Raw genomic sequence first — 72089 nt, 5'->3', positions numbered from 1 at the left:
TTGTTCATACATCCAGTCAATATTTTCCAGTTTACTTAGACACTACTTATTGTCTTACTGAACTTGTCCTACATATTTGTTAAACTAAGAAAAAAAAAAAGTGATTGTATAAACATACAAGTTTGAAAAATAGCTAAAAATACCCTATTAACATTGCCCTTGGTAGACTCACTTTGTAAGTCAAAAATATGGAACTTCAGAAATTCAGAAATGCATTTAGCATGCTAATACACCAGAATTTTCAAACTTTCTCCCTGAATTAATAAAGCTGATACTGAGAATCTTTACACAGCGCACGTTATTCTAACTTGTACTGCATACAATGTATGTCACCAAAATAATGCCATTAATTCTTACTTCTTTGTAGTGGCACTTAGGGACTATTTGGATTAAATATAAATTTCCTAATCACCACTTCAGTGAAAAGATTTAGCCGCTGTTTTGACATGGTAGAGCATATCACAAAGTATCTTGATCCCCACTTACTAGGTTTACACAGCAATGTCTTGGGTAAGCAATCATGATACACAGACATCTGTTATCTTTCTCATTCAGACAACTCCAGAGGGAAATATTATTATACAGTGAGATTTTCAAAGGTACAAAGGGAGTGAAGTATTCAGTTAGCACTGATTTTCAGTCAGATGTCTAGCTGCCCTTTGTAGCTGCAGAAATCCTCTCTTAAATATGGTATTTTGCAAAACAATGAAACATCCTCATCAGAGGCTGTCCCTTTCTGACCAGTGTCAAAAAGAGATAACATATACGAGAGGTTCAAAGGTCTAACACTAGGGTCAAGGACAGAGATAAAAAAAAAAGGGGGGGGGAAGGGATGACTGGCAACTTAACTTCAAAAGAAAATAAGGACAGGCTAATACGACAAAGATTTTAAAGCACTGTAGAATATAACTCAGACACTGTTTTATTACCCCTTTCTTTAAACAAAACCATTGGCTCACCCAGTGAAATGGAAAGGCAACACACCTAAACCTCCATATTTTTTCCAGGTATTTTTTCCACAAGAGAGGTTTGATCAACCTCTGGCAGTGAAAAATTGAAACCTGACACCAAAGACAGTAACATTATTTCATGGAATCAGAGCATCACTGTAGGAACCATACATTAGGATTTCAACTTTCAGGAGCTTCAATTCTCTGTACTTTTCCATAGCCTTTCCTCAAAACCTTACACCCTACAGACACATCTTTAATATGATCTCTGGAAACATATTCAACATAGCTGTAAAATTGCTAGTTTGAAAATGGAGAATCTACCAGCACAAAGATGAGTATAAATTAACCACAAAAATATTTACCCTGAATGCCAGCAGATGCTACAGCTTCCCCTAAGTTCTGTGATATCGTTAAGGCCCCAGGCCAGCCTATTTGGACATAACCATACCATGCTACACCAAAGTCTGTGTGCACTAGTTATTATAAAAATAAATGACAACTGCACAACACTATGTTATTACCATAACATATGTTATGTATGGTATGTAACCTAATGTATAAATATTACCACATTTATATAGTTATTACACGAGAGTCTTCAGCAGAATTCTAGGAACATAAAAAGGCAAATTTCTAAATGTTTACAGGGAATACATATCTCCTAATTGTATTGCAGCTTGGAAAAAAGCATAAAGATTACAACAGATTTATTTCATCTTCTTATTTTATGAAATGACAAGTTTTGTTGATGAAGGCGGGAGGTACAAATATAATAAATTGCATTGAAAGATCTTTGATGAACACCTGTTCTTGATTTTAATTAATATTTAGTAAAAAAAAAAAAAAAAAAAAAAAAAAGCAAACAATGAATTAAAAATGAATGATTATTAAGAAAAGAGGAATCTGTGGTCAATAGTATTTCATGTTTTCAACAGTGACAAAGAAGAAAAGTATATAAATATTGATAAAGTTTGCTGATAACAAGTGGAGGAGAATTTAACCATACCATGAACAATTCATGTATAGCCAATTAAAAAATAGATGCAAAGAAAGCGAAATGTGAGTTCTTATATCTATGAACAAATATGGGTGGACATACTTACAGGATGGAGTACCCTGGATAGCAGTAACTCAGACAACCTTAGGGTTCTAACAGGTAGCAGGTAACCTAATAAGCATGGGCTCCCTGCCTCATTCTGTGGCTACAAGAACTGCTGAGATGATAGCTCTTCTGTTGCATGGGCAAGGAATAGTAGTATCCTTTTTTTTTGTTTTTAGATCACCACTAGCATACAGATCTTGAGGACCTACTTTTCCAAAAGAGTAAATACTGACAAACTTGTTAGTCTCTTTTCTTTCCTCCAGAGGACAGCTAAGTGTCCCTCAGCTGAAGCAAATGAAAAGAAAACTGTATAAATAGAACAATGGTTACATGCTTAAAAACATTGTGGAATGCTGTCTTTTTGGCTATTTCTTTAAAACAAAGAGATAAACATGTTTTTACAAGCAAAGTTAGTAAAGCTTAATTTAAGAATCATACCACTGTTTTTAAGTAAGAGTAAAACAAAAGAATTGCCTTATTTTTCACATTTACAGTGCAGAACGAAGAAGCGTAACAGTTTGCTGGGAGGTCACAAAACACCTGATACACACATCTATCTGGAGTACTGTTGGGGCAGAGTGATTACTACTAAATACAGATTTAGAGGGTTCTCGGTTGTCAGGCAGATTGTTGTTGAGAATTTTAGGATGCTTAGAGTAGTTAATTAAAGAGAAGCACTGGGAGCATTGCAAGGCTATAAATTCCTCCCTCATACCTTTTGGAGCTCAGCGCTGGAACTTTCCATATGTCTGTTTTTAACTGGCATAAACTTGTTTTGACCTTAATAAGCATTTTAGACTAACATTACACGTGGATGAGGAAAAAAAAAAAAAAAAAAAAAGGGTGTGGGGAGAAGTGATTAGTCAGAGAGGCTTGCTTTAAAGCCTATGTATTGCGAAGGTCAGCACTCTTAATTTATCCACTCATATCTTAAAAAAAGCCAAAGCAATGACAACACAAAATTTTATAATCTAACTGTTCTAAAAGAATATAAATTAATACACATTTTGCAATCAAACTAGCAAGCATTTGAAGACCAGGTTTACTGTATCTGCAGGTATCAAATGTCATAAAACACATAAATTAACAAGCCTGTAGATTATTAAATGACAGTTGAGATACCAGCTTTCCTTTTTTTATCATGGAAGATATTCCCAGGATCTGTGACATCTGTGGTGGCTAATCCCCCATAGAGAAACTGACATTAAAAGGAATTCACACTGTGGTAAAGCCATACACCATTACAATGTCAGCTATGGGTTTCCAAAGCTCTCCTGGATTCCAGGCTGTGGAGTGGAACATGAGTGAAAAATGACAAGGCTGGTTTCCAATTTGCATTGCAAACAATTGAATATATAAACCGTGACTTTGAACTACTTTGCTGCAGTAGAGAATTCCAACATACTGTTCAGAGGAAATAATATATTCCTATACACCACTATTCTCATCTACTTTCCTGAATGCCTTGGCTTTTTTCAAGAAACATCTTTCCAATTGATACCTGCTTCATTTTCAGCATATGAATTAAATAAGGTTTTTTAAATTGATTAAAAATGTAGAGATATCACTGTGAAATATCACCGCAAGCTCTCCAAACAGCCCACATAGATGACAAATTTACAGATAATTCACAACAGCATTTCAGAGAAGAACTGACTAAGAACAAGGAGTAAACAAGCTATTTGCCTGCACCACCTCATCCCAAGCAGTTAACAAGCTTGGTCTTGCTGCCATTCCAAACTCCTTCGCTGTTGATCTTCTATTCCTGACCTCAGAAAGCTTTCTGATTTCATCATTGAAACTTGATCATCTTGAACATGAATCCAGGTACTTCTGTTCTTGCTTTCCCTGATAAAACCCCCAAGTTAACCACTTCTTTCATCCCATTTCTGATCGTGACAGTATCATGATTTTTCTTTTTCTACCTTCTGCTTTTGGGTTGCAAATCTTACATCTCAGCATCACTTCATTCTGACTTTATCAGCTCCTTGCTTACTGTCAGCCTTCCAGGACAAACCCATGCAAAGAGTGAGTCTTCCTTTTGGATAGAAGGCTCAATGTCATTCAAGGATTCCATCATCATTTTCCCAGAAACACAACTTATACAATCAATGTAGTTCAAATGATATTCCACTATCACATGACCAAAGAGAACAAATGCAACAACTAGCTCACTTTATACAAAGCCATCATTTCAAACTGCAACTTATTCTCTGGAAGCAGCTGCCTGCTTGCAAGTAGCTGTGCTAGCAGTGGTAAACAAGGAACTGGAAGGAGCAGTGTGAAGCAAACAGGCAAGGACCCAGCACAAACTGTGTCAGACAAAAACAGAACTGCTACAAAGCCCAACTGAGTTTGCATTCAGCATTTGACAGTTAAAAAGATTTCAAAGAGGAACTATTTCTGCTCCATTACTTTTAGAAATAAAACTCCTAAAAGGGACATGACCTTTAAACATCTCTGACAAGGAAACATGAGGCTCAAGCTCATCTACAACACAGGACTAACTCTTGATAGTGGCATGGCAGTAACTCCACACACAGAAACATCCAAAATACTTCATTTCTAAAGCATTAATCATACTTTCCACTAGCCTTGAAACACAACATTCTTTCATCCAAAATAGCATCCCCATAGTAATACTACATATTTTTGCTTTGCTGCTATGATGAGAATAGCAATTACTGACTACACGCAGTTTCCACTTATTTAGTCAAAATTACTCTTTTTATACTGAGCATTTAATACTAGCTTATATGATAGTAAAGGTATAAATGAGAACTTTCTACAGCATATTTACCTTTCATATAAATTAAATCACCCACTATGTTGTACATCTCAACTGCAATGCAGTCCTATCACAGAATCACAGAATCACAGAATTTTCTAGGTTGGAAGAGACCTCAAGGTCATCGAGTCCAACCTCCAACCTAACGCTAACAGCCCTCCACTAAACCATATCCCTAAGCTCTACATCTAAACGTTTTTTGAAGACTTCCAAGGATGGTGACTCCACCACTTCCCTGGGCAGCCTGTTCCAATGCCTCACAACCCTTTCAGTGAAGAAGTTCTTCCTAACATCTAGCCTAAAACTCCCCTGGCTCAACTTAAACCCATTCCCCCTCGTCCTGTCACCAGGCACGTGGGAGAACAGGCCAACCCCCACCTCGCTACAGCCTCCCTTGAGGTACCTAAAAAGAGCGATAAGGTCGCCCCTGAGCCTCCTCTTCTCCAGGCTGAACAAGCCCAGCTCCCTCAGCCGCTCCTCGTAGGACTTGTTCTCCAGGCCCCTCACCAGCTTCGTCGCCCTTCTCTGCACCCGCTCAAGCACCTCCATGTCCTTCTTGTAGCGAGGGGCCCAAAACTGAACACAGTACTCGAGGTGCGGCCTCACCAGAGCTGAGTACAGGGGGACGATCACCTCCCTAGCCCTGCTGGTCACGCTGTTCCTAATACAAGCCAGGATGCCGTTGGCCTTCTTGGCCACCTGAGCACACTGCTGGCTCATATTCAGCCGACTGTCCACCATCACTCCCAGGTCCTTCTCTGCCTGGCAGCTTTCCAACCATTCCTCTCCCAGCCTGTAGCTCTGCTTGGGGTTATTGCGCCCCAGGTGCAGGACCCGGCACTTGGCCTTGTTAAACTTCATGCAGTTGACCTCAGCCCATCGGTCCAGCCTATCCAGATCCTCCTGCAGAGCTTTCCTACCCTCAGGCAGATCGACACACGCACCTAACTTGGTGTCATCTGCGAACTTACTGAGGGTGCACTCGATGCCCTCGTCCAGATCATCGATGAAGATATTAAAGAGGACCGGCCCCAGCACCGAGCCCTGGGGAAGGGAACTTCCCTGACCGGGAAATCATTACATATCTGTCCTATCATTTTATTTATATATATATATACATATATATATATATATATATATCTTCGTATCTCACTAGACTTTCATTCTTTCAGTATGTCAAATAACTTTTCAATGAGTACTTCACCTTGAACTGTATAACACTGAGGATAAAAGCAGAACTTATTAGCAATGGAGAGAGAGAAGAAACTTCAACAAAAAGCCTAAAATAATTAAACAATTAAAATAAACATTCAAGTTACATCAGAAGAATCACACTTAAAGAAACATTGACATTCATCATTCTAAAATAAAATAACCAGTGTTAATAAAATGCTAGTACATTTCCTTCCCCCACCCCATAAATCATCTCTAGACACTTTCACTGGGTGGAAAAGGCTCTAACATCATCAGATCTATGGCCCAGTCCTAGCAATTTTGTTGTTGTTTTATGTAAAGCTACAGGAAAAGGCTGTTATGGCAGCAGTCTATTCTCTGATACCATCTATTTCAACAGTATTCTGTCCCATCACCCTCCTCTCTTTAAGCTGTACAAACACAAAATGAACGTATTGCAGGCTTCTCAGGATTACCAGACCTGTTGAGCACAGCAACAGTCACAGTGAAGCAGTGGTCACTGAAAGCTTCTCCTTACTGCACATAAACACAGCAGCAACCCCGGGCAGCATTATGGCTTCTGTCACACCACTGAAGGACCTCACGTCCCCCAAGATCAAAACAAGGTAAAGGAATTTTCTTATACACCATATGTTTATTCTTTGGGTTTCGTTTATTTTCAACCCAGGTACTTCATAAATCACATAAGTACAAATCTATGAACAAATAAAATTATGAGATGGAAAGTTTCCCAAGATCTTAAAAGCCTTAACGGAAGTTGATGTAACATGAGTTTTGAGTCAGTGAAAATATGATTAGGTAAAAATATAGGAAAATATTCTGAGCCATAACCTCACCAAAATATAAAAAGCTGTAGCTCCATTCTGGTTTGTATTTAGCTGGCAAGCTATTTTGGGTAAAGACCATCTTTCTGTAGGCAGCTATAGTATCTAGCACAATGAGACCCTGAGCTCTGTAGCAACACAACCAGAGTACACATCAGACAGGCAGCCTTTTAGTGTGTTAGATTCTAATGTCAGTCAAAATCAAAAATGAGAATCCAAAATCCATAAAAAAGCAGCATCAGTTGTCATATAAATGTGAAACCCACCGAGCTGCTAAATCAGTCTGAAAATCACAAGTGCAAGAGACTGTTCCTTCTAGATGGTGGTGGTTTTCTCCATGAATGAATACAGACATAGATCCTCCCTACTGTTAAGCAAATGCGTATCTGATTCTGGAACAAAGACAATGAAATACAGAACTTCAGCTCCACATAAAAGCAACAGTTCCTATAATATCAGATCTGAAGTCATATCAGATATCGTTACATTTATATCCAAGTCCTAATTCTATGCAATATTACTGGAAAATCAGTGCTGACCTAAATGCTTAATAACATGTTCCAACAAAACGAGTGAAGAGGTAGCACAGCAGTAACATTCCAAGTGGTACATGCTGCACAGGAAAGTATTCCTGTTGTCCTCACAACCTCATTAGATGCGTGAAAGGGGCATCCATTCAAGCTTAACAGCTAAAATGATATACTGAAGATCAGGCATCCTCCCAGGAATGGGGTTTTGACCTACAGGTAGACTTATAAATTCCCCTCAGGGTAGCAGGTACAGCAGCCACATGCCATTAAGAGAACAGCTTGAAGTCCATTTTTTCACGGTAACAGCTGAACAAGGATGCCACCATTCCCAACACAGTTCCGCAACCCTGGCTGAAGTTCTAGAGGTTGGGCCAGGTAGACTGAGGTTTTCCTAAAATCTACCTGGGGATTTTTGGTGGAGTCACATGCAACTGAATACTGAACACTAAAAACAACCTGAGGCAGACAGAGGAACAGAGGAAAAAAAAAATAAAATAAAATGTAGGCAGCGGGGAAGTCAATAGCACAGAAAGAAAAGCATGGTAAGAGATAAGAGAAAGCTGAAAGAGAAAGCAAGGGAGCAAGAATACTTTCTAAACCAAAGGACTCAGAACCATAATTCAAGAAACTATTTGCTGCTATTTAATCCCAACCATGTTTAGATAAACAGGACTATCCACTCTGTGTGAATATGGTACACTTTTACGTATCTTTTCACATTAAAAGAAACAAAATATATATCTTCTCTTAACAGAAGCAACCTGTAAATCTCTAAATAACAAGTAATAAAGCTCTTATGCTATTAATATGCTGCATTTACGCAGTACCAGTTGTCACCAGGAATACCCAGTGTACTGGTCACTTCCAGAGAAAGAGACCCATCGTAAAACATTCTGCAAGTGTTTGGGTGATTAGCAAAGGACAGCGAAACATAAATCTACATTGGGCTAAAAATAAATAGGGAAGAAAGAATGTGACCAAATTAGCTATGGACATCAGAACTTCCAACACCTCTGTTTTGGAGGGTGTTCTTCCAAAACACCCATGGAAATGGCCAGCAATGTGTGTGATCTAATACACTGAGATCATTTATTAGAAAAGAGTAGTGGGATTTGTCGTTGCACCTGTAGTAGGTGTGACACAGAATTCACACTGAGAGGTCACTTCAGCATTTCTTTTCAGGAAAATTCTTTTATCCAAAAGGTATAATGTGCTCACTCAAACAATTCAGATATTTTGGGGACTGTGCAACAGTAGTGGAACTACCCAGAGATCCCCCTACCATGCAAACACTACCCAAGTTTCCCTCCTGTGGCCATACTCTACATGGAGCTCTACAAAATGGCTGCATAAGAAGAATCCCTGGTGGGCATCTTTACAGCCTCTGTATTGTGCAGTTGGAGTGTACGGAACTGTTTTTGTAAACTGTGGTGTTATCTTGTATTTAGTTACATTGTACAAGTCTTCTGTGCTCTTAAGGAACCAGACTCCCCTGATCAAAGAAGGAAGATCCACCACTTCTGCTCACACTGATGAGTTCTACGTAAGCAGTTCCCATCTAATAAATACACTTCCCCCCAAAAGATGATCAGTGGGACTAACCTGAGAAGTAAGGCTGACACTATTCAAAAGTATTAACTAGAATACATGCTAAAATTAAAAAGAAACCCAACAACCCAGAAGTCCAATAGAGTTGCCAACATGTTTCCCTTTCGTGTGTTCTCTAGAGGGGGAATCAAAACTGAACTGTAACCAGGAAACCAACATAATAGCATGAACCAAAGTTGCTTTCATCTAAAATGACCCAAAACGCCCTCCTGAAAAAAAAAAAAAAAAAAAAAAAAAAAGCAAAAAAAAAAAGCTTGTCTTGTCTTCCCACACTACTGCTAAATCTCTGGGTTAAAAATCCTTGCAAATCTAATGCACTGAAGAAATGTGATGAAAATGAAATTAATGTACTTTTGTACATTTGAGGATTCGGAAGAATCCCCCTTTCTTTTGAACATATAAAATGAAAAGATCCACAACACCCAGAAGGCTGTGAATAATTATTTTTACTAACAGGACTGCCAGAAATTTTTAAACACTTACTAAGCACAAGATTTCAAGATAAAAAAAAAAATTAACTTTTAAGTTTTTTTTTCCCCAGAATCCTTTCCTCAACAGGCTTCACATAAAGAACTTATTTCAATTTTCCCCTCTATTAAAAATAAATGGCATTAATAAAGCCAAAAAGAAGGCATTTCTATTCATCTAAATTCTGTAAGGAAGCATATTTATGCAGATGGATGTAGTAGTGAACAGTACAAATCATTCAGAAGTGGGGCTGCGGCTCTTCAGTTTTGGCCTTCCTTGTGAAGGAAACAATAAGCTTGATTCTGCTCTGTTGACCTACTGATTGCAGAGGTGTCACTCAACAGCAGATTTTCACAGCTGATACAAAATACATGTTCTTTTTTACTTGTGAACTTTCAGTAGCTGAAGTTTTGCATCAGTCAGTGTAAAATGAAGGCTATGGAAAAGAACTCAGAATTATTTATAAAGAAAGCCAACAGAGAAGCCAAATTCTTCTGTTGTTTGCACAGAAGTAATCCTAGAGTAACTTGATTTCTAGAATAAAACCAAGTTTTGAATAAATCTGGGCTAAAATACTCCAGTTGTGCTAACAAATAACTTGAAAATGTCTTTTCTGCATTGTAGGCTAAGCTAAACTCTTACAGGGAGGCAGCATTTAACTGTTTCTAACTATAGCATTCCTGGTAAGAAACAGCAGTCCTGTCTATTTTGCTCTTCTCTCTGGCTATTTGGCAATTATCATAAACACCTCATCCATAGAACATGCCAGTGTGGACTGTGAAATCCTCAATTGCCAAGACTGATGTGAGAATTCAAGTACTTTTAACCTTTGGAAATCTTGATCTTAGTTCTCTTCAGTGGCAGCCAGAGCAGTCATATTACAAAAGCAGAAGTCCTGGCTGCAAAATGCCTTGAAGAAGTTTACATTTACAGAATAATGTCCTTTAGGACAAGGAAAATAATGTAATGCTTATGTCCAGTGCTTATTACAGTCTGTGCCTAATATAAAGAGGCTTGAAATCTATCAACAGAGCCTGTCAGAAGTCTGACTTATTTCAAGGTGGGAAGACTTGTGCATTTGACTGAAAAGATTATTATTTGAATAACTGTGTGTTGGCTAAGAGGAGTCATCACACCTCCACCCTTACTCCCCAGTTCAGCTGACACCAGCACACACCAGCCCAGCTAAGCCATACACTTCTTCCTTTGGTTGTAAGTAGAACGGCACCAGACACTGGTTTATAGAGCAAAACGTGCAGACCTCTGATGGTGAATTGCTGCCAAAGAATTAAGCACAAGGTGTTGTCTCTAGCCAAGTATAGCCCATGCAAATCCTCCACTACAAAATGAAATGCACTTGAAGGACAATCAAGTCAACTATTCAGCTGTGTAAAACAATAATTTCCCCAGAATACTATCATTTCCCCAGCACTATCATTTGGTTTACCTTAGAAAAACAAATGCTCTGTTTTGTTTTTCTTTTAATCAGGCTGTGAAAGGGTATAAATAAGCATCCGTGATAGAATGATACAATTCTAATGAAAGTCTGGAATAGCCTGGGGAGGCTTCTAAATAAACCATTGTGCTAAAGAAATGCTATGTTTTTGTGAAATGCCTTAACACCAGACTGACATTGACAGGACCATGAGAGCCTAGGGTAAATAAAGTTTCCCTTTTGAGAAAGCTGTTCTCTTCATGGTATCTTCATCCTTAATACTTATTCAGATTCCCTCTATGCCTTCTAACTTTTTTTTTTTTTTGTAATATGCACAAAATAACACTTCTTTTAATCACATCAGTAGAATACACCATGACACCTGCAGGCAGGTAGGAGTGTGAGGCACTGCTGAGTCAGCCATCAGCAAGCAGCTGTAGAATATCTCCATGTTACTTTTAAAGACCTTTAGATATCTAAAGAACAGAATAAAAATGGTGATTTATATACCTGGCACCTCTTTCTGTAGCTCTCCTGAACACACTATTTTCCTAAGTGGGAAATGATAACAAAAGCAGAAAATAATTTAAAAACAACCATTTTAGAATAAAGCTATTCTACTGCACCTCCTTCAGTTTTTAGCCGGTATTATCATTTCACAAAGCAGGATATTACAGTCTGTTCATAGTTATTGTTACAAGAGTGCATAAGTCTTTCGTGATCACGTGTTGAGCAACAATAAAAAATAAATTAATATTTTCAGCAAAAGAAGACAAAAAATAACATCTGATTTCTGATTCTTTTTGGTCATGAGGTCAGCTTAGCAATACATCTGGAAAATTTAGTTTCATTTTTTACCGTATTACTTATTGCTATATTAGCATTAGTCTCTTCCCATGTTTTACAACATGAATTATGTCAGAATAATAATGAATACAATCAGAACACAGAATGACAGTGTTTACCTGATGTAAACATGCTCTGAAAGTGAAATTAGACTTGCTAAAATGTACATGCATAAAACTCTCTTCATTTATAGACAAGAGAGCCTACCATTCAGTATTCCTAAAAATATATGACTATATATCATGAATGAAACGTAGTTCAGCACAAAAGGAAATGATGGTGGACAAGTTCAGTGTCCAATAACAACAAAATTTTACATGCTATGGGAATATCTTACATCGTTATTTAAGCCTTCATATATTTTTTTCCCACTTAGTTTTATTTTTTCTCATCAAACTTGGCTTTCTGGTTTTCTCATGGGTATAACAGAACTTGACAATTCCCAATTATGTGGGAGTTTTCCCCATTTGCTCTACAGCTATGAACCTTTTTCCTAAGCAATTTTACTTAAATACTTCCTATTTTTCTCCATTTCTTCCTTCAATAAAGTAAGTTTGTGAAGCAAAATCATTTTAAAGCATATTACCTGTTAAATTTCAGTAGCTGGTATGAAAAATGTATTCATATTCTTATGGTTGCTCAGATGAGCATTAGATTTAGTCAGGCAGAACTGACTAAACACTTCGTAACAACAACAATTGGACTGGTTTGAATTTTACAATCTTGCAAGCTACCAGTGAAACCATTCATTGAAGTCATAGTCCCATTGATTTTTGTTCCTCCTATTAAAAGCCAAGCATATGAATGGGGAGAAGTAACTGAAGTAACAGAAATTATATAGAAAAATCATAAAACAGTATTCATCAGTACTTCAGTTAAAAATCCCCCAAACAATCTTCCCATTCAGTGTTTTTGATGTTAACATCTTTAATCATTACGCACATCCAGAATAGCCTCTATGACATTTTGACTTGTGTTGTTAAAAGCAGATACAAGACTCCCTAAAAAGTATTTTAATAAGTATTATCATAAAACATTTAATTTAATCATAAAAATAAGCAATCTGATTGGTAATCAAAACATTAAGACTAATAAAAACTTCATCTTATTTTATTTCATAATACTTCCAAATGTTTGTTTATATCAATAATAATCACAATGCGTTTGATAAGAACTTCTTAGGCTGATAAAATAAATCCAGTGCTATTTTATCTTTAAAAAGGCATCAGACTTGTAGAGAAAATACTCATTAGTATTTTGAAAACCATGTTATGTGACACTTGCATTTAATAAGGTAACAATTTACATTTATGCAGTACCTTTTATCCCAAAGCAATTTACAACTTATAGCCAGAGATTATCACTTCATCTCCAGTGAAATTTGGCAACTGTGAAGTGTTGCTCTATACTATAAAGCAAGAATTCTGGCAGGTAACAATAAATATAAGGTTTCACTTGAAGAAGTATGACCTACATCTATACCTCAAATGAAATCAAGGAAGAATGTTAAATTATTTTTCTGAAGTTGTATTGTCTTTTTATGTAGCGTCTACCAGCAAAATCAGAAATAGATTCTATAAAAAGCAGAAAAACTTTTGCAGCACCCTCTGATAGATTATCTCAAATAAACATTTCCAGCAATATAACCAGCCCTACAAGGACTCTGAAAATGCCATCTACTGTATGGTTAAAACTTCTTCCTCTACTGCTTCCTATGCGTGTCTTTGGCTAAACAGCACTTAGGAGTAGCTTGAGATAGGGAATTACATTAAGAAACATGTCTAACTTTCAGATATTTTAATAAAGATATTTCAATAAGGACAAATTTTAAGAGAAAAAAAAATAGCAACTCAAAGCATCGAAAATGCCACAATTTCCACTAGAATAATCATAGTACTTTAAAAAATAAATCTAAATTAATTTTGTCTCTGAAATACACATTTCCAATTTTTACCCTGCATCAACAAGATAAGAAGGTGTTTCTTTCAAACAAACAAACTATAAAAAATACTATGGGTTTGGGGCAAAGTTATTGGCTAACTTGTTGTAAGGTTAAACACAGACAATTTCAGTGACAATTTTGTTTTTCCAAGATACAGTTATTTGGCATGAGGGTAGTTGTGACTGAAATTCATGCTTTGGTGTATGGAAAAACAAGGGCATGTGAGTGAAATGAAGAATAGAAAATGTAAACCATTGATTAAAAAACTACCTTCTAGTCCAATAATCCCTGGAACCACCTGTCATAAGACAATGAAAAACAAAACAAAACAAAAACATAAACATGAGCTTAAAACTTCAAATAATATTGGATTATTCCTTTCTCGGTATGTAAGACAATGTCCTTCAGAGAAATAGATGTTCAACATCAGGATGTAACATCAGGGAATAACCATGCCACTGCGCATTTAAGTTGCCTAATGCAACTCTATGCAAAATTTCATAAACCTGTTAAGCAATTTTTAGAATTAGTAGTTTTCTTTGGAGGCATGAAGACCAGAGAAGGGAAAGAAGGGCTTACAGAAACCTGCATAAAAAGTGTAGCCCCAAGGTCAGAATCTATCTCTCCCCCAAGCCTATAGCACGCTGTAATTCAGTTCACTTTCTGTTAAAAGGAAATAGAAGGAAATCGCTGCAACCAGGGGCAGATCTCCTAAGTATCTGTTGGTGACAGATCCAGGTAGATCACTGGTATGATCAATTTCATTCAATAGGATATATAAAAGTTCAGCAAGAAGTGTTGTTGTTTTCATGTTTTAAATTAATAGAATAAAGCACTGTGATCAAATCATATGGAAAGACTGGGAGAAATACTTAAAGCAGCAATGTGAATACCCTGTCAGAATAAATCATAAAGTATGTACATCCACATATATCTCAGGGTGAATTCTTCATGCACTCTGACAAGGCCATTTTGAATTGATCACATCCAGTTCTTCTTGGATAATCATGCATAAACACTTGGCACAACAACATTAATAAGCAATGACATAAAAAATTTATGTCTATCCAAACAGACTCCATCTGAGCAGTTACATGCTAAAATACTTGAATTCCTTTCTCCGCTCCCTGGACCAAATTCGTTACTTTTTCATTTAAAGGTGATTAAAAAAAAAAAAAAAAAAAAAAAAAAAAAAAAAGGAGAGAAATAATTTATTTGTCATTTTGTACGGTTCTGTTGGCAAACCCTTTCATTAGAAAAGCAGTATAATAAAGAGAAGCACAATAAAAGTATAGTGGAGACATGTTCCTCCCCATCAACTGCATCCATATTCCCTTTGAATCCACATCATGCTGGTTATTCTTAAAGAATTTGGAAGAACTAAAATCTGTATAGAGTTTGAGTAAATCAGCCTAGTCAGAAAAATCTCTCATAGTGTTCATTTCAATTCATTTCTGCTAATCTGTATTCCACTGCATGGAATGGGTTCATCATTAAAAAAAAAAAAAAAAAAAGGAATTTAATCACAGCAAAAGTCAGGGAGTATTCATAGCAATTACTACTTCACATTCCCACAGCACAATCTATAAAAAAATATTTTTAAAAAATTACAGAAATAACGAAGACTTTACTATATTCTTTACATTGTAACACTAAGGAAAACTGAAGCACAACAACAAAAAAAAAATATCCCTGTATCTTGTTACAGAGCACCATAACTCTCTAGTGAAACTGCAAAGAGTCATCAACTGCTCCAAGAGCCATACTCAGACAACAGAGAAATCTCTTGAAGCAAGAGAAACGGTTACCAGCTGGCATAGAAGCAACGTCTCCAAGTGTCTTTACACTACAATTCAATATGGGTCTATCCTATTGCTGATCCTGTCACCCAGCTTCTTACTGCATCTCTCAAACCTGTAAAGCTGAATGGACCTTATTCAAGAGAACTAGAAGCTTCAATGAGAGGAGAACAAATACTTTCAAACAATTCACAGTTCAGACCAGACACTGCCTAGAAATACACACATCCTGCTTTATTTTTTTAAGATAGCCTGCACTGGGTCCTTAATACTTGGGTATTGAAATAACATTGTTTTGGTTACATATAATCAGTAAACTAAAGGTTCAAGTGACCCTACTGGATGCTCTGTTTATGTTTCCATCCTCCAAGCTTTCAGAGAAAAAAATTGTGGGGGATATCACAGGAACTATAGAATTATGTTATAAATTGTGCCTCTCCCATTCCCATCGCACCTTTGGTTGTAAGTACCACTCAAAAGTTTTAGGAGATAATATCCACAGCATAAATTAATCAATAGTCTGTCACCTTGCTTGCTATGGGAGAGTGGAATAAATTTCAGGTCTGATTTATGTAAAGAGCTGTAGACTGCTGAAGACATTCCTGGAGAACACAATCCAGGATGTCATCACCCATACCAGCAAGCCTAATAGCAGCAGAGCAACCATTACGGATGACATCCTCTGAAGCACAGGAGCATGCCACATACAGTCTTACAGACTAAGCCCTCCTTACCGTTCTTACCGCCCACAGGTGAAGTTCTCGCTTCAACCATACATTCTGTGTCAGCAGAGGAACAGGGTGTAATGATACAGATAATCTCACCTAAGGCATGTCCCAGGAGGTTAGCACCTACTTGCTCAGCACCCTGGTCACTTGTTCTTAAAATTCTAGCAAGTACCTGCTACTTATTTCAGTCCTAAAGTTTCAAAGACTTGCTTTGGTACATCCATCAAGGACAAAGTCATGTCTTCAGAGCAATTTGAACAGCCCAGGCTTAAGATGTTCTTAAATTCTACTTCATATGATGGCTGTAAGCTAAAAAGCCAAATCAAACTCAAGCCAAATGCTAGTCAAAGTATCTTTATTTTTTCCCTTTCTCAATCTGAAAATGAAACCAAGCTGTTATTTTGATGTTTCTGTCAAAAGGGAACTGAAACTTCCTCTTTTTTCCTTCACTTTTTCTTTCCCCCAGTAAAGAAAATTCTGATTACCACTTCAGAATAGTAGTTTGACTAAAACTGACATCCCTTAGCAGGCCCCACTCTGCAAGGAAACTGTTTACTTCTGCTAGAATTTGCAGAGTAGCATTATTCTGATGCTTTTATCCTCAATTTTCTCCCTTGACCTGAACACCAGTGCATACAGTATAAATTTTTGTCTGTGTGCACACTGCTCTGCAGACCCTGTGGCATCCTGCTGAGCTCAAACATTTTGCACCTGCCTACAAGAAGTTTGAACTGAAAGGCAAAGGAAAGCTGGGCGTTTCATTCTCCTTATTGTATGGAGAAAAACAAACGGGCCCCAGCAAACTGATCCTCCCACGTTACCCTCCCTTTTGGTGTTCCCTGCACCAGGGCGTTCGTGTTTCAGTCTTGCCACACGTAGCCTTTGCAGCTGTATGCATTTGCAGGACACGCTGGGCTGAGGACATTACTGGTACTGATTACCACTGCTCCCTTGCCACAGCCTGTGCAGTTTGAGGTATCTCCCAAAGCACTGCAGCCCACACCTTCTCCAAGCTTCTCAGTCACATATAAACACCGAGCTGAAAAGAAGCTGCTGCACCTGTTGTGAATATGAGGGAAACCCAGGCTGTAGCAGATGAAAAGCAAGGTTCTTACTGAAGTCACATGCTGGGGGCTGCAGGCCATTGTCCTCTCCATTTCTAAATGCTACATTTCCCACTGTGAACCAGTTCGGGATTTCTAAACCAACAAACAGAACACAAATAACTTGAACACAAGCACCTTTGGAACGAGCTGTGCTAAAACCAGAATTTAGCCTACCAAACACACTTGTTTGACTCACTGCTTGAAATTAAAGGTTTTTAAAAAGTAACTGCTAGTGGTAATCAGAAAACCACCACTACTTTAATAAGCAAATAAAAATGGTCTATCACGTACATTTCCTTAACTTTAATAAGACAAGTTCATTTTCCTTTGCATATTACACCACCAAGTGGCCTAAAGCTCTTCATATTTTTTTTCTATTTATCATGTTTCCTCTAGAGACACCGGTACTGAAAACAAAATAAAATTAAAAAGCTGAATTGCTACATAAGATAAATAAATTAAGTAGACCATAACTTGAGAGATTCAGCTAGACACTTGTATCAAATTTTCTCCTATTATAGCTTATAAATGCAAATTTAATACAAGTGTAAATTTGATTATCCTTTTTTCCTCTTAGCAGCAACTTAAAACTTATCAGGAAGAGGATCATCTTCACCTTTATTTGGGTGATACATGTGTCTAATGGAGTAGTCTGATACATCTCTATGAACACCAGCATTTTCAGATACTTCATTAAACATAAAATCTGACATAAGCAATTAAAATTTGTACTATGGAAAAAAATGTTTGGGAATTTTAAATAAGGTCTGGAAAAGCAAGTGAATCAAGGAAATCTGAAATGTGCTTGTTCCTCTGTCTCTACTGAACAAGTAAAGCTTGCAGGTATTTGAAATGAGCCGGACTGCTCTCACGAGTGAGGACAACAGGATCAGACCAAATATAATCGGTTACATCTACACAAAAATTATGCTGTACCTATCCCAGTTAAAACTAGAGTTCAAACTTTCCATCCTCATTTGTAATGCCCAGACTTACACTGCTACAAGCTTTATTTGGAAATTTGCTCCATAGTTAGACAATGGTGAGCTAGAAAGTTTATGTTAAAATAATGTATTCTTTAAGCTATTTTATTGAGAGAATCCTATTGAGAGTTAAATATTCCCCCAAGCCTGAGTGATATACTTCTTCCAACACAATTACAGAAAATGCCAAGAAAAATTTGGCACCTGGTTGTATTAAGCACTGTAGAAAACCAGTGGCAGGGTGCAGGCAGGAGTCACATAGATGGGAACTAGATGTGCAGATGCAGGGATACCTCTCTGCTCTGTGGTTTGGAGCATAAAGCAGACAGCCAGAGGTAAGCTCCGGTTCCTTTACCTGGAACTTCTAGTTCCAGGAGGTGCACCCAATGATAACTGCTGCCCTAGGAACCTTACAGCAAAGTAAGCTTGGAGCAGAGGAATGTAACTACAGGGCATGGCAAACAACCTAACAGCATGCAGATTTCTTGCACACCCACTCATGCATACAAACACGATCTGCACTGAAAGAGGACTAGCTAAATCAACAGAAGAGAGAGAGGAAATGAGGATAAAGCAGGCAGGGCTGGAGCAAGCTATCATGGAGGACAAGAAAATGGCCCTGAGAAACAGCCTCTGCCAGTGACATCTCTGCTCCCTAATATTTTTAAATTATAAATTATTTTAAATTATAATATTTAATTACCTGCTGCAACTGCCAAGGCATGCTCCAGTTCCAACTTGTTTGCTGCTCAGGCTTCTCTCTCCTGCTCCAAATCCTCCAAAGTCCACATGACCCAGGAGAAGCAGGGACGATGGATAAATTTTCCATTCATCTCCACTCATGAGGGAAGCCACGTGGATCCAGCTGAATCCTGTTTAATTTTTCCAACCTGTGGAGCAATACAAGACAAGAATGAAGGTTGTGAACGTTTGAATTTCATGCAATTTCATGCATATCTGGCAAAAATTTTTCTATCTTAGTTCTAAGGTGTGCAATGAGGTCTTTCTTCAGATACATAAAATTACTTAAAAAGAAAGCTATTAAAAGAGTTGCCCAAAGGATGGACAAGGTCACAGGAAGGATATTTACAAAACACAGATTTTTACAAATACACACACATACCTCTAACAGCATGATCAACATGACTGCTCTTATGGAAAATAATCTTCCTTAATTACAGTTGAATTACAATCTAATTATAATGTTTATTACAGTCTTAAGGATCCTCGGTTACCATGAGGAAATGAATTAGGATTACTTTTCTTAGACAAAGTGCCATTACTTTGCCACTAATAATTTACCATGTGTTTACAGATGTGATTATTCACCCCCTGCATGCATACTGAATGTATGTATTCATACATTCAGTATGCAGCACTTTGATGTTAAAATGAAAAATAGAAAATGCAACCTAAAGACATGATAGTCTATGTAAATCAATACAAAAATGTCTACATGTGTCATAGACTACAAAATCACAAAAGCTCCCAGTAACTTTAGCATTTCAAGCTTCCCGTGCGTGTACACACACAGAACCTTCTTCCAAAGGCCTCCCTCACATTGCAGTGCCCTACGCATCTTCCTGCTGTTACCAGAAACATCTACCTCACCACAGCTAACAGTAACAGCGACACACGTTACCTCCTCACACTCTTAAATGCTAGTTGCTATAGAAACTTGACACTGATTAAGATGAGGAACATGATCCTCTGAAAATATGCAACGAACCGAAATTATTAATCCTGCACATTCAACCAACAAGGATGTGACTTTGCATTTTGAATGCCAGACAGCAATAAAGCTTTTTGTAAGCTTACAGCTGGCATTTCGAGGTGATGCCCAAACCAGACTTTTTCTAGGTAATATAGTCCATGGAAACACAGTGACTTGAAGCAGATTTCCACATGCTGACAGTTGCTGCCAGTGGACTGCTAACGAAAAGTATTTCAAAGCGCATGGGTAAGAGCTTTCAAGGAGATAACGTCCCTTAATCAAAGGCAACTGTTGACACAGAGGTTCTTGTCCCAGCCCCGCTCAGGTTCTTCGTGTCCCAGCCCAGCTCAGGTTCTTTGTGAGCTGCAGCAGATTTCTTTCTAACTCTGTGGGGCAATTCTGGAACCCATTTGGATGGCATCTAAAAGATTTCTGTTCATATTAGCAAAACATACTCATGCTTCTTGCACTGCAACTTGCAGTCACAAGAAGCACTCCACCACTTTATTACATTTCCAGAAATCATATAGAAAAGGAAACTGCTTTAGCTGACAGAGGTCTTGTTACAGATCTGTGTACACCGAATAATGAAAAGAACCGCCAGCTTTCCTATGTGACAATATAGTATATTGTGAGTCTGAAGTAATAGTCTTTCTCTTTGTAATTAATAGGAACTTCTCTGTTTTCATTCCCTCAACCAGAAAGCATATTTTGCTCACAAAGCAAAACATATAGGAAGGAAAGATTTACTTCAAAAAGTCATGCAAAAGAAGTAATAATCTTTAATATCAACTGCCAATGCAAAGCTCTTCAAGCAGAACAAAAGGTTCTGTAACCTTTAGAAGAAACAGAACATCATCATATCGTCCTTGCTATAAGGCTACATTGCACACTAACCTGAGAACATTAAAAAATACTTGTTGGGATGGAGCAATGATTTCTAATAGCTTCCTTTTTCTTTATCTGATTTTGTTAGCTGGGAAGATGTACTTTAGAAAAAGTATTATATAGTTTCTGTGATACTTCTTTCATGTTCTCTTATACAGAAACTTTCTAAATTATACTTTTTATGCAGAAAATTTCTATATAATACTTACGTAGTTTCCAGACACTTCTACATGTCACTGAAGAAGGTTATAATTAAATGATGACTCAGTAACTCGGTATTAGTATATAGCATACATCATGTAAATATTCTTAAAATAACTAGCAACTAATTTACTCCAGGCTAAAGCCTATTTATGGAGGACTGCATAACTTCTATAAAAACAAAAAATAGTGAGATGACACGTTGAAAAATGTTACACTTTTTAATAGCATTAAAGAAATTTCAGGTTTAATTTAATTTTCTAACTTCAGTTCAGGACCGCTGAAAGAAAAGAGATTTGAGTGCTATCCATTAATCTGACATATTGCAGAGGGTCCTGCTGTATTTGTAATCAAAACACATTTTTCATGAAACAGACTTGAAAATCCTTCTGCAATAACTGTACCTAATAACTGACCTCAACCTCATTCAAATTTGTCTATTTCAGTGCAGACAATACACCAAGAAAAATGTGCTGAAGAAGGGGAAAAGAAAAAAAAAAAAAAAAAAAAAAAAGCATTTGACATCAAATACTTTATCTGTTAAGGACAGTTTGTTATGAATAAAGTTAAAGCCCTTCAGCAAATTAAAGTCCAATAGAAATCAAATCCCAGCATGTGATTTTAATTACAAAGATAGGAGAACAAAGGCTTGTGTTATGGTCATCTGCAGACCGCACAGCATGGACAGGTTACAGTTTCTTCTCTCTGTTGTGATTTAAAGAAAAAAGGAAGAGAAGAGGAAAAAAAGACAAAGAGAAAACAGAGGAAATAGAAGGGGACAGTACAGTACAACAAAATACTCCACCACTCAAGTACTGATGCAAAATTTACACCTCAGAGTTAGGCTTATACAACAATTAGTAGAAAGCTAAGTGACAAGAATATTATAGAAGATATACACAGTGTAGTCTTGCTGTGTATCTGTGTAATCTTAGGATTTTGATACAGAGAAGAAAAAAAAAAGACCCTTTTTACCTCTGGTAAGGCTTTGAAATTGTTTTTGTAATCATAGCAATTTAAAACAGCTGGACAACACATTCAGGAAGCATTACAAAACCAGAATTTTAGAATGTGTGTTTCATGCCAAGTTAGGTTCCAATCATGAAGTCTAGAATGTTGCTAATAAAAGTCACAGAAGTATGAAACAGAATTCAATAGAAGAATCCATAAATTCGAGTCATATTTCTGAAGAAATCACCAGTCTTAAAATTTAGATTATTTTATTCAACTTCTAGATTTCTAGGGTTAGCTTAAACCAGATTTCCGTGTCTTTGTCTAGAATAACAGTATGTAATAACTTCTATTTTAATTACAGATTATAATTACAGGTGAGTACATGGTTCCAGTAGATGTGAATTTGGCAAAATATTGAAGTGTGAGACTTGCAATAAATCTGAAAGAATATTAAGCTTTCTGAAGCTTGTAGCTCTGTCTATGCTGACAGCTTTTTTGCTATGTCACCAGGCAAACTTTATACCAGCCAAGCTTTAGCTACTTGAGTCAGATCTGTAAACTACCAGCTTTCAGTTTTACTGGGTGAAATGAAAATTTATAAACAATGTGATTTCCTGTTGAAAAATAAACATCTCATTTGAAAATATGAAAATACATCACTGGGAAACAGGAAGTCATAAGTCTTTTTCTTTATGGCAATAGAACAAATCACTTCTCAAACATTTAAATGACAGCTGCTCCAAGTTGTACGCAGCCTTTGTGTTGATTTATAGGATATTCAGGACTTCTGTGCTTCCTCTTTACACAACTGAATTCCCCTGAAATTGCAAGAACTGCCCACAATCAGAGCTGAGAAGACAAAAAGCATTGGAAGAGGATGCAGGGATAAGATTCCTTTAGCTTTCCTCTAGTGCTACAGGTAACAGCAGAGCCAGCTCTGTAGGAAGGAATGAAATGTGCTCAGTTCTCAATGAAGAGACAAGACCCAACAGCAACTCTCAAACACTGCTCAGAAACGCCGTATCTTCTCTTTTCAGGCTTCTCACAGTGTGTTTTGAAAGGCTGTATTAATACTTATGTGGGGGAAGAAATACATATCCTTCCATTGGAAAGAAGACATCAAGACAAGGACAGCAAAATGGCATATATTCTAGGAATGAGGGCCTCTGCTACCAGTTGGAAATGTATCTTCCTCTGATCCAGATGTTACTGAATGAGACACCTAGAAAGGGCAGCCCTCACCATTGGCAAAATCCACATGACTTGTTTGTGTATAATTCTCTCAAATTTCATTAGATTCAGGACGAGATTAGTCAGGAAATTTCAGAAAAACAATTGAACAAATGGTCTTGCCATATAACGTTTAGAAGAAAAAACTTAGAAAGTCTGCCAGTTCTCTTGTGGGAATAGAGGATATAGCAACTTTTTTTTCCATTCTATAAAACATGTCCTTTAAATATTTACTAGACTTGTATTTTCTGAATGTGGCCAGGTCCCAAGCAAAAGCCCTCTACATCTCACTAAAGTATGCTTAAGAACGTTCACTGCATATGTAATAAGAGTATTAAAGGATCCAGATGTGAAGTAGAAAAACAACTGTGTCTATTATAGCTGAATTTCAAACTACTGGAGTAAGATCAAGCAGGAAAGCTGTGGTTTATTCCAGAGCACCACCCACACAATTCTCTGAGTAGGTCACCAAATGACAGTAAATCTCCCCAGTACAATGCAAAACAAAGCTGTCACATCTGATTAAATTCTCTGTGACTGAGTGGCCAATGGACATTTCTCTGGAACTTCTCAAGCTTAAAAATTAACCTTGTGAAGATGTATATAATAAATCTCTAATTAACATCTAATTATTATTTTCTTTGGTTATCGAATATCACATATGAGTCAACAAATTTGAGGGACAGTTACAGGATTATCCCTGTGGGGTTAAAATTGAAGTTTCCCTTTAGAAACAAGCACGGTTTATTTCTGCACTTAGACTTTACAGAAGTAACATTTTGAGAGGCATCACGGGGCAGGCATTAACAGAAAACGGTAGCTACGGCAGCGTTGTTGAAACCGTGGAAGCCTCGACAAATATGCTATTAAATTCCAAGGAGTTTATAGGAAGCCTTAATTTCCATCTAAAAGTTAATTTTTGCACTTGTAATGGACAACAGGGGTGTATTTCCCGAAAACGTATGAGTGGGGTGAGCTGTGAGGAGCGGGGTGAGCTGTGAGGAGAGCAGCGGGCTCTGAGGGGCCTCTGAGGGGGCCGCACCCCTCGCCCCGGGACGGGCAGGACCCCCATGACCCGGGGGAGCCGCTGAGGGCGGCCCCCGTCCGCTCTCCCCGCTCCCCGGCACCGAGCGCGCCCCCACGGCCGCCGCTCCGCATGCGCCGCGGCACCTCCGGGCCGCCAGGGGGCGCCGCAGCACCGCGGCCCCGTTTCCCCCCCCCGCCGCCACTGCCGCGACAACAGCGCGGCCTGGCCGGGCCGGCGCCATGGGCAAGAAGCACAAGAAGCACAAGTCGGACAAGCACCCCTACGAGGGTGGGTGGGCGGGCGGCGGCTGGGGGGGGCGGCAGGGGACAAGGGAGCGAGCGAGGCGGGTGCGGGGTCTCGGCCCGCGGCCTGGCCGGGCCCGCCGGCCTTGGGCTGCGGCTGCCGGGCGGGGAGCTGCCGGCCCTCAGCCGGGCTGGGCTGCGTGTGCCCGGCTGGGGGTCCGCAGGGCACGGGGGGGGCTCTGCGGCTGTGGCAGCCCGGGGGAGCCGTCGGGTGGAGGCAAAGCTCAGCCCGTGTTGTTATCCGGGTGGAGCGAGGGTGTTTTCGGCGCTACTCATGTGCCTTATTTCTCTGCTGTCCTAAGAATATGTAGAAAAGCCCCTGAAGCTGGTGCTGAAAGTTGGAGGAAGTGAAGTTGCCGAGCTGTCTACTGGAAACACAGGGCTTGATTCAAGCCTATACGATGACAAATCCGAGCACGAGAAGCACAAAGACAGAAAACGGAAAAAGAGGAAGAAAGGAGAGAAACAAGTTCCTGGAGAAGAAAAGGAGAAAAGAAAGAGAAAAGTTAAGGTATGCATATCTTAATATTGCATTTTAGTCCCCCTCCCTCCCCCCCCCCCCCCCCCCCCCCCCCCCCCCCCCCCAAAAAATAAGCTTCAGCTTTCTCTAGACCTCTTCAGATGGTGAGCAGATATAACTACTTGTATCCTTAAACTGGAGTGCATTCATAGTGCGTATGCTGGTTCTGCCAACGCCTTTTCCTCCAGGTCCTTTCAGAAAAAGATGAGTAAAGCCGTCTAAAATAGTGGCCAATATAAACAAAGAAAATTAAAACCAGAAACAATTATCACATCTAAATAAATTAATTTATCTAAAATGAAGCCTTACTAGTTCTTAATTAAAAAAGAAGGAATTGTGTTTCCCTTTGGGGGTTCTTTAGCTGATAAGCAATTATAACATACTTATTTGAAGTGTTAGGGGTACCCTTCGTTTTAAACTTCCTGTCTCTTTCCTACTAGTTTTTCTAAAAGCTTCAAAATAATCCTAGAGGCTACAATGGAGATAATTCTCTGTGCAGAATTGTTCCTGTCATGCTATAAAAGGCTGTCATGTTTAAAAAAAATAACAATAACAGTTGTTATATAGCTGAATGAAAGTACTGTCCAGTAGATGGAGACAGTACATAAAGAATACAGGGCCTTACAATTATTTAATTATTTTTATTTTTTTAATAAAAATGCTAGGTTGTTTTGAAAAATCTGGAGAGCATTACATGCAGTAATAATACTGGTTTGGAGGTCCCCTGAGTTTCTCTAACAATCTTTCTCTTTCTAGGATGATAAAAAGAAACGCGATCGAGACCACCCAGACAGCGATGGAGAGCAGGAGCTGAAATGTCAGACCCCTATCAGGTTGGAATTGCCACCAGAGAAATCATTGACAAGTACTTTAGCGAAACAGGAAGGTAGGAAAAAATTACATTTTGTTAACCCTTGGTTAATTCCAGTTTTCTGCAATTGACTTATGTTTTGTTTGTTTCTGTAGCAACTGCGTTGACATTTTTTGCCATCCCAGTGTTCTTCCCCATCTTATAGAAATACATGTATATGAATCTATGTCACCATGTACTTCTTTTACAAAAGGGTATCTAGTGTCTGTGTCAGTGTGTGCAGGGTATTAAGGTCAATGAGAAAAAGGAGATCCCCTACATATCCTGTTGTTTTTGCAACCATATTTTGTTTTTGTTGTTGTTGTTTATCAGGAATTCTCAAGTTGGATCAGTTGTAAGTTTAGTACCACTTGCTGTCAGTTCTGTTTCACATCCTTTCTCCCCCCTGCTTCTTTTTGGTCTAGAGGTGGAACAGACACCACTTCAGGAAGCTCTGAATCAACTCATGAGACAGCTGCAGAGGTAAATATCCATGCTACAGGCTTTCAGAGCTATGAAATGAATATAACATACATTAAGAGAAGAAACTTATAAAAAGCTGACTGAAAATATCACTAAATATTATGCTGACATGACTATTTTAGAAATCGAAGAACTAGTTTAAGAATAGATACAGTTTCTGCTCAGTTTAGGCTTCATGTAATCATGTCAGTTTTAAGTTTAAAGTAATTTTAGAAAACCCTTGAAAAACAAAAACAAACAAAAAAACACACACACACACAAAAATTTGTTCTAGAAAAGATTCTCAGCAGCTAATCAGCCTAGCCTGACCCCACAGAGAAAATACTAAGCAACTAAATTTGACGTTAATGCTTTTAGAAGCACCCATGAACATCGGTGTACATCAGAGATCACAGAAAGCCTTGGAGACATTTTAATGTAAAAAAGAATGTTAAAATTGTGTGAACTGAAAATGAACAGAATTATAAATACATATGTTCTATCACAGATTTTAGCAACAAGCTTTCCCTTCTGTTAATTTCAGGGTAAGAAAATTCATGAATGACAGGTATACATTCTTACCACATTTGTTCCCTTTATTTTTTGTCAACCTAAGTATAGTATAAAACCACTTCTGGAAAGACCAAAACTTCAAAAGATTTAAAAATAAAAAACATTCTTTTGAGGAATACAGATAGTTATCAGACTGTAGAACTAACTCCTGAAATATGTTTGTAGCACTTTTCTGGTATATGGGTTTGTTGTGGAATCTTTCCAGCCTTCAAGAGTGAAAGACTGTGCTGACACAAGCCATTTCTGGCTTTATGTTTTTGATTCCTTTTCAGCCTAGTCTGTTCCTTTCTATTTAATTCCAAGCTCAATATGTTCTTTATTATAAAGTCAAAACATAAAAATGTCTTTTCATATCTTAACAGAAAGGATCCAAGTTCTTTCTTTTCATTTCCTGTGACTGACTTTATTGCTCCTGGCTATTCCATGATCATTAAAAATCCTATGGATTTTAGTACAATGAAAGAGAAGATCAAGAACAATGGGTACCAGTCCATAGAAGAATTAAAGGTAATTCTGTAAATTTTATTTTGACTAGAGATGGATTATGGTCAGTTTACTTCAGCTCTAGAATTTTATAAGAATATGAAGTTACCAACAAGAACCAATACTTCAGCATGAAGAAATGTTTCTTCTTGACTTTTTTGGGAGAAAGAGGTTTTGCATCAAAACTTTAAAAATTAGAAGCAATGCTTAACATTTAGGAATGTTTTCAGGATGTTATTGGGAGTCTAGTTTTGAGAGGAGTTTCATTTACTTATTTCTGTTTAAATTTTTAATTAAGTACATTTAAATTCATTTAAAAGGTTCTTTGAAGTTCTTTTTCACTAAAGCTCTAGATACATCATTTGCAACAAGGATTTTAATACAGTATGCTGTAAAATTTTAACTGTAATTGCAAAATTATTAATGTTTGCATAGGAGAACTTCAAACTGATGTGTACTAATGCAATGACATACAACAAACCTGACACCATTTACTACAAAGCTGCAAAAAAACTGCTGCACTCAGGGATGAAGATACTTAGCCAGGTAATAGAAAATTACAAAACAAACTATTACAAGATAGCCTTCTTACTTTTTGACTCTTCTTTCATTCTGCTTTTCTTGTAGGGATCTCATGAAAATGAATGAAAGCTTGCTTAATATTTGTCAAATGCTTGCATATTAGGATTTCATAGTACTAAAGCATGAGCTTTTAATACAGCTAGCAGATTACTTATTTGCATTTTATATTTGATTTTTCTAAATTGTCTTTATACTTGCTAGTGAAAGAAAGAAAGGATAAAAATTAAATAATTCTCTGCAGGTAAGTTAAGAAAAGATTGATTGAAGTAGGATACTTTAAGATTCAGCTGTGTGTTTTAGGAGAGGATTCAGAGCCTGAAACAAAGTATAGAATTCATGGCTGATCTGCAGAAGACAAGGAAACAGAAAGATAAGATGGAACAGCAACTAACTGGAGAAGATGAAAATGGTTCTGGGAAAGACAAAGGAGAATCTGTGGATGGTGATACCAAAGCATTCAAAACACCCAACAAAGACCACAAAAAGTGAAGTATTGTTTCATTACTGATTAGAGGATACAGCTCTTTAAAGACACTGAAAGATGACAACTATTAGGGACTAGTAGATGTGGGTTTCTCTGGTACAGGATATACACTAAGAGCCCTTCATCTCAAGGGAGCAAAATTTATATAAAGCATTATTGTATGCCAAAAATATATGTAGAATCTTTTATATAGTACCATCATTTTTTGTGGAGGTAACCCTGTACTGGTCATCAACTCCATTCCTTCAGTTGTTTTTTATTTTAGTGTCTCTTTCACATAGATAGCACTGTTTTGAAGAAAAATTTTAAATATCCCAGTACAAAATAACTATTTAGCCATTTGCATGTACCAATTATTTTGTGCATAACACTTGTATTTGAAACTTGTATGTTCTGTAGCCTATGCATTTACACTTTCTAAATTATCTTTTAATATCTAGGAATACTTCTTTTAATGTTCCGAAATACTAGTGAATTCATTTTCACAGATTCAAAAATAGATACTAAAATCCAGAGTATATGAATTAATTTTACCCAAAATATTCTTGTTTGTTGTGGGGGAGTAATGATGTAAAATCTGACAAGCTGCCAAACTAGGACATCTGTATGGCTAAAGTAAACTAAACAAAGGCCTTTACAGTCACTAATTTAAAAAGCATTTGTGGGTATAAGTAGTGTCTGTCACATTTTTTCCTGCTATATTAAAACAGTTTGCATAGTTGACAGAAAAAAAAATATATTCCACTGTATCCTTTCCTAATAGCCAGTTGGTGTCTGTTAAAGCTAGTAATTAAGACACGTCAATTTTATTCACAGAAAAGACAAAGACCTACTTGAAGACAAATTAAGAAACAATAGCTTGGAAAGGGAACAAGAGCAGATTGATCGCATTGTTAGAGAATCTGGAGGAAAGCTAACAAGACGACTTGCAAACAGCCAGGTAAGTCTTGGGGTGTTTGGTATAGTTTGGAGTATGAAGACTCCATTCACTTTTTCATGGACCAGGCTCACTTAGCATCTTATGTCAGTTGAAACTCAAGGGGTGCTTTTACTACAGTTTACATCATTTTACATGAGTAATCATGTCCAAGATAAGAGGGGGGTGGGGAGAAGGAAGGTTACCCATTGAACACATGCTGGATTTCATCAGCAGAGCAAGTTCAGCTTAAGTTTCTTGAATTTTTAAATAAAGTAACAGAAAAGGTTGAATACTAAGAACTTCAAAAAATATCTCAAATCTGACCTGCAAAAAAAAAAAATAAAAAAAAAATTCCCTCATAGCTCTGAATTCTGAAGCAGTCAGATATCTGAGCAAAGATTGTTAAATACATAGGAGGAGGAACACAGTTTGGTAAAATTGACCTACTTTTCTATCAAGTATGAGTTACTTATTTTCTTAGTCTTTACAGAAATGTTACTATTTCTTGTAACTTGGTAATTCCGAGGTCAGTAACAGTTATCTAGCGAGAGCAAAAACAGTAGGAGTATTCACTGTGAATTTGACTGATCTTTCCAAATTGCTTTCTAATTCATATAGTTGGAAGTGTTTCATTAGAGGTTTTTATAAATCTAAGAGCTGTGAATTTCAGCTAGCGTATAAAATAAAATCTTATTTCAGTGTGAATTTGAAAGAAGAAAGCCAGATGGTACAACAACTCTGGGCCTTCTTAATCCAGTTGACCTTAGTGCAGGAGGTAAGTTGGCATAGTTCTGGTAACAAATAGCTTCCACCTACCTGTTCTGTAGCTTTTTTTGCTGGGGTAGATGGGTGAATGGTGCCCAGCAATCAAATGGTTCTTAATAGCCTGATAATTTGAACTTTAAAAAGTTGCAGCTGATCACTGTTAAGAGGAACTGGAGAGATCCCTCAGTGGCTTCTCCATTTTGCATCACCTATTTGTGGGAGGTGCAAGACACTTCTTTTGTCATAGAGATGGGACTACCAGTCATATGCTAGGGCACATTTAATTTCTGGACTACCCTTAAGTCAGGATCATTTGTAGAGTGAAGTCTGTGACCTGAAGGGTCAAAAACCTTTCAAGAACTGGGAACCACCTGGGACCTCAATCATTTGTAACATCAGTACCATCTGTGTAGTGCCACTAGCTGGAAGGGTGCAGGTGCTTGATTTTTTAACTGCCATCTCACTGCAGATTTGAACTGACAAGGTCTCGAATAGAGTGAAACCATGCTGAAAGTTTGACTTCTCCATTCCCCTAATTTGTGCAGTAGGAAATCTCAGCAAGAATAAATAAATTTACAATCAGATCCTCTTTAACAATATAGCCTTTGTTAGGGAAGGAAGTAAAGTAGTGAAAACATCTAAGTTAAAATCTTCTATCCTTACCTAGTGTTACTGCTTAAACTAGTATTATCGCTTACTTACGTCTGACTTCATGTTCATGACTACACATAGTCTTTAATAAGAAACAGTTGGACAAAAACACGCTTAGAGTTGTATCCTGTATAATCTGAAGCCTCTGTCTATGAGTATTAAATGAGTTTGGATGTCTTCCTATGTCAATGAACAATGCCATCATTACTTTTGTATTTTGATTATATCCTACAGAACCGGGTTACTGCCCTGTAAAGCTGGGTATGACAGCAGGGAGACTTCAGTCAGGAGTTAATACATTACAAGGGTTCAAAGAAGATAAAAGAAACAAGGTTACTCCAGGCAAGTGCTGAATTTTTTATTATATTTGTTATTATTTTAATTCTTTTTGTATAAACAAAATATGTTGGTCTCATTACTCATACAGTTTTGAACTTTTTAATGATAAAGCACATCTTTGCATATATTTATCACACAACTAAACAGCACATCACAAATTTACACGTACAAAATGGGAGCTACATTCAATAAAATCATCTGTATTGAGAAGAGGAACTATGCCAGTGAGGTACAAAGGTTTTTGCTAAACATGTTTTTTTCTTAAGAACTATGTTCTAGAAATTTCTTTGGGGGGGATTGTTTTACAACTGCTTCTCACTTTTATCTGATATGTGCATACCAGAGGTGATAATCAGTGCTGTTGTTATTCATTAGTGACGTACTTGAATTATGGACCTTATAGTTCCTATGCTCCGACATATGATTCTACATTTGCCAACATCAGCAAAGAAGATTCAGACTTAATCTATTCAACGTATGGGGAAGACTCTAATCAAGGATCTTTCAGGTAATCAAACAGCTAGGATGTGTATTACAGTTTTCATCTATAGAAGCAGTTTTGTGCAAATCTCTGCATGGACTGCATCTTTGCTGCTGGAATGACGTTGCTACTGTCTCACAGCCTACTGTTTTTTTGTTAGTTTTAAGAAGCAAAAATTTAGTAAGAGAATTTGTATGTGATGTAAAATTAGCCCGGGCTGAAGGATTTTTATGGTACCAATACATAAGAACATAGAGCCTAGCACTTAATTATTATTAATTCGTAACTATTTCTGAAGGACTCATGTTAAAAACCAGGAAAATTATTGAGGAAAAAATGTTCAGACAAACTGAATTTTTTTAATGTTAATGAATTTTATTACTGCCTTGAGAAAAAGTCAGCTTTGTTAATGACAAATAGTGACCACATTACTGTGGTTACAGTGGGAAATCTGAGTCCAAATGAGGTGATTCCTAATTTCATTCTTAAATAACATGTATATTACTTGATTTTCCTACTATTTGCTACAGCAAAAATAATTAATTCCCATTGCTTCTATTATTCCTGCTTGTAAAAATGTCAGAATGTAAATCCTTTTGTTTTATGAGAACTCAGGAATAGAAGATATTCATATTTATATTCATATGAATATAAATTCATATGAAATATAGGAATACTTAAGTACAGCGCAAATGTTAAGTGGCTGTGCAAGTTTGCTGTCAGTTTCATGCAGCTGCCTGAAGCAGTATACTTTTCATCCTTTTTCAGGTTTTATAAGTAATCTGAATGTGTTCCTAGGCTGCAAAAGCCATAGATTTTAAACAAAAGCAAGCTATTTAGATTAAATTCTATGCTGTTTTTTGTGTTTTCCATTCTGTAGATATTAGTCTGCCTTTACCTAACAAAACTTTTTACTGTTGAATGTTAGATACAGAAGTGGTTACCTTAACTATCTTTTAACCTTCTAGCATTCATGAATTTTTGATGAAATCACAAGATTATCCTTTCCTAATGGCTGATAGTTTGCTTGATGTTCTAACTAAAGGAGGACACTCTAGATCTCTCAGAGAACTTGAAGCGGTAAGAGTGAGTTTGTGGACTTTCTAGTCTTTATTTTTGCACATAAGCCATAAAGCTAGAGAAAGATGATACTGATCCTATTGACAGGCCCCCTTTTAAGCGGTAAAATTTGGAAGTGGAGATACCTTTGTCTCCAGTGGATGGGTCTTCTGGGAAGAGATTATGCTGGTTTGTTAATTAATGAACTGTGAAAAATTACAAAATATCGTAGGTTACCCAGAGTCCCATGGCCTTTTTCTGTCTATTCTACCACTAGCACTTAGAAAGAAAAGAGCAATATGGGGTTTAGAGACAAGGCAAACTCAGTTTTTTGTTTATTAGTTTCCATGAAAAGTTTAGCATGCCCCTAGCAGCCACTGTTTATGTCAGAATTAGTACCTAGTTTTTTTATTAGTTAACACATATTTGAGTTTAAAAGCACCGCACTATGGAAAACCACTAAACAGGTAGTCCTCAAATGCTCCTGAGACTTCAGTACCCATATACATGTATGCCAAACATGACTGGTATCAGAGGAGCTGATGAGGTGAACAGCATGAGACTAAAACTTCATTCACAATCCTTGAATTAGTTGAGTATCTCCAGAGGGCAGTTGCTGCTAACTAAAAGTGTTCATTTGACCTACTTTCACATGAATGGAAACTTGAAATACAGATCATAGCTTCTTAGTAATGGTTCGTATATCAGCTAAACTAATACTGGAAATAGTTCATAGAGCAAAGATCAGCCCCTGGCCTCCAGTTCAGACCTCTGCTTAGCATTACTCTTTTCTAGTACCCAATAGTGACACTGACTTACAGGGTTCAGTTGCTACTGGTGCAAAATATTAAGAAATAGTTATGTATTGAAGCAGTATATTTCAGCCTCTAATCATCATGCTTCCTTTTCTCCCTCCTCCCCAGTAGATAATCTTTGAGGTGATGTCACTGGGGAAGAACACATGGATGTTTGCAGAGAGTAATAAAATGGATGCTATAAAAATGTATTTTTAGCAAACATTGGTATCTGAAAATGCTTTCTAAAAATAGTTGCTTTGTAACTTGGTTTTACAAAGAAAGCTTGCATCAGTTACCTCAGTTTAAAATACCATATTGTAAGGTGTTACTTTGACCTTAAGGAAAAGATAAGTAAGCTTTAATGCCTGCTTTAAAGAATTCTTTGTGTATTCAGCCCCTGGAGGAAACTGAAGGCACACATGAAAGAAGTGATGCAATAAAAGAAGTAAAGGTAAGATTATTCGTTTAGCTACTGTAAGCAACACGTGTAGCTTGTCAGTTATAAAACTGCCAACAATTGTAAAGCCTATGAAGCGACATCGAAAATTTGATTGTAAATATACACAATGTAAATCTTGACAACTGCATGCTATTTTGTAGGCATTTGCAGAATCTCCAAAATCTTCAAAAAGTTAATTCTTAATTTAGACTATATGTCAATAGAAGTGCAGGAAAATGCTTATAGGCTTTTGTCTGCAATTATCATACAATCCACTGGCACTTCTGGCTGACAGCTGTAGTTATTCTAATTACTTTTAACATGAACTTGTAATAAGTATGAAATACCATACCCCACAAGACTTAGCAATCTTTGAGTCATATTCTCAACTATCTTGTGTCCCTGTAGGCATACAAAATATCACTAAAATCATTTCATCTGACAAACTTTGTTCAGTTAAAGAAAGTATAGTAGTAGTTCTACTGAAAGGCTGCTCTCCTGAAGCTTTAACCTGCTGCCAGTTCCTGGGTTGTTTCTGACTTTCAGTCTCAGATTGTACATAAGTTCTGTTCTAGGTGAGATACCAATGTTTGAGTATGAAATAGTCAGCTGAGCAACTAAAGATCAGTAAAAACTTCATAGGGTGTCTTTACTTCTTTCCTGCTGTAAGTTGACTTCTTTTTTGTAGAGCTGATTAATTTTAACTAATTTGATATTCTGATTTCCCCAGAACAACTTTGTTGTTTCAGACTGATCTAAATATTATATAAATTATTTCTTGCTGCTTTTTTAGATTATGGAAATTGACATTGCAACAAGGTTGGACTCTGCTAATAATGACAGACTCACAGCACTAAAAGCTGTTACAAACTTCGGCATGCCTGTAGAAGAGTTTGATTCTGAGGGTAAGTTATCTTGGTACTAATAATTCTGATGTGTCTGTAACCTTTAATGAAAGGTAATTAATGTTCTTAGTCTCCTTGCATATTCAATCTTATGTATTTTACATCATAATGGAAGTAAACACACTCTCTTACTAACAGGACTTTTCTTCATTAAACAGAGGCTGAAATTTTCCAGAGGAAACTTGATGAAACAACAAAGCTTCTGAGAGAACTTCAGGATGCGCAAAATGAACGACTAAGTACAAAACCACCCCCGAACATGATTTGTCTTCTGGGTCCATCTTACAGAGAGATGCACTTAGGTAAATATACTTTTTCTGCTCATTTTGGGGGAATTGATCAAGTCTCACTGTTTTATAAAGGCAGAACTTGAACAGTGGGGGATTCTCTGCCCTGTTGTGTATAGTAGATTCATTTGTTGTACGGAAAGACAGATGCAAGTTTTAAACAGTAATGGCAAATATTTTTTTCTTTACTAAGTGAAATTCCCTAAAATTGAGAATTTTCTCAATGCCCCAGAGCAGATAGCCAAGCACCTCTAACTTCATGATCTTTCCAGTGTCTTTGAACAGGAGTAATTTAAATGTTACCGATTTTTTACTGTAAGGATAGTTTTCTTCTAGGCTAGTTTATTTTATTATAACCAATTAATAGCAATCACTTACTCTTCAATTATTCGAGCAAAGCCCCTTGTTCCACAGCTCAGTTCCAACAGCCTTCTCTGACAGGACTGTGTGAAGAGGGTATTTGTTCTAGGAGTAAAACTAAATTGTGCAATATCCACTACAGTGTATGTGGCCTAAAATAGCTAGCTCACTGACAAAAGATAAAACCCCCATTATTGCAGAAATATGACCAATGTTGGTCCAGTTCTCTGTCAGTGATTTTATATGCATGCTTGTACATGTAGCCTATGAGTACATCTACTACTATTTTTTATGTAGCGGAGAGAGTAACCAATAATCTGAAAGAACTGGCACAACAAGTGACTCCAGGTGACATTGTTAGTACATATGGAATCCGGAAAGCAATGGGAATTTCGATTCCTTTACCTGATACAGAAGACAGCGGGGTAGATTTAACAGATGGTGAGTATACAGAACTGTTTTGTAGCATCTGTTCAACTAAAACAAAGCCACATCTGCAAACCATTAGAATGGCTTGTGGTAGAACTTGGCAGTAACTTAGTTCCAGCTTTCAGTTATTCTCTACTTTTTAAAATTCTGTCTTTAATGGAAAGTTGTTGTGCTTGGTCTCAGTTCAAAATTAATCTTTGGAATACATGGAACTTTGTTTCAACTACTCAAAGTGGTTATTTTATCATTCATCTTATAGCACTGCCAAATTGTAAAGCTTGGCAAACCATTAAATTCTAGTTTTTCCATTTAGAGTGAAGTTACAAGAAAAGAGTTAAAATTCCTCACTTGCTTAAATGAGGACATCGTGCTTCCTTCTTCCCCAAGCTTTTGGCTGTGCACTCCTTTTGCTTAATTTGGCCAGCCGTAGTGCTTTTTAGTTGACAGCATCAACTCATTTATCCAGCACGAAGTAACTACTGTTTTTGCTGGACTGAGGAGTTTGTTCAGTGAAAAACTTAAGTGCCAGAACCAGATCTCCCCCTTGTGGCAGCGGCTTATTAAGTCATGTAAACTGTGAAAGCATTCCTAGAATTTGTGTTTCCTCAATTTTTAAGACAGGCAAGAATTTAGTTTCAAGAAAGGCAATTCACACAACAAATTTGCACAATATGTGGCTTATAAAAGGTTTCAGGTCTCATGTGATTTAATGAGAAGAACAGGACTGCTTCAGTAACTTCTTTTCAAGGAGACTAAGAAATCTCAATTTGACAATTATTGAGCAATTTCTTTTTCGTAGTGTACTACAAGCCAGACTATGTAACAAACAAATTCTTGAGCTGTTACAGAGCACACAGTTAACTCAGGACTGTCTGTACAAATAACAAATTACTTCAGAAGTATTATATTGTATATGCACTTATTTCATTGACAAGTTCTAAATATACATATTGACCTGGTCTGTTGTACTCTTCCAGAGTTTCAAGAACCTAAAAAGACTGTCACCATCACTGAAAATGAATGTGGGCCAGTTAAAGTCTGAAGCTTCAGTTAAGTTTACAGGTGTTTGTTTGATTCTTTTTAAGAACCAGATAAACATTCTTCAGGTGCATTCACAGAGCATGTGTATATTGTGTGTTAAAGAAACTACTTTTGTTTATTAAATTTTGGAACTGAAATTTGAATTGTTTGAGTTTCTCCTGCTACTTAAAAGCATTTGATTATTTTTCTGTCATTTATTATTTTAAAAGACTTCAGCATTTAAGTTTTCCTTCCATTATTATATACCTGGAAAAGTCAAAGAATAAGTGAAAATGGGGTTCTGTATGGTGAAAGGACTCAACCACATGTTTCCAAAAGCACTGCTTTAGCTGTAGTTAAACTTGGTTGGGGCAAAAACTATTAGTATCTGAACACACAAGTTTCCCTCTTTAAAATAACCATGCAACTCTTATGATCACGAGGAACAGGAAAAAAAACAACACTGAATGAAACTGATGTAACCTGATAAATTAACAAAAGATCACCTTTGTAAGACTTTCAGCATAGATTAATTTCCTCATAGATAAGTAGCAACATCCATTCACAGTATTCTAAAAGTTGAAAGCTTTGATATACATCATGACAACAATAAGGTGAGACTTAACAAACTCATTAGCTGCCAAAGTAAAAAATCCACATTAATGTAGCAGTATTAACTCGGGTTGAGATGTGCATGTAGAAAACTTGAAGGTATTACTAAACACCATCTGAATAATTATTTTAAGCTTGTTTTCAGAAAGAAGGGCATATTGACTATACGTCAATTAAAAACATGATTCCCTTGTCACAAAAATTGCTTATAGTGTTAGTCTGTTTTGTCTGCATTCAGGCAGAGAGGAATTGAAGCATGGTGGCAGTATTACACAGAGCAAGAGTCCTGAACAAGAATTATTCCTATGGTGTAGTCGATTACTTTCATACACTTGTCTGGTGCTATACCGTTCTACCACAGACATCATTACCTATTTTTAAATATTGCTTCTTTTTACTGCATAATATTTATTTAAGGTTCCAGTGTTACTTTGGAGTGTTAACAGCAATGACATGCAGTAGTTCATCTCAATCTAATGATTTATAATATTTGTAGTGGCATGGAACTGAAATGAAGAGGTAACATAAAGACAAAACAGAATAATGAATTCCACTCTTCATTCCTAGTCTTATGGCCAACATCACCTTTATACTTCCTTTCTTCCTCCTCCTCTCTAAAAAGGAGCTGCAGAGGTATTTAATTCCATTTTAAAATTTTCAGTTCTTAAAACTCATTCCAAAAAGTTTGAACTGTCAGCCTGAATACTTCTCCAGTAGTTTCTGTTATCAAATCATCGCAGAATAGGTTTTTGTTTTCTTTAAATAAAATATTAACTGTTGTGCTTTTTTCCCCACAGTAGTGGCTAATTGTAGCTAATTACTTTGAAATACTTCAGGGAATGAATTTTTCAATTAATATTTAACTCATTTTCTTGGTACAAGAGACGGCAAGATACAACACATTATTGGCTCAGTCCATAGCATCTTATTTCCCATCATTTATCTTTCATATTGTGCAGTAGAAGGCCAGATGACAGAAAACAGAGCATGGAAATTTTTCTTTAGCTGTTGAATGTAAGTATATCACACTATGTATTTTCTACTTAAATAAATTCTCAAAAATATGAGTATCAAATTTACTTAGTAAGTAAAAACAATCTCATTAACTCTATAGAGATATATCTTATGTATCATGCCTCCTGTTTATGGGGAAACTTCATCAAAATAATTACAAAAAAACAAACAAGTTCCAGGAAGTTCTTTATTTAATGGTAAAAAGAAAAGTTTGTTCTTTAAAATAGATTCCTATTTCAAAACACATTATTAGCTCTTCAAATTAGATACAATGCCATTTTTACAGTTCAAAAAACCACAGTAATGCTGTAAAGATTTTCAAACAAGATTACTTCTTCAATCTTAAGTTTCACAGTTCTCAAGAAATGACTGCTAAAAACAATTACTTAAAGACAGTTGCCATGTAAAGTGAACTTATTCTCTGGTTGAATATAACTTTCTTTGTATACACTTCCAGTTCTGCTAAGTTAATGTCATTCTCAGCTATAACCCCTTTTTCTTTACATGTGGTTTCCAACTTTCTCCATTATGTAAGCTAAAATTGAGCAGTGTAAGTACGCAATGTCCTTTTAAAACCACGACAAGAAAACAAACAAACTACTAATTCCAGTTCAAAAGCTACAGCTTTTTATACCACTTCTGTAAATGAGGTTAAGTTTAAGTTATGCCCAAGCAAGTTACTAGCCTGATAGGCAATATAATGTAAACAAAAGCATTTCAAAATGCTGTTACAGACAGCCAATTTTTCATAGATAACTTACCCCTACGTTCTACTAGTTCTGTGAACAGAAACACTTCAGAGCCAGCTCTATCTATAGGCATAATGCACTTTCCAAAATATATTAGAGGCAAATCATGACTTTACGTAACATATGACATCAAAGACTGCTGAAAGGAGCCTTTGACACATGCATGGTCCTTGTAAAACAATAAATATCTCAAGATAAATGCTTGCTGAGCATCTGTTACTACAAATGCACAACATACAAGAGTAGCAAAAGCTGTTTGAAAGTTTATTCAATTGCAACACTGATCTGATACTGACAAGATGCCAAGTCTGAAACTTCCTTCTTCAGCTGAGTCCATACATGACCCAGAAAACCTCAAACCAAGGTTTTCTAACATGCTATTTCCTGTCGGAGGCTTACTACAGACAGTTTTGACCTACCAAATTGAAAAAGGCTGTAAGCACAAGTTTTAATCCACAGTTGGACAATATCTAGATTTGTTTCTGTCTTGAAACATAGTCACTTCATCTTCTAAAGAAATTACACAGTAATTAGAAAGTGGCAGTAATGCATATGACTGCTTGTTAAAAACTTTTCCAGTATAGCTTAGTAGTAAACCCAAAGATTAGTAAGTGCTGCTTTGTTTGTAGAAGTGTAAGGATTAACAAAGCAGATGTACAACTTACTAATCACTGTGCTGTTTAGTCATACTCCGTGTGGTATGAAGGGGTAAAGGGAGAATCCATCCTTAGTTAATGCATACATTTAGGCAGGAGATATTATTATAAAATACTGTCATTCCACCAACAGAAAAGAGATTGATTACAAGAAGTAGAAAAATGCTAATTTACAAACTAAGAGCAAGCCGATTTCCATGATCATCTTACCAATGCACCAAGCATACTTTCATGTACGAAAATGTTAAGAACATGATCAAAATGTTAAGAGCATGAAAATTTAAGAACATTTTTCCACACTTCCTTTTGTAATTTTAAAAACCAAACTGTTTCATAAGCTGCATTGCATTTCAAAGGAATTCAAACCAGCAAGTAGCTAGTCAAATTGGAGAAACAAAAATAGGAAAAAAAAAAAAAAAAAAGGAAGAAAAAAAGAAAGCCCATCTCAGTTGCAGTTCTGTTTGTACAGTATTAGAAACAGTAACAGTTACTATTTTATTAGTTCTGTTTTTCAGTTTCCAAACTGTTCAAAAATGCCCTCAAGGATACAGTCAGTATGCAGAATTCCAGCTGGATGTCAGTGATACAAGCCGTTATCTGAGCCCGTCTAACCAAGCATTCAGCATAAATGCAAAATGCAGGTGCCCAGTGCTCCTCAAGATTATTATTGTTGTTTTGGGTTCTTTTGAAATTTCAAGCCAGAATTTTTAAAGAACATTCTCCTATGTGACTACGAAATCTGCATGCAGATGCTAAATACAGAAGCACAGAAATACAAAGGATGATATGTATTAGAATGTAAACACTCAACTAGTTTAAAGATTTCTGAACAGCTGCTGGTCAGAAAAAACATTTATACTACTGTAGAAGATAAGATAATGAAGAAGGGATCCAAACTGCGCAATTAATTCCCTCCACAACCAAAGGAGCTCAGCACAATTATCATATGATATATTGGAGTTTACTTGCATTTCTCTTTCTGTTATTCAACTGTCTTCTGCCATGAAGTTTGTTTAGCATTAAAAGCAGGGTATGCGGTGCCCAGAGTATCATCTCAGTATGTCTGTGACAAATGCAATACTGTGTGCAGGTGTGTCAAAGAATGAAGCAGTGGAATGTTTTAAGGTGGTAAAGAGTTCTACAGTGCATCCACACAGGTGGTTACTGGAGCTGTTAGACACTCACAGTGCAGGGAAGGACAGGAACTAACCGAAAATGCTTCATGCAAATTCCAGGTAAATTCTCAAATAACTTCGGGAAAATGTAGTCTTTTTCAAACTGGTGGTTCCATGTCTTCTACAAACTTCTCAGAACTTCTTTCAAAAAACAACAAACATAACAACATTCTCCGATCTTTTGAAGTAGAAGACGTATGAAAGTATATATAGTTTTGAATAATCTCCTTTACATAAGGAGGGAAATTTTAAGTCTTCACAGAAGGGAGGCAGTTCTAAGTCTACTTTGATTAACTTTGTCATAGCCTCAGTTCAGTCCAATACCTTGGAATTTGGCCGTCTCAGTGCAAACAAAGTAGGTCCTCAGTTCTCCCTTGCCTTTGACATTAATGAGTCCCCTACATTCACATGAATATCCCAGCTCCTGTAGTATTCTACTTGTTTCTTCTGTGACCTTTGTGTGAAAAGAATTAGAAAACTCCTGTGAAATTCTACTTATTATTCAAATAAATAAATAAACAAACAATTAGAAATAATTTCTTAGACATTCCAAGGCTCACGTTTACCTGGATTTTCCCAAGTTCCCCCGTACTCTCCATTCTGCTAGCAACGTTAACAGTGTTGCCCCAAATATCATACTGTGGTTTCCGAGCACCAATTACACCAGCAATCACAGGGCCATGATTTATCCCTGTATAAATAAAAGCAGGAGTCATTACTAAAGTAGGTAGTTATATGTTACCTACCTTCATTATTAGCTATAAATTGTGACCTTCAGGGAAATAAATTAAAAAAAAAAAAAAAAAAAAAAAAAAAAAACCTCTAACCCTGCTACACTTTTCTGGCAGTATTATCACTGTTCTATAAAAATAGTACTGAACTTCATGAGATGGGAGGTCACTCATTCATTATATAATGGAAGTCCAAAATGAGCTAGGGCAGAGTTTATGCCAAAGCAAAACGTTTCTACTTTAAATATATAGAAATATTTATTTCTATAATGACAATACTGTCTTTAGCTGACAGTTAATAATTACAGACTACCTCCCTCTTCACCCATACCTGTAATTTTCTCCAAACTCATCCAGCTGCTGTCTTCCTATTGCTCCTTTCAGTGATTAGAAAAGCCCATCCCTGACATTCCTATAAGTTTGGCATATTTAAAAAGTGAGACAAGACAACACTACCTTCAGCTATTCATCATCCAATAATAATAAAATTACTGTATTCAGTTTTAAGCAGGGCTCCACAGAACTCCATTTACTTAAGTCATCCTGCCTCATTGTTAATTTCCAAGGAGCTGCAGAGTTCATGTTCTTCACAAACTGAACTTACCAATACGTAAGCGGAAATTGTTAAAGGAATGTCGGTTGATTCCATCCAGTTTACTCATCAGGGCAATTCCATATTCCACCATAATCCCAATGTGTGCATGCTGTCTCTCCTTATCCTACCATTTGCAACGTGTTAATGATCAAATAACAACACAGATGATCATATTAGACTGGTTTATATTCAAAACCAGTACTGTTAACGAATAAAGTATATAAGGATGAGGCTACACAATGAAATTGCACAGTTCAACAAATATTTAAAATGGATTAAATTCAACTGGCATGGCTAGTCATAATGAATTTATGTCTCTCCTACTGAATTCACAGAATTGCACAGAATCACAGAATGGCCGAGGTTGGAAGGTACCTCTGGAGATCATCTGGTCCAACCCCCCAGCCAAGCAGGGTCATGCAGTGTGCATTGCACAGGATGGCATCCAGGCAGGTTTTGACTATCTCCAAAGACAGAGACTCCACCATCACTCTGGGCAACCTGTTCCAGTGCTCTGTCACCCTTACAGTAAAGGAGTAAAGGTTTCTCATATTCAGCCAGAATTTCCTGTGTTTTGGTTTGTGTCCACTGCCTCTTGTCTTGTCGCCAGGCACCACTGAAAAGAATCCGGCCCCATCCTCTAGACACCCTCCCAGTATTTTATAATTCCATATTTAGAGTTCCATATTTAATGTATATGCTATATAACATATAGGAAGAGCACCTGCATGCATCCTAATGTCACATACAATCCTGCTAGCCTGAGTACAGAAACTGGTCTTAATTTTTTTGGGTTACAGAATGTTTCAGATTCAGATCTAATGAGATATTTGAGGCTTCTCTTTTTGTGCCAGTTCTCAGCTATCTAAAGCTTCCTGTCAAATTATAAGATGGCTTTTTCTCTGGCAGCCATTCTTCCTTATCTCCAGAGCTATTCTGTTATGCATCTAGAAATGCTAAGCTACTGTAATCAGAGATAAAAGATGTAAGAAGTATGCAGTCTTGACTCTTGCTTAGAAACTGTGAATTCAATGAGACAAAACAGTTTTGTGATCATCCACATTTCAGAAAGTTATCTTGGTGATTTACTTCCTTTTTTCCATCACACTTCATTCTGCTACTTTGAAACATACATGCACACACACAGCTTCACGAAACACATACAGCACTGACGGTAGATTTCAGAAAAAAAAAAAAAAAAAAACACATACCTGGTTGTTCTCTTGGCCTGGTGTAACACTGAGGCCAGCTGCTGCCATATAAGTGCTTCCAATGGTTTTTATTTTTTCAACACCACTAAATTTAGGTTTTAGCAAGAGCTGTTTGAAGGTAAGGAAAATAGAGACAGAGACTTTAATAGAATATTTCTGTGTGTGATTTAACCGGAAATCCTATGCTGCCTGCAATAAACACTGGACATCTGTAGGAACACTATCAATCACATGAATGTTAGATAAGAAAGCACAAAGTGTTCATTTAATCTTTTTGCTCTAATAGCTCGTAAGAGAAATGAAGCAACTACTGAAATTCACAACTTTGAAGCCATACTACTAACGAATTAGATGATCCCATCAGATTGAATATATTTTATTTCGAAGATTTCAAGGCTGAACTCAAAATATTAGTTAAGCATAAAAGCCTTTTTTTTTTTTTTTTTTTTCTCTTTCCACGGCTAACAGATCTATTGAAACATTTTGCAGCAAAACCATAATCCGGTCCATTTTAGCCAGAAGCTTAATTACCTCATCAAAATCAGCAATGATTTCATTTAACAGCCGCAAGCATTCCAGACCCTCTTTATTGACATCACATTCAGTATAGAACACCTTAAAATCTGGCACTGATGCAAACATGACACAGACACAGTCATAAGATTGATGGTACCAGTCCTACAGGAAAACAAACAGTATAGTTAGATATTGTCTGCAGCTGACTTACACCACAGGCACTCAAAATTATGATTATTGTTTGCAAACAGTAATCAAATCACAATTTTCTTTGGAAGCCAGCTACAGATCTTTACAGTTGGTTTGTCCAATTTTATCAGAAACATTAACAAAGTTGATGTGCCTAAGGAAAAACTGCTGAGATATCTACATATCTCAAAGATTCTTATCTGTTCTGGACAGTGCCTGTTTTCTCCCACTTACCATAGCTTTGAAATCAGCAAAATATTTATTCTGATAACATGCTGGCAGAATCAAAAATGTCTTTTAAAAATCACTATCAATGAACTTTTCTCACAGGGTTGTTACCACAGAGATACTATCTGTTGGTCAACTAACTTCTTTAGAAAGAAGGTCTATCTTCTCCAGTGAATTATGGTCTTTTGAATGCAGTAAATCATTAAATATTTGCCAAATTCACTCTGCCCCAAAGCTGAACAATCAGTTCTGAAAAACAAATTTCAGAAACTGACACCAGAAGTTTGTGCTTTCTGAGCCTGTCTAGATAGCAGATTAGGTTTACAAAGTTCTTGGGATACAAACAAGATGCAAAATATTGCAGTGTTCTGTGTGCTTGTTGGCCCAATGTTCTGTGTCACACTGGTCCAATTTACTGTCATTCATATGTTAGAGACTAAACATACCTCATTTCGTTTTTCCCCAATGAAATATGCAGCGACATGTGCTGGAAGTACATTTTCCAGCAAAAGCCTGTTAACATTCTCCATTGTTTCAAACTGTTCATGTTCTTTTTTAAACTTATTCTTCCACAGACAATCCAGTCGACAGTAATAATCAATCTGCAAATGAATCCAATACCCTAACTTAAATCCATATAACATCTCACTTAAATATATAATGAGTTAAATTATTTCAAAAGCATAGTAGCCGTAAGATTTCTTCAAGACATTTTGAACTTAAACAGTTATGAACTGTGTGCCTCAAAAACGGAAATCAGAAAAATATGAAGCAGTCACTACAAATGAATGCCATTAAGGTAGCATCAGATGTATGTACAACAACGGTATTTTAATAAAACAATAACAACAACAATAATAATCACAGTAATAATACAGTGATGGTTTTGAATTGAATTACTACATTTAGGATAAATAATCACAATGGATTCAAATTGCAGGAATTTCTAAAAAGTTCTGACTTCTGTAATATACATACTATTGAAAAAATAAAAACGTTCCTGCCCTTTCACAGTAAATTTTTTTGGCATTATCTACAGTCCACAAGTACAAGAGAAAAAAAGATAAAACTATATACATTAATTTAGCGCACAATTTCAATAAATGACACGTTTGCATTGTATTTAAATCAACTTGCTGCAAGTAAGAGAATTAACCTATTGCTTTTTATATACATACCTGTTTTGCAAGTAATATTAGGGTTACATAAAACAGAACCAGATATATATTAACCATTATCCTCGGCTCTTCAATGAAAAGCCTGAAAACAAGAAAACAATACAAAATCATCTGTATCCTTTAAGAAAATCCACACGACTAAGGGTTGGTTTGAGAGTGGGATGGGGAGCAGAAAGCATAGCAGAAGAGGATGTCTTTGTGCACATATATATTACCAATTCATTCGTGCCAATAGCTGCCTGGTTACCTGATTACCCTGATAGTGAAGAAAGATAATCATTCAGTTCAGTACATGAACTGTGTCTGACACAATGACAAAATGGTGCTGAAACCCTGTTAAGTAGCTATTGTAATGAGATGTTCCCTCCCCACACTGTCCTACAAAAAAAAAAAAAACAAAAAAAAAAACATAGTAAACAGAACCTTGAAATAGGAAAACAAACTTTCTTATTGTAGTGGGTTTACATGGCAAAGTTTTGGTAGCAGAGGGCCTTAAGGGTGGCTTCTGTGAGAAGGATCTAGAAGTTGCCCCATGTTTGGTAAGGGCCCCACTGTTGACCAGAGCCGAGCCAATAGGCGATGTTGTTTTGTGCCTCTGTGAGAGCATATTTAAGACAGGGAAAAAAAACGCTGCGCCACACAGCAGCTGGGAGAGTGAGAGGAGTGAGGAACAGCCTTGCAGGGACCAAGGTCAGTGAAGGAGGAGGGGGAGAGGTGCTCCAGGTTTCGGAGCAGAAGTCCCCTGGGCCCTGTGGTGAGGACCATGGTAAAGCAAGCTGTCCCCCTGCAGCCCATGGAGTACCACAGTGGAGCAGGGTTCCACGCTGCAGCCCATGGAGGAGACCACGGTGGAGCAGGTGGCCCTGCACCGACGGAGGCTGCTGCCTGTGGAAGACCCCTGCCAGAGCAGATTCTGGGCCGGACCTGTAGCCCGTGGAGAGGAGCCCACACAAGAGCAGGTGACCTGGCAGGAGCTGCTGCCCGTGGGGGAGCCAGGTTGGAGCAGTTTGCTCCTGAGAGATGGACCTCATGGTACGGACCTATATCTGGAGCAGTTCCTGAAGAGCTTCTGCCTGTGGGAAGCCCACACCAGATCAGTTCAGCAAGGACGGCATCCCATGGGTGGGACCCCACAGCACAGGGGATGAGAGTGACTGAGAAGGAGCGCTACAGACTGACCATAACCCCCACTCCCCTGTTCCCCTGCGCCACTCGGGGGGAAGAGGTGGAAGAGGGTGGATGGGGGGGGAAGGTGCTTTTGATTTCTTTCCTTTGTTTCTCACTTCTCTAGCTTGTTAGTAATAAACAATAAATCTTACTGTCTCCCTATGCCGAGCCTGTTTTGCCCATCACAATAATTACTGCGTGATCTCCTTGTCCTTATCTCAACCTTTGAGCCCTTTTCATCATATTTTCTCCCCATTCCTCTTTGAGGAGGGGGAGTGAGAGGGCAGTTGTGGTGGAGCTCGGCTGCCCACTCGAGCGGAACCACCACACTTGTTTGTGGAAGGGAAGCTGATAATAAATAAAAACCTGAATTTCTAAAGCAAATGTAACCATTAAATCACACCTGTACAGAATTCCACAGAAATCTGAGAGATCATTCACATTTCATAGTAAAATCAGTCTCTTAACACATTATTCGTTTTCACTAATGTATCAAAGTAAATTCTTGTGATATGAACAATCTGGGATTTCAAGGCAAAATTAAGAGCTCATTTAGGCTTTTTTAAGCACTGAGAACTCACAGCTAGCCTCTGCAAAATAAAATAATCCTAATCTTCAACTATGAGAATATGCTAAGAATGTAGGAAACAGACTTGCAAATGAAGAGTAAAAGCTTTCCACATGTGATTTTAGTATTATTGTAGTTTCTTCAATTAGATCAGATAAGTTGCTGTTACTGTTCAAATTATCATGTAAGCAAATGAAGAGTTCACTATCCTGTTGGGCACATCCGGCAAACGCAGCTTAGGAATCAGATTTATCAAGGCTTCACTTCGCATCTTACAAGAAAATCTACCCTACTACAAGACTAATATTCTACCCCTTCTTTCCCTCCAGTCTTTAACGCAAGCTAATTTTCCAGATATCTTAAAAGCCACATGGTAGAATTGTTCAGGGAAACAAACAAACAAACAAACCCCACACCTCCACTCTCTTTCCTTTCCAAGTGAATAAACAAGTACAAATGGTGATACGGTCTAATGAGATTTCTGAGTCATTAACTTTACAAAAAGGTTTATAATGTCTGATTCATGCCATTATGGTATTTCAATATTCTAGAATGCGTACAAAGATCCAACATCTTAAATAGAATATTATTGTTCATAAGAAACTTCATACTGCACCTGGTATGGTTGACGGATAGACTCAAGTTCCAAGGCTCTGGAAGGGTATTGAAAATGAAGAGGTATACAGTCACAGCAATAGACAGGAGGAGAACCTTGAGTTCGAAGCTCATTTGAAGAAATACCGAGCAAGCAATGAACCCCAAAATGCAGCAATATGCATAATACTGTAAACGAAGATTTTAAATGCAGTTGTGTTATTCACACTTTATGCATGTGCAACATTCAAGCCATAGCAAATGCTTTAAGTTCATGACCATCATAAAAAGAAATTATAACCACTTAATCCTTTATTTTTAACTGTACTAAACGCAGAATTTAACGCTTTTTATAGCTACTAGTTTTTAATTTGTTAAAGATGAACATTTAAACAAGAAGAATTACATTAATATGAGTGGTATGAGTGTTGAGAATTTATTTTCTGAAGACTAGTAATTTAAGCAATTACTTATTTCAAGGTCAGGACTAACTTACTTTATATTCCAGTGAACTGGCTCTGAAGCACAAACTCCTGAATTCTGGTCCTCTTTTTAATAGTGCTCCCTTTGTAACCTTAAGCTGATAGCATATTCCCATCTCCCCAGCTTGTAACATGTAAGGCTGTGAGCAGCTCTCCAACCTTAGGCACAACTTCTGCATGAGAACTTTGATGCATTATCAAGCTAGAGCCATTATCCAATGGAAGGCATGAAAAAATTCATAAGGAAATCACAGTGCAAGCCTGGCTTCCACATTCAGCGAGCAGCTGGGAACTTTCAGAACATCAGTTGCTACAGAATTCATTGCAGAGACAGGATTGCTCTCCGCTGCCACAGGTACAGATGTGGCTTACTTCAGTCTACAGACAATTCAGAAATTACCTCTGCTTCTGTTCCTCAAGAGTTTATTTATCTTTATGCACATAGGATCACATTATGGCAGCTTTTCACCCATAACAGCACTGACAGACCTACCACATATCTGGGAGATTTTTAGACTAAGCAAAAATTTCTGATGAAGAAAATGAAGCTAGAAAAATTTTTTGGACAACTCAGAATCAGACCACCTATAGCAATGCATTGTACCAACTTTGTCATCCTAATGGCTTTGAGTATAACTTTCAAAAGATAACAAGCACTCAGTTTCAACCCCACAGCCAACCCTCTGAGAGCACAAGTCTGTTTGCCATTTAAGCCTTTTCATTCTGCCACAGTACTTTACTGTGATAACTGCAAATTCAGTTCTCATTTCACAAACAATCACCACCCTGTTCTGCTGCTTTTCCTCAAAGTTCTAGACCTACTTTTAATTTTGCCTTTTTGTTGTTGTTTAAAACATCAAAAGTCATGCTTCCTTCATCACTGCAACAACAGCAGAAACATCTCAATTTCCTTTAGAACTGTGATGCTGCCAGATGCCTAAAAAGCTGTTTTATACAGCAACAGAACCTGCCAGTTATCGAGAATATATATAGTATTCAAATATCTGAGTTTTAAAATAAAACATATTCACTACTTACAGTTTTCTCAGCGAAGTATTCAGTTGTGTTTCCAAAAGACTGATTTTCAGGCTTGCAAGAATAGAAAATTACTAGATGAGTACAATTTGCATTACATTATGTATGACTTTTCTGTCACAAGGACTTCGATTAAAAGGGTCCTCACATGACCTACTATGCATTGTTCAATAAAATGCTCCTCACCTGAAGGGTTGACCAGGTGACAAAGGAGCATCACAAAGATTTGAACAATCTCAAAATAGAAAGCTATTCTGAAGCTAAAGAGCTAAAATACTACATCAGTAGGAATAATCCTTTTGTGCAGTTAACGAGTGCTGCACCTAACTATCCCTAACACAAATGCCAGGGAACACCTCTCAAAAGTGTTGAGTAACCAAAGTAAGCCAACTTTGGCTTTACCCGTAGTATGAGACTTTTGAAAATCCATAGAAGATGCACAGTAAAGTCATGGGTAATAACAGAAAATATTGCTAGAACTGCCTTGTGGCAGTAGTGATCTTTGTGTTCAATGGTTTAAGAATTCTGTTTTAATAAAAGCAGGAAAAGATAGCAAAACACTGCTATCCATCTATATTCTACACACTATCCAAGCCTCATTTCATTTTATCTTAGAAATGAAGACATTACTCACATAGATGGTGCCATTCACGTAATTTGATCTAGTAAAGTTTGCAGTACTGTTTTTCCCAGTAGTCTGATTTGTTAGCAAGAAAGAAAAAAAAAAAAAAAAAAAAAAAAAAAAAAAAGACAAAACAACATACAAACTGGTTAGCAGGTAGTCATTCATTTTAAGATTTTTTGCTGCATGTTATACAATGAGTCCTGATTTGGCTCTCTTTCAGTGCTACTGCAACTTAAGTGTTAGAACTCCATATCCCATATAGCTTCAATTAACTATACATTCACACGCAAGGTAACGAGAAGGTTAGAATTGCCAAGTATTTACTTACTTTTCTATTTGGGGGTGAAGTTTCGCATTACAGCTAATCTAATCTAAGAGCTAACTGGCACAGACATTATCCTACTGTCTCCCCCACCAGTTTCACAGCTGCTGTTCCTGTTTTCTTTTGGGCTGTCTCTGGTGGTGTTTAAATGACACCACTGTGAGTTAATTCAAGGACCCAAGCCAGCAGAAAAACCACCTTACAAAAGCTACAATACAGCTTTCAGAATAAACTCCCCATGGAATCAGGAGAATGGCAGACAGAACACAGGATAGGAAGAACATCACCTTTGCTAGCTAGCTATCAGACAGGTTTAACTGTTAACATGATGTCACATAAAGCTTGTTTAAAACAAAACACAAAAACACAAATGACATGGTCTTGAGCATAACATAACTCCAAAGGGTAATTTTCATGTGTGTTCCCCAGGTGCAACAAAATACTCAAACTAAATTTAAAAGATGGATTCTGCTTGCTTCTTAGTCTAGCCACAATGTCTTTGGTTTTAAAAGAGAGCTGAGCTATACACCTCCCCTCCACCACCTATATTGTTCCTAGGTAGTGAGCATAACAGAGTAAACCACTTAACCTACATCAGCCAAACATTTAAACCCACATAAAATACTTGAAGACCGTCTTAGTGATGATAGTCATAATCAACGGTAATTATAAATGCCATCTTGAAAGCAAGAAGAGGTGACAGAAACATAGATCTCAAGTCTATTGCAAGAACTTCTAGTTCTACAAACTAGTCTTTTTTTGCTTTGAATTATTTTACATTTTTACAATATTCAAAATATTTTTTATTGTTAATTTTAATGACATTGTGCATTACCCACGTGTAAATCAACTCAGGTGGAAACTGGACATCAGAAAAAAAGCAAAAAGCAAAGTAATTGATAAAAAGAATAAAGAACATTGCTCGAAGTTACAATATGTTCACAGAATGAAGGTAATGTGATTACTTACCAAGTTGAAGATACCTATAATCAGCAAGGCACCTATAGTGATGACTGCTAAAGGAAGCCTAAGTAAAGGCATTGTTTCCACCTTTTCTGAGATAGCACAAAGATGGCGCAGAAAAAGCCACCTTTCTGAGCAGTGCTTCTGTAAAATAAAATAAAATAAAAATATAGTTTTAATGACATGACCAACATTTTGGTACGTGTGAAGAAATATTTATAAATTTAAAAATACTTTTGTCTATGCAAAAGAGTCAAGGCTCATTGTTAGGATCCAAATTTAGAGCTCTGAATCTAGTAATTCAGATTTAATGCCTCATGCCTTAAATTCCAGACTTGGAAATTGAGGTAATGACTTCTGATTTCAAAACTTATCAGTGTTATCATTGGGGGATAACATTTTTTTGAATGTCTACTATAAAAATAGCAAACTATGATCTGATTGAAATTGCTAAATAAATATTTATAAAAACATAGTGACAGCCTGCGCTGTATTTTTTATTCAGCTATATAATACTTCACTAGAACTAAAGTTTCAGATGACTACATCAAAACCAAAGACAGTTCCCTTGCCATCCTAATAGCCTTCATTTATTGCTTCAGAGAAAATATATTTGGTAAAGCATATGCTTTTAGAAGACTGCAAACATTGTTCAAGGACGCTATACTCAAAGACCGCCAGTGTAAAACTCAAGCCTGATGCAGTTGTCATCTTGGAATTTTCTTTTTTTTTCTCTGTGTGTTTTACATACGTAGAAACTATACATGGATACAGATACACACACATCTCTATATAGACATACACACATATAAAATCCATATAAATAAAAACTACTATGTAAATGCCGTGCATGTTACCTATTTTTAAATTAATAATAAAATTTTACATATGTAGAGTGCACTGTTTTTACCTTTCCCTTTTACGCAATTTGAACCTGGCTCTGTAAGAGACCACCTTTCTGTGACAGATTTCCTGGAAGACCACCCTCATTAGTTTGCAACAAGATGATGGTGGGATGATCTCAACAGAACTTCAAAGTGCTCTCCCACCCTTGCTCTAGCACAACGAAGATTTGATGAGTGTAAGGAGCACTCTAAAATTCCTTCCCTCTCCAACCCCCAGCCTCCAGACAGTTCTTGGAGAAGAGATGGAGTTTATTTCATTTTGCACAGTTGAACTCTGTCACTACAGGGTGTTTTATGTATTTTTAAACAGCAATTGCAGACATTTAATGATGCAATGAAAAATTGATGTAATGGTGAATTATGGTGAATTTCGAATTCTAACAGCTATGAAATCGTTGTCAATGAATTATTCATATGTTTGTAGCTTTCACAGGGCTTTACAAATGATTATGAAAACTAACCTTGCATTCAAACTCCTTGAGAATTTAATCTTGTTTCCAGTATGGAAACCTCGGGATTTACAACCAAAATTACTATTAAGGATAAACACGGGAAACAAACAAACACAAACATAAAAGCAACCCCATCACACAAGTGTTAATACACTCTTCCCTCCTAGCCATCTATTCTGGCACTCAAATAATTTCAAATTACAGTAAGAACTTCAAAAGATGAGAATCTGTTTCAGACAGTCCAATCTACTGGTAACCTAAAGTTTCAGGCTTCTGCAACTCTTATTGAAATAAACAGCTTAATTCATCATCCTGTAAAATAGACTGAATTGTCAAATTATATCCATCTGCTTTTTAAAACTTACCATACATTTCTCAGCAAAGCATACAAGCAAAATAAGTACAATGATGATAGCAACAACACCAAAGGAGATTCCTAGTTTTGCAGTTCTAAACAGAAAAGAAAGCATTAAATAAAAGTGTTAAATGAAAATGTTTTTCAGACTGCACGTCAGACTAATGTTTGCTAACAGCATTTCTCAAAATTATAAATAGATTGTTCTTTTCTAATGGCACTGGATGTCCATAAAATAGCATAAGTTATTGTTGCTCTCTGTTGCATAAATATAACTTTAAATTATTCCACTCTGTCACTAAGGGCCTGAACTATTACCCCCACGCATAAATCACATGGAAATTGCGCTGTGATAGCTGTGAAAAAAAGCAAGTATCCCATAAAGGTCAAAAACATCAAATATCTGCTTTCTTGGAGATATGAGAAGAAACAGAAATTCCTTCCTTTTAGCTCTATTAAAAAAAAGGATTGCTGATCACTGTTTATTTTTTAAACCAAATAAACCCATTTTTCTATTCCTCACTCAGTCAGCAAGCTTACAGCCAACTATTGTTATAAAATAGTAATTATCAATCAAATGACCGTCTCGCTGCATATATATCCAGTCATACATAGTATTTAAGAAATATTTCTATTTTATTTCCATACTGATATCTGGGCTGTTAAGCCAACAATACGAATGCGCTCTTTTAGAGTCCTAGGAAGTGTATCTTTCTTAAGCATAAACCCTCAGGAACTCCAAAAGACTTCAAGAAGTTTCATGCACATGAGTTTCTTTTAAACCATTAGTTAATTTGAATTATAATTGATTAAAATACTGACACTTACTTTGGCATTATAAACATCTGTATCAGGAAAATGCAGAAGAACACAAAACTCGCACAGGCAAAGTAACTCTTCAGTTTTAGAATAGGAATGGTGCGATACTGAAACACAGATTATAACAAATCAGATTACTATAAAGAACAATTCCAGGATATTTTTTGAATCCTATTACATCTTTGTGATTACATATGCATACACAAATTTATACTGTACTGTTCAAAACACACAGAACTAAAAGGCAACAAAAGAAAATCAGTGAACAAATATAAACACAGTCCAAAGTATCCAAAGTGCAGTCCAAAGAATAATTTCTAATCTAGAGGGAAACCCACCCCTGAGTATGTAAATCAGCACTTCAGATACAAATGATCAAAATTTTACAAAAAAAAGGATATACACACAGTATATATAGATAGATAGATATACACTTTTGTGTGTGTGTGTACCAGTAACTATGTAAGGTGCATCACAGCACAGTGAATCAAAGAACAGAAAACATACTCTCTACCTAACAAATAAAGGTATTATACTTGCAATGAAGCAACCAGAAAAAAATATATATTTTTTCATTATATTTTATTTTTTAAATTCTCATTACTTTTGAAATAAGTTCTTTATATAATAAAGCTGATTAAAATCCTACTGGCTCCCTCATGGCAAGAATTTTACCACAGGTCAGATACAATCTCCTTTAATTTCACATTAATAACCAGCATTATCAAGGAAGAGTGACCAGCTCAAATGAATCATGAGATCTGCTTCCCATTATCTATCATAAGCCTCTCTGGGTATGCAGTCATATCTAGAATCCAGTTTAAGAATGAAAACAGTTTCAAATATACTCATGCTGCTCTGAAGTGCAAAAGAAAGACTGAGAAGGATTGTTTTGATCTTACCAACCTCTTTTTCAAGACCAGGTTCTGCAAATATCAGTGAAAATCCATAGAAGTCATCAGATTTGCTACACCATGGACTACATACAAAGAGAAATGTGTTACAAGAAGTATGCAGCAGGCCCAGGGAAGAGTGCAAGAGCATTGTTGTAGTTACAACTCTGCAGTACACAGGGTGTTGGTGCCATGGTTTTATACACATCTGACAGCTCTGGAAGGTCTTTATGTTTCATAGGGTGACACATGAGCTGCTAAATTTTAATGTTGACAGGCAGATCCAAAACTTCCACAGACAGCAGTGTTTGCTAGTTACACACGAGATATAATCCCAGACTTTTTTTTTTTTTTTTTTTGAGTTTTAAATATAGGAACATATAACATGAAATGTTAGAGATGGCTTACAGCCTCCAAACACTGCCCATAGGTATTACCAGACATTACAGTATTAGCAGCCTTGCTATGATTTATGTCTTTATACATAAATTTTGTTCAGAACTACACCCCATTTCCTCATAGATCTTATCTTAATAATCAGAATGCAAATATTGACTTCCTATCCCGGTACTGCAGTTCACCTCATCATTTCAGAGGGTCCTAAGAAAAAAAAAAAGCAGTACTTTCGCTATTTCATAGTATCAGATCACATTGAACAGCTAAACTAACCATTTGCTTCTTGTTCTAATAATGAAAATAGTGATATTATTACTGCAAACTAAAGCAAAAAGAGAACTTCAGTAAACAAAACAAAACAAAAAAAAAAAGGAGCAAGACAAACTCCTGGTAATGTTTTCAAAAAATAAATTTGCTATCTAGACTTAAAATTGTGAATGCAAATTATTCTTGAAGAAAATATGATAAAAAATTAAAGTACTGCATACTTCGTTGAACTGAGTCCCTCGATGGTTGACATCATTTCATCATAAATATCTTCTTCTATCCTTCCCTTTTGAGATGAATTTCTGTGAATATGAAGTCCATGTCACAAATGCTATTCAGAAACAATTAATGGCTTATAGATACAATTCCTCTTTATCCAAACTTCTTAAATATGTAGAAAAAGTTATGTACTGTGGGATTATCAGACATTGTTTATCTTATTTAAACAGCTTTTTGATAAATATATGTATCCTAAAACACATTAAAATAACATCTGGGTACTTTCAAAATCAGGCAACTATTTTAAAATAAATTATGTACTTTTTCAAATAGACCAAAGTCAAATGCATGGCAAGCACAAACATTAGCAAAGCAAAACTCCAAGATAGAAATCAGATTAGGTATGCTTTCTAGTGCTGATAATGGCAACATCAGAAAGCAAAGATGAAACTAGAAATTCCTATTAACTTCTCCTTCCTCTTACACAGTTATCTCGTAGTCCTATAAAAAGACAGTGTCCTCGTTACATCTAAATGTCAGTACTCAGAATCCTAGAAAGACAAGAAACCCAGGAATAAAGAGAGGGAAATGACATTTAAGCCACTTTGACAACTGAGTGTAACTGGCTGGCTATGAGTAAAGATGGGCTCAAAATTAGCATCCTTAACCACTAAGAGGTTAACCCAGGAATGTGTGAGCTGTTAGGCAAGGGAGGACCCTCTAATTATTTCTAAGTAATATAGTGGAGGTAAACAATATAACAAAGAGTATGTGCTCTTTAAGTACTTGAGCAACAAGATCATCCCACTACCAAAAACCAACAGATTACTGCTGGGAATCAGCAAAGAAGTTGTTTTTTTCAGGACTTAAAAAAGGTCTTCACCAAGAAGGGATAATAGAAATGGCTTTTGCTGCAAGAAACTTGTGAAAGCCTTAAAGAGGAGTCTTTAAGGAGTCATCTGGGAGTCCTGTATCTTTCAAGAAAGAATGACTTTTTCCTAAACCACAACAGTTGCTAAGCACCACCAAAACCAAACCTGTCAGAAGTCCTCTGGCGCCCAGCGGAACACAAAGGTATTTCCTAAAACAAATAAGGAATAAAGAACAAGTTACAACAACAGAAACTCAGCCTCAAAAAGCATCAGATTTCAAGTAGTTCAGATTTTTAAGATGACAATAATTATTTAAACCCCCACCTTTCTTTTCCTTCCTTGTGAAATGGAAGAGTCACTGCTCACGCTTTCCCTATGGTTCAAGTGGGCAAAGGGCCTGGCTGCTCCCCAGGACTCCAAATAACGTGTCATCCGAACAGATGCTCGCATCTTCAGCCCATCGTTAACTCTTGTTTTAGGGAGATGATTATTTGACACGCACTGTTTGGACTAACAGAAAAATGCAGTAACTTAGAAAACAGAAAGTGATACAGATTACAAACAAATGAAGCTCAGGGTAGCTAAGTAGTTTAAGAACAATCTAGCAACTTACTAGGACTCTAAACATTCATTGGTGATGTGTCAGCCAACCTTTGTCTCACTTAACTAATTTGGGCTAGAGCAAATCATGACATAATTAATTTGGTTGAGCTCCCATTACAAGCCTTCACTTGTGAAACAACTTTCAAGCTTCCTGGTTTATAAGTGATGATGTGAGAGATCTGGGATCTCAGATGCAGTTTCTTTGCAGTCAGCACAAGAGCAGAAGCATGAGATATTCAATTTCTGAGCTAGGGCATATCAAAACATAGGTCAGGAGAAGATCCCACAAATGACACTGTGCCTTAGATGACATCCCTACGCAGCAGGTGAACAGCCAGGCAGTACTCATACAGCAGTACCTCCTTAGCTTCTAAAAGGAAGCTAAAACTACAGAAGAAACTGATAAATCATTGACTGGTTAACTGCTAACATCTCATAGGTATCTTCAAGTGAGTAGGGACCATTTAAACAATTAGATCTTAAATCTGAGAATGTATGCAGTGTATATGATGTGTGTGTGCGCATGCACACTGTGGCATACATAAAACATACAAGTAAAACAAGCTTGAGCTGTTGATAATTCAAAGTGACTCCCATAAAGATCCTGAAGGAAAGGAGTTTGTCTTCATTCTTCTTTCTTTTAAAATATTTTATTGTCAACCACAAGCCAATTCAAACCATCAATACCCAATGTGTTTGTGGTTATCTGGCCCTAAGTAGGTAACCAGCAGTTATCTGTATACCTTGAAAATAAGGTGAATCTCATTGAAAACAGTGAGGAAGAAGTTGTCAGAAGCCACACCATAGAGAATATTTTAACTGAAAGTGGCTACGCAGTACAGATGCACTTTCGTTACTTCATCCCACCTTTTTACCTTAATTTGAGAGTCACACGGCTCAAGCAAATACATAACCCAATATAGATTTTGACTCTATGCAGGCCATGTAAGAGATTTCAGTGTAACACTTATTACCTTCAAGCTAATAGACATTTCACAGAACAATAGGATATGCTTTCAGATCTAAAGTCCCAAATCAAAGCTATTCAGATGACTCATTCCATGTTTAAATTCTGTTCCTGAATTAAAAAGATGTATGCAAAGCAGATAGCTATGCAATTAAAATGCATTTTTTTTTTTAATATACATGTTTAAAAACATGCACATACCCTTGGATCAACCACCAAGTAGGTTTTGATATTCATGGATTCAAGGTAAGGATCTCTAAGGTGTCCATTTCCTTCTTCTACTTCATAAGCTTTGCCTAGGTGATTTAACGTTGCTTCAGTGATGTGTACGCGGCTGAGAACGAAAGAAAGAACAAGAGACCCAAACATTTACAGAAAGGTCATATTAAACATCTCATTTACATTTCAAAGGCTACTGCTGACATTTCTGCTTTTCAGCCATTCTGTGCTTTGGCAGCCAACTCCAAAATCCTGCTAGTACCTAAAACAATATTTGCAATCCATTGCTGCAGATCTTTGTGGCACATCCTTAATAATAAACATGCCAAAAAACACTTTCCAGATTGGGATACTACCAGCATAAAATTAAAGTGAAATAAACACGGTAGGAGACAAAGAGAAATACAAGAAGCAAGAAGAAATATGATCACGGGAGATTCAATGACTAACAAAACAGACATACAGGCAGGTTGTTTCAAACAGCAAGAGCCACAAGGAAAGTTCACATACAAAGCACAAGGGAGGACTGCCTTACGCAGGAAACACATGGGGAGGGGAGGAGAAATTGATAAAGAAAATATCGAAAAGAGTTGGAAAAGTTTTTGTTGTTGTTGTTTTCAGGACAATTCTGAAAGTCTGTCTTTTCTGACTGAAACAAATTGAGTGTAACACAGCAACAGCAACAGACTTTTAATGGGAGCAGCTAGCACTTGTCTGTATCCACTCATGTTTTCCCTTGGATGTTCTCTAGTCCAGTATCCTGAATCATGTATTTCCATACAAATAATGAGTAATACCTTTCCACAGAATCTCTCAACAAGAGACTTTAGTACATTCATAGAAGTGTACGTGTGCATATATGTGTATAAACAGATAAATAAATACATTTTTGTTATATTCTTTCTAATTGTTCATCTTCCCACTGCTTTTCTGAGTTTCCCTTGGCACTGAGGGGTTAACTACTGCGCAGTCATTCCTACAGCCTGTCAGCACGGAGCTGGGAGCAGAATATTTCCAGAATGGAAGCTGACAGCACTACAGAAAGAAAGGAGATGGTCCCATCCATCTCAACTTCCTTATCCTGCAGAGGATACCTGAAGATAATTTAGCCAAGACCTGGAGACCACTGGCTATGGCTTCCCACAAGGAAGAAAAAAATTCTTCAGTTCTTCCAGAGTTAGAAGGTAAGAGTTTTGGGATACAGAGGATGCATGGTTTTGTTTACTGGTAATTGTCTCAAAAGACTGGTTTTTCTAATTGTTACCTTAGTTAAGCAGTCTTGTAGTAGAGGCAAACCTTCAAATCTAAAATTGTATAGCCTGCTTTAGATCATCATTTTCCCCCCCAGTCGGAACCGAAGCATACTGGGTGATGTCTGTATTAAATGAGCATCGAATCAGTCATGTACTGCAGTAAGTTTCCTGTTTTCTACTTATTTCATTTGTTCAGTATCCATAATTTTCCAATTTTATCAAGAATCCTCTCCCCTTTTCCCAAAGTCACACACTATCATAGCACATTTCAGATCTCACTGTATATGTCTTCCTATTTAAATGACTACGCTGACAACTTCTCAACAGTTACTGATGCTTACTGGACTCCAAAAGTTGCTAACATTGCCTCTCAAAGGCGAGTTTTAATACACACCAAGGCACCTAATGTTAGTGCACAATATCTAACATATGCACTCTCGTTTCCCTGTGCTAATAAGTCTGAGAAAATAACACATTACAATTTTTCAGCCATATACATTAGAGAAATAGTCATAAATGCATTTTTAGTTTTGGTGTTATGCTTGTTCTTTCTGCTTTACCAGTGTATTACATTGTTATGAATACAAATCCTTTTTAGTCTAGAAAAGAATGAGGATATTCAGTCAAAGGAAATAATATATTTATAAAAGGAGAAGTTTCCCTGCATCCTTTTAAATGTCTTCAGAATTTCTTCATTGACAGCAGCCCAAAATATATATACTTCCTATTTTAAATGAAACCCTCAATGACAAAATTTCTTCTGTCTTCCAAAGAAGCAGAACTAGCTAGGATTGCAAGCTATGGAGAATCCCAGACAGATCACTGTTCCACAGAGGAAGCTACATAACAAATAGAAATCCCCCCTTTCCCTGTGAGGCTTAGTTTTCCAGGAATTGAAGGTTTCCTTCAGCTAGTTTTAACATGTGAAAAGCAAGTGCTAGACATGTATAGCTACAGAAATTATTAACTGTAATATCTTGGAATCAGCAAGCAAACCTAAAAGAGCTTCAGTCAAAGAGAGAATCAAATATAAGCATGACAAACATAATGGAATAATCAGTTTTTAACGTTAGGCCATAGTCCTAAACATGACTAAAAAAATAAACTTTCATGCCATGTTCAGAGTCATGTTGTTTGCTTTACCAACAAAAGAAATTTTACAACTCCATATTCTTGTTTCATCATGCAGAATCACAGTAAAACACTCAACCTGGATGGCATTGCAACTGTTAACTAAGATCCAATTAGTTTGTTTTCTGTTTCTGTTACCAATGAAAGAAAAGAACTCATATCCCCTTACTATTTTGCAGAAAATCACTTTAAAGTTACAGGATTTTACCTAAACAGTGTTCAAGGCATGCAAATAAGATGACAATTGCTGATGATACAATGTTCCTGCTTAGAATCACTTTCCAAGAGAAACGAGTATCTTAATGCTTAATGTTTTTTAATGGCAAACATATACCCCTCAGAACATCATTGCATTAGTAAGCATTAATTTGCACAGGCTACCAAGAACATGCAAAATTACAGTGTCATTTGGGAATAGAAAAAGGAAAACCTGTAATATTATCTTTTTTGTACAGACTACTGAAAAGAAAAAAGATTTTTGCTCAATTCTAATCTCTGATTCAACTTCAAAAACAGAAAACAGGAATATTTTCCTCATTGTGGAACATACAAAGTACTACTATTTTTAGAAGCATTTATATTTGTCCTTTTCGTAAGGATCTTCAAAAAGGTAGCAAAAAGATCAACCTCAGGCCCAACACCCCACACTGCTGAGCAATACACAGCAAGTTACACTACTGCTTTGCCTCAGTTCTTCCACCCAGGACTACTCATCCTGCTTCTCATTCTGCCCATGGCAAATGCTATGCAGAAAGAATACACAACAGTCAACAGCTCAGATTCTTGCTTGGCCACTTCTCACCAGGGTCTATTTTAATTTCTGAGGGTTGGGGCTTGTGGTGTGTTTGAATATAGAGCTAAGATCAATTGGTCCCACCTGATTTATATGTCAACAGAAACATCAGGTAAATATGCTGCTTTGCCTTGTCAACATAAGAAGTGCATCTATTCTTTATCTAAACTTAAAATTACACTATGCAATACAAGTTAACATAATGCACTGCTAAAGACACACAACTTTCTCAAATGAAGGAGAGTTCAAGAAGTAGTTATTTTCCTGAGAAAACAATTGTATAGCGCATTGAAAAGTAACCATCAGAAAATATTAATATTTTACTGCTCAAGTAAGTAAGTACACATTTGACCTATTTTCTTCATGCCATTAGGATGATTTGCATTATGGCACAGTTACAAATTCCAGACTCACAAGCCACAATTATGAAAATGGTAATGATAGAGTGAGCCAGCACTGAGAGCTAAGGTTCTCACCCAGGTACGCCCGCAGACTCCATGCGGTTCGCTAAGGAAACGTCGTGAGACCAGACATCGTACTGCCACTTCCGCAGGCCGATCACGCCGCACAGCACGTTCCCAGAATGAATACCAACTCTCATGTTGATGTCCACGCCTGTGGCTTCTCTCACCTGCCTATGGAAGGAAGGAAGGAGTTAGAACATGTTTTACATTTTTGACTTTGTCTCTTCCTTCTGGAGATCTATTAGGGTTCATTCTTAACATACACCCAGTGGAAAGACAAGAGACAAACTTATGACCTAATGTATAACTATCAAACTACAGGTAATAAATGGTTTTCGAAGGTTAACAAGAATACTAAGAATGACTCCATTCAATATCTTCTTAGACTCTATACAATTAAAAAGTCTTCTGTGCTGTACTTACTTTATTGCTTCACACATGTCAAGTCCCATTTTAACACAGTTCCTGGCATGAACCGGCAAGGACACAGGTAGGCCTGACACGCAGTAGTAACAGTCTCCCAGGATTTTTATTCTCATGCATTCATTCTCCTGTGAAATTAAAGTAAACATATTTAGCAGGAAAACAAAACAAAACAAAAAAAAGTGAACTGCAGGTAGGCCAATGACACCAAATCTCGGACTTGTCTACACCATTTTGAGGAAGTCAGGCTCCATTCAATCTTGTTTGAAGCAAAACCTACTTCTAATTTTCTGCATCCAAGCACCTGGAAAGTATTAGATATGACTGCTTCAAGCATTTTTGAAATAAAATAATCTTATTTATTTATTCTTGGAACTGTTTGCAATTGAGAAACTATAAATTAACTTAAATTATAGCAGTGCAAAACTGTCAAAGAATTTACCATCTGAAGGATGAAATCTAATTATCTCTCTTAATATTAGTCTTTAATTTATTAACACCTGAATAATAAGTGGTTTGTTCACCTTTTCTTCAATTTCCTCATGGCAGTCTCATAAATAACATTATGTAGTGACACAAAATCTGCACAGAATTTAGGGAGAAATTAGGGTTTGATTGATGATTAGAGAGAGCTTAATTTGGGACACCTTCACCTGCACAACCATCCCTACTGTGGGAACAGCTCAGCAATTCTTCCATCAACTCTGAAGTACCACAATTTACAACCAGCCCAAGTCAGTGACAATTTATCAAACTAAGTTGTTCTCATTCATCAGCCCAAGCCTTAAGAGAACACATCATTCTCCAACATCTGAAGCCACTCCATAGGTTCTGATTAAGTAAGCTTAGACAGTCCTGTACTTCTGTGTTTCAGAGATCTCTGGGGTACCTTTAGGTTAGAGCTGGTAGACTTTAGTATCCAGCCAAGCATCCAGGTTAGCCATGGACTTTTATAAGGTAGTTTGGAGCCTACAACGTCCTCACATTGTGGAAGAGATGACTGAGAATGTTTCCTTGCAGAATAAAAACAGCACAAAAAGCAGCGATATCTTCTTACAGCCCAACCACAGAGTTGCAAAAGATCTTGACTCACTAAATCCAAATATTTTTTAAACAGTGCAATTTGCAGAAATTCAAGCATATCACTCAAAATCTTAAATCTGTACCCAAGGAACAGTTGCAATTACCAAATGTCTTTAATCCCAACTTCTACTGTAGAATAAAAAGCTGGTGGCAACTACGATAGCATGATTTATTCCAAGAGTTCTTAATAGCTGCTTCAATACAATATAGAAAATATGAAACTTTTACTTTCTGGTACTTGAAGTTTTAACAACTGAGTTTTAACTGAATGAAAGTAGTCTTTAATCCCACTCTACAAGAAACTGCAACACGTACCTTTGCAATCTGATCAAACTTTCCAAAAAGTTCATTCAGCATTACTACTAGTTCCTTAGGAGAGCAGTCACTGGCAAGGCGAGTAAATCCCACAATGTCTGCATAGAGAATGCTACACAAGAACAAAAGGAAAATAAATAAATAAATGATATATGAAGATATGTCTACTCCGCAGTCAGCTGAAATATTAAAATGCATTTAATGGAAAACACCTCTCCCTCAGAGAAAAAAAAAAAGGGGGGGGGGGGGGGGGCTCAAGCATCTCAACTCATTAGAAGGCCACACATGAGTTTGGGACAGATTATCTTTCAACAACAGGAAAGAAGTCCACTTCAGCCTGGAAGTCTACCTCTGAATTTTAGTTTCACTGGACAATATGCACTGGTAAAAATTAGCAGCTTATGTCAGTATAACTACTTTGGAAATTAAACTTACCTTACATTTTGGTGTCTTTTCACATACAGACTGTGGAAGTTGTTGTCATGCATTTGCCTATTATCATTAGTTTCCTTCAGTCGCTCTATGATTGCTAGCTTCATTTCCATAGATATATGAGCTGGCAGTATGGATAAAAGCAGATTTTCCTAAAGGGGGAGCAAAAAAAAATTAATGATACAAAATTCTTCATATAGTAACTTTGAGACTGCAAGATTTTAGTGGCCACAAGAATGAATTAAAGATATAAAACCTCCTTATTCAAATAGCCTTTGCATAATGCATGTCAGGTTCTCCAGAAAAGACTGTTCCATTTCAGTTCTAAAAAGCAAAAAAAAAATAATTTTACATTTAAGTGGGTTACACAGGTTGCTGTTTTTTTTTTTTTTTGGTTTGTTCCTTGTGCCCTAGATGTCACATCTTTCTAAGTATGAAACAGGAGAAAGTTAAATAAATAAATCAGTATTACTACAATTTCTAGATAAATTATTTTTTTTTCCCAACCAACCTCAGGATTACGTTAGCATCTGATAAAAATCTGATAAAATCTCACACTCTATAGCTAGTAATCTATGCAGCACTAAAAACCCTTGTGAATTCACAAATGCTGAAATAAGTAGCTGAGAACCTCAAGTGCTGGGAACGCAGCAGATACAAAACTCCTTCAACAAACCAGGAACTGATGCCACTGAAACAAAAGTCTTCTGAACTGAGTGAGAATAAAGACTTGTTACAAACCACTTACATACTATTTGACTATTCAGTGCGCTGCATGTTTTGCTGGCTTTGTCTTAAAAGCCTGCTCTTGAAAGAAGAGAGCACTGTGTTGTTGGGCAGAAGACAAAAGGAGGTTTTAGCCCAGGAAAGGCTCTGCTGCCCCATGGAAAGAGCCACCACAGAAGAGAAAACGTTGTGTGGAGCTGCTATAAGCAGAAACTTTTTCAGACAACACTGCCAGCAAAGCCAGATTGTGTAACTGAGTAAAACTCTGCCTGTTTTGACTAAATCCTTGTCCCCTTTTCCCGAGCAAAGGATGCAGCAGTACACAGATGGGAGCAAGCTGCCAGGGTTGCTTAGCCAGCACCTACTGGCAGAAATAAATGTCTTGGGATCACAGCAGAAAGAAGGGGTCTGTCAAGTACTGGACTAAACCAGCCATAGGCTGCAGCTTGGCTTGAGGCTGCCTCCCAGAAACAGAAACTACTTCATCCCCTCCCCTAGCATTTTAGTATTACGGGAGTCAACTTTAGGGACCAATTTAAGCCAACAGAGCCCCGCTGGATGTAACGGGGCCGTTTGATACTGACACATAATACAGCTTTCCAGAAAGCGATGATGAGCCCTGACCTGCATTTCTCACATCATTTCCATTGGGAAAAAGTGGGTGGCAAAAAGGCAGCTCAGAATTGTCTGACAAATTACAACACAGATGAAAAGTAAACTGTCAGTAGACTTAAGCTCATCTACATTTCAAACAAGCAACCACAGAAGGCACGCAAGTTACCACATCGCCCAAAGACGTTATAGAAAGCACACTGCTTGTGTAAGCTGCTTAAATACTTCCCTGGCTGTTGTGTAGGGAACAGACTTCTGCTAGGGTTTTCATAGGGTTTTCATGCAGATTTGTCATCTCGTATCACACGCCTATCATCAGAGGACAGGCTACACCAGCAGTGTGCCATTTTCTTTTCAACTCAGCCAAGTTGGTCACTTTTCAGCCCCTTCCTTTCATCTCATAACTTGTGGGCAGAGAACTCAGCACACATCAGCCTTTTAGAGCTGCCAGCTTAAACCCTTAACCCAACTTATACCAGGATAAAAGAAGAAAGGCATACTAGTTTCAACTGATACTTCTTTACAGTCCTTCCTCAGTAGAAAACTCATGTTTCTTGCCTACTTCTTTAAATACCGCTGGAGTTTAGAGATATATAATTTATAATCATACTCCAAAAAAACACCATAATGTATTATATGATTTTTTCCTCCCTTAAGTTTCAATTTTCTCCTTCTAGCAAAAGAAAGACTTTGTGAGACAAGAAAATAAAAGAACAAATATTGCAGAATTACAAAGCAAAAGCATGACCAAGGGAAGCACAAAACTAACTGTTGAAACTTCCTTACAAGTATTTGTCAGGACATTAAGGACACTTGCTTTTAAGTTACCAGTCCCTTTAACTTCTTATACTAGGAAAGAAGTTAACTGAAATAACTGGAAATTACATTCCTGTTACAAATATTGTGATTTTCATACAGACAAGCCACACAGAACAGCTTCCTCCCTTTAACTTCCTTCTTTTGTTACTAATGGCATAACTTTTGACATTAGGTAGGTATCACAAAGATCAGCCCTAGCCTTTCAACAGGCATTAGTCACAAACCTGATAAAATTACACCAACTTTAGAAATGAAAACAAGCAATTCATAACATGAATTATTTCACTTACTTGTTGCCTCTTTTCAATCTTCAGTTTCATTCGAACCTGAATGCACTTTAACGTGTACCTATACAAATCCCATGAAGCAACCTGCATTTGCCGTTTATGAAATGCTCCCATCAAGTTCCCACAAAGGAAAATGACAGCATTGGCAAGTACCTGCACAAGAAGAACAACATTTACCTACAGCAGAACAGCCACTGATCTTTCACCAATACACACACTTACTAGTCCCTTTAAAAAAAAAAAAAAAAAAAAAGTAGTCGCAGGTCTTAATTTTCCCCTTACCCTGTCACACACCAAATCATAGCATTTCAATTAGCCAGGATGTGCCTGGGAAATACAAACTAACTTACACAGTGATGGGCATTCCTGTACGAATGTACAGCAGTACAATGTAAAAGTGAATTCTGCTGTATCGCTTAACACTTTCATTTGCAGACACCAGTGTTTGGTTTAGGGATAATCCAGCCAACAAACTCATGCATCAGCATACTGTGTGAAGTCTGACATCATCTGCAAAAGAGCTGGGGTGCTGCTTTGAACACACCCAATTAATAAGCTTTGGGAACGCTGAAAGGCACCTGTAGCACTCCCAGGGGCAACAGCGGCCCTTTTGATCCACCCAGTAGGCAGTACCAGATGAAGTAAGATAGGACCCATCTGAAACAGCACAGATTGGGAAGAAAGATTGTGGCAAAGTTTGTCATATTTTAAGTAACATGTTAAAATAAATAAATAAATCTGCTTCTTCCATGCAGGTCAGCAAACCCAAATGCATGATAAATGAAAATAATTATATTTTCATAAAAGCATGCAGAACAGGTGTTGGTCCAAGCTCCAAATCCTTGAATTGCATGGACGTTTGGTACTTATCTAAACAGGATAGCTATGCCAGTATCAAGTGGTAATATGACTAGGATATCTAATTTCTTACCCAAGTAGCTTCTCCTTACCTGAAACAGAAGGGATCTCTTGTCTGCCTGAGAATCCTTGGATAACACACTTAGAACGATAATATGGGAGAGAGCAGAAAGAACACTAATTATAACTGCATCTCTCATTCCAAAAGGTAGCATGGTATAAACTGTGAAGATTATGAATAGAAAGAATGGCACCTTTGGAAAAAAAGCAAACAGAAGTGAGACACACACACACACTTACATGTTATTATGTTCACCAAAAATCACTAAAGAAGAAGGAAAGTAGCAGCATTCTTGTCTATTTTCAAGCCAAACAATAAAATATTGACATTTCAAAAGCACAGTTAAAAACATGAGGGAAGTAACCCTACAATCTTTGGAGGAATTAGCAGCTATAGATTCATAGATAAAATGGTTTAGCTGACATATCACCTTTAATTTTTCCAGTTGTCCTTGCTCTTTATCCTTAATTTATCCATTACAGCTGAAGATGCACCTTATACATTATGTATCAGGAAGAGCACATTGCACAGATAGCAAAACTGAATAGAAACAAATTTCTCACCTTCTCCAAGTTAGTATTCTAATCCTAAAACCACCAGATCACATTTATTTGCTCCATATTTGATAAATACTTCCTAGTGCTGACAGAAGAGAATAATCCTTATTGCAACTATCTACCTATTTAACTGCAAATTTTACAAAATGCCCAATGATCTGCTACACTGCTACAGATCTGAAAGAACATCTACAGAACTTATATCCATATTTACAGATTTGTTATAGAGATTAGCTCTTACATATGGAAACTAAATGAGACTGATCAGAAGAAAATACTGCAGCGTTCCTGGCTCAGGTCTGTCTCTTCACTGCAGCTCAAACTTGCGCTGTTCCAGACATCAGCTTCCTTCAAGGAAGTCTCAAGGCCCAGACAACACTTAAATGCTTTGCCAGCATTAAGCAGATTGCTTGGCTGGGACAGAAGGTAGCAAACAAACAAACAAAGGTTTTCATCCAACAAAAAAGTAACCTTTTCACATCCATATTTACTATTTGAGCTGTACTAAAAATCTTTCTACTGTATTTACAACCCTATCAGACTGTTCTGAATGCAGTGTAATTATTATTATTATTTTTTTTTATAAGCACAGGCAAGCAAAGGTCATACCTGCATTTAAACACTAGCCTCAATCTGTCATAAATTCATAACTTGTGATAAAATTCTGGATTTCACCTATTCACTTCTGCTTTCTAATCTATGGTCTCCTTATTTTTGGTTTTAAATCAACATTATTACCAAATTGCAACAATGTAAGGCACTGACTTGCTGCATAGAAAGCAACAAAACCAAATCTTGCTTCATTACATGACTGTACCTATAGTTAGTAGTAAGTTTTGTTTTTTTTCCTAAGGCGGCATCTTCTTCCTTAAGTCAAAAAATACTGAATAGCAACTGCAAATACTGATGCTGGATTGAGGTCATAATACAAATCAGATTTTGGTTGTTTAACTCATAATTTATATCTTTCTTTATTTGAGATAAAGAGGGGAAGGGGAAGAGTCAGTAAAACAAGATAAAAACTCATTTTTATTTCATTAAAAACTCTTCTGTTTACATTATGAAAGTTTAGGAGGAGTTTCCTACAGATTATGATATTTTTGGCATCATGAAATTGTCTGTCTTCTGATCAGAGATACTAAGTAATGAACTTGAACCACACCCAGCTATGCCAGGATGTGTCATTAATTCTTATTGTTCACTTCACCTCTCCCATTGATTTGAAAAACTGCTCCCTAGGGCACACCCAGTTCTAGAATCCTTAATACATGTCTTGAACACCACTTTGACACACATAAATTAACAAAGCAAGCATTATTAACAAAAAATTCTCTTCAAGATGCATTCATGATAATTAGCATTTAACCTGCTTAAATAGAATTAAAATTACAACTTAGAGATGCAATTTCTGCATAAATTTATGCAGTTATCCAACTTTATTAGCTGAACTGTATTTTCACCACCAGAAGAATACAAATAAAAACTGGCCACAATATAAACCAATAAAACCAATTTAGGAAAGTGAACCTAAATCTCAAGAAAAAATATTATGCAGTTATAATGTTTGTAAAAAATAAAGCACACAAGTAGATCTATATATACTGACCAGTTCTGTATAGGTACATGAATTACCAGGAAATACATACCTGTTCCCATGCTAAAAAATCATTTTCTCTTTCAAGAAGAGGAATATATCCTATTGTTAGGAAGCAAATCCAAATCATAACTCCAAATAACGTTAGCCATCTCCGAAACAGGGATTCGATACATAAAAGTAAGTACATGACTGCAAATATGACCAGAACAGCACATACTGCAATAATAAAGGCAAGATGCATATTTGTGTCCTGCAAAAGCAAAACAAAGTGTTATGTTTGATCTAGCTTTCTCCTTTAGTAAAGATGGAAAATGCATCTATACAGTCCTGGAAAGAGTTTAATTAGCTTTAAAATATGCTAAGCTGAATTCCTAGTAGTCAAGCTGTGGCAGCGTTAATACTTTCTGGTATTCACACACAGAGATAACAATAAATACTCTCCTAGGTACCCTGTCTGTCCAGTTTCATCATCATCATTTCCCAAACTAGTCTTTTTGTTGTTGTCTTTTAAGATGTTATAACTATACTATATTGTACACAAACATATTTAAAGAATTCAAGCATTGCTAAAAGGGGTGCAACAACTATTTTCTGCAGGTTTTACAGCAGTTGACTTGTAACACATATAAACAGCACTGACATTTCTTTCCATTTTCAAGAAATAAAAGCTAAACAGGATATGAGTGCAACTGGTATGATTAAGTCACTTTCTCTTGAAGCACTCTATTTGGAAAATCAGTGTAAGAAGGCAGTGGAGGACTGTAACAGCTCCCTCATTACCCTTTTACAACATTATCATTAATTCAACTCCCCTTTTTACCAGCTGTCAACTGGGCTTACTTGAAGAACACCTAATTTATTTATTTTTTATTAAAAAAAACAAACAAACAAACAAAAAAAAAAACAACAACAATCATATTATGCTACACAACAGCAAATTTCTTTAAGGTGCACCTTTCCTATGCCTATAGGATCCCTACACTTTGCTAAATGACTATTGATTCAACAGATCTCCCATTACATTGTGGGATTGTTTGATGTCTTTTTAGTAAATAAATAAATATACAAATCCTAAAAAAAAAAATAAAAAAAAAAAAAAAAAAAAATCAGGAGTTCATAACCGATGTTAATTTACATTTCTTAGACGAATCTAAAAACAAAGTTTAAAAACAAAACATGCAGGAGACATGCTAACTTATGATTTTGTTGTGTCTTTGGCCCCACTATTACTTATTTACTATGATAGCCACTACTCAGAGTGGATTACTATTTGTTCATAACATATAGGAATGGAAGAACATGCCTCCTCCTAACTGTGCATGTGTAACAAAACTATCTTGTCTCACCCCATCTCTTCAAAAGCATACACAGCATTATTTACGCAATTACTCTATTTCTTTCAACATCAAACTTTCATACCACGTAGCTCAAAAACTACTTAACCAGAAATGTTGAGTGCTGTTTTATGTGTATGCTATTTTACCTATTTCTCATCATTTTTGAAAACACTGAATACCAACAATTCAATAGTATACTCACATCTTTGACAAAAAAGATGATAATTAGTATAGTCCAGAAGATGATTGCAATGAAGAGCAGCAATAGCAGGAGTGGATGCTGCTGGCTTGTATAGCGGTACTTCTCATAGAGAGGGTCTGTTATCCTGCAGTCATCGTTTTCATTGAAGAAGTATTTACCCTTAGCTGGCATTTTATCCCAGGTTGGCTGCTATTTCTCTCAGTTCCCAGGGCACACAAAAGGACCAAGCTGAAGCCTCTACTTCAAAGAGAACGTCTGACTTTTCGCTGCCGTCACCACAACCTTTAGCCACGCTGAGCACCCCGGGTTCTCCGATTTTACTTCTCATGAGCACTAACTTCAGATTCCCGATGCAACCAAAAGCGAAAGAGTTAGCGTCCCTAAAACCAGGGGCTATTCACCAGTTTCAGGTGGGAATCTTTAGATCAATTTGTACATGTGCTGCAAGGATTTTTATTTTTTTCTTTAAATTATTTTGAAAGTCTCTACCTTCTTTCCATAAGCTTGAATTTCACTTCCTGAGATGAACTCTGTA

At 36.8% G+C, this 72089-nt stretch overlaps 2 protein-coding genes across 2 annotated transcripts; one reads left to right on the top strand and one right to left on the bottom strand.

The window, feature by feature from the left end:
- Positions 1-24491: 24491 nt before the first annotated feature.
- On the top strand, positions 24492-37191 carry BRD7 (bromodomain containing 7). The gene is made up of 17 exons (XM_032195941.1): positions 24492-24608; positions 24925-25133; positions 25899-26028; positions 26418-26475; positions 27390-27534; positions 27946-28056; positions 28393-28577; positions 29393-29516; positions 30195-30270; positions 31146-31253; positions 31626-31758; positions 32700-32811; positions 33982-34038; positions 34820-34931; positions 35090-35233; positions 35876-36019; positions 36985-37191. Exons 1-17 carry the CDS (start codon positions 24560-24562, stop codon positions 37047-37049), a joined length of 1962 nt encoding a protein of 653 aa, XP_032051832.1. The 5' UTR covers positions 24492-24559; the 3' UTR covers positions 37050-37191.
- A 3310-nt stretch (positions 37192-40501) lies between these two features.
- ADCY7 (adenylate cyclase 7) lies at positions 40502-71763 on the bottom strand. Its single transcript, XM_032195940.1, has 26 exons — positions 71555-71763; positions 70065-70265; positions 67893-68054; positions 66946-67095; positions 64502-64650; positions 64067-64178; positions 62669-62796; positions 62258-62416; positions 58587-58719; positions 57140-57325; positions 56981-57024; positions 55946-56026; positions 55075-55147; positions 54178-54275; positions 53360-53444; positions 51644-51781; positions 50362-50424; positions 49731-49781; positions 48233-48399; positions 45882-45963; positions 45150-45305; positions 44302-44448; positions 43771-43878; positions 42569-42683; positions 41800-41924; positions 40502-41687 (listed from the first exon to the last, which is right to left on the bottom strand). Exons 1-26 carry the CDS (start codon positions 71723-71725, stop codon positions 41541-41543), a joined length of 3231 nt encoding a protein of 1076 aa, XP_032051831.1. The 5' UTR covers positions 71726-71763; the 3' UTR covers positions 40502-41540.
- Between the last annotated feature and the right edge of the window lie 326 nt (positions 71764-72089).

Source organism: Aythya fuligula, chromosome 12 (assembly GCF_009819795.1).
Source record: "Aythya fuligula isolate bAytFul2 chromosome 12, bAytFul2.pri, whole genome shotgun sequence".
In the NCBI taxonomy this organism is placed as follows: Eukaryota; Metazoa; Chordata; class Aves; order Anseriformes; family Anatidae; genus Aythya; species Aythya fuligula.
This window is presented reverse-complemented; position numbering and strand designations above follow the sequence as displayed.

Excerpts from the sequence above, each read along its gene's own strand:
- BRD7 (XM_032195941.1), top strand. The coding sequence starts at position 24,560 with ATGGGCAAGAAGCACAAGAAGCACAAGTCGGACAAGCACCCCTACGAG. Across the intron at positions 24,609-24,924 it reads GGACAAGCACCCCTACGAGG|AATATGTAGAAAAGCCCCTG; the intron begins GTGGGTGGGCGG and ends TGCTGTCCTAAG. Across the intron at positions 25,134-25,898 it reads AAAGAAAGAGAAAAGTTAAG|GATGATAAAAAGAAACGCGA; the intron begins GTATGCATATCT and ends TTCTCTTTCTAG.
- ADCY7 (XM_032195940.1), bottom strand. The coding sequence starts at position 71,725 with ATGCCAGCTAAGGGTAAATACTTCTTCAATGAAAACGATGACTGCAGG. Across the intron at positions 58,720-62,257 it reads GAGTCTGCGGGCGTACCTGG|CCGCGTACACATCACTGAAG; the intron begins GTGAGAACCTTA and ends TTTCGTTCTCAG. Across the intron at positions 53,445-54,177 it reads CAGATGTTTATAATGCCAAA|AACTGCAAAACTAGGAATCT; the intron begins GTAAGTGTCAGT and ends TTTTCTGTTTAG.